The sequence below is a fragment of the Nelumbo lutea genome, chromosome 1, assembly GCF_056320005.1.
Source record: "Nelumbo lutea isolate HS-2025 chromosome 1, American lotus-T2T, whole genome shotgun sequence".
NCBI classification, from domain to species: Eukaryota; Viridiplantae; Streptophyta; class Magnoliopsida; order Proteales; family Nelumbonaceae; genus Nelumbo; species Nelumbo lutea.
In genome coordinates, this window is record NC_142684.1 from 143,001,705 (window position 1) to 143,073,793 (window position 72,089).

The window sequence follows — 72,089 nt, forward strand, 5'->3', positions numbered from 1 at the left end:
CCTGAGCAAATGTCTCGATCTGTCTTCGTAGCTCTGCCACCTCTTCTTGTGTTTTATTGATGAGTTTCTGCTCCATAATGTGAGCCACTTGTTTCTTCTTAAGAGCCACAATCCAAAGAATGATCAAACTTGAGCCCTAATACCAACTTTCTGGCTTAGAAAAATTTCAAAGAAAAAAGCAAAAGTTGAAATAAACAAGAAGAAAAACTCTTCATTAAATACTTAAGAGAAAATCAAAATAAAATTGTCTTAGCCTTCCCCTAGCTACTCTTTATATAGACTTACACCCTTATGACTCCTACAAGAAAATTTCCTAATCTATAAAAACACTCCATTATAGAATCCTACTAAAACTTTTCAAAAAGAAAGTCCTAATTGAACAAAAATTTTGAAATTACGATCTAATACTAACTTGGTAATTTTGAACTAGAATAAAAATCATGCGGTAATACTAGCTTGGTAAATTCGAACTAACATAGAAGTTATGCACTAGTGCTAATTTGGTAATTTCGAACTAAGATACAAGTTCTGTGCTCGCACTAACTTGGTAATTTCGAATTAAAGTTCAAGTTTTGTATTGATACTAACTCGGTAATTGATTAATTGGTTGGATTAATAATGTTATCCAAACTTCTTATGTGTCTTGGAACTTATTAGCCTTCTCCGATACTACATCAGTTTTTTGATAAATTTTGTTTTTCTCTAAAATATTCCTAAATTTATTCCATACTTTTAACCATTTTATTCTTTTTTTTAATAAATTGAAGTCGTCTTAACACGTGGTAAGCTTTTGATAAAAAAATGTATCTAACCACTAAAAAGGAGTTGAGAATGATCTTAACAGAATTGGTAAAAACGTAAGGGACAATTTCGGATAATACTATATAGCCCTCAAACCTGGCCCAGCCCGGCCCATGATCACCCCTTACTCATGTCAATGATAGTTGAGTTGTAAGATTAGGGCTGGGACTTCGATATAAAACGAACTGTTAGTGTTGAAGCTTCTTCATCTTTCCCCGCCGCTGCAAAACCCTAACCCTAGGAGATGGGTCGTGTGATCAGAGCGCAGCGTAAGGGTGCTGGATCAGTATTCAAGTCCCACACCCACCACCGTAAGGGACCGGCCAGATTCAGAAGCCTTGACTTCGGTGAGCGCAATGGATACCTCAAGGGTGTCGTCACCGAGATCGTGCACGACCCAGGTCGTGGTGCACCACTCGCTCGGGTAACCTTCCGCCATCCTTTCCGTTACAAGCATCAGAAGGAGCTTTTCGTCGCTGCGGAGGGCATGTATACCGGTCAGTTCGTCTACTGTGGTAAGAAGGCTAATCTCATGGTGGGTAACGTTCTTCCACTCCGATCAGTCCCTGAGGGAGCTGTTGTTTGCAACGTCGAGCACCACGTCGGTGACCGTGGGGTCTTCGCTAGATCTTCTGGAGATTACGCGATTGTTATCAGCCATAACCCGGATAATGGTACTACCAGGTATGTATATACTTCAACTGACTTTGCGTTGATTTTGATGTTTTTTTCTTAATTTTCTTCTCATTGTTTCTGTACCGTTTCATTTATTCATTTCTTTTAGGAATCGTTCTTTTTGTCATTTATGTAGGATTACTCTTCCTTTTATTGCTTATTGACTTACTTTGTACGCTATAGACTATATAGCTTCGAAATAAATCAGGATTTTTAATTATAAAAAATCTGTTTTTTCTTCTCCTTTTTAGCTCCACGCGTAATGGATCTGTAGTGAATGCAGCTTAACCAACATTTCTTGTAGTTGCATACATTATGTTGGATGTAACAGGAATGCTTTCCATGACAGCTTATTATCTAAGCTGGTATATAACAACTTCTAGTTTCTGAGCAGTCGTTAGATGGTTTGCATGTTTTATGTTCTTATGAGTTTTTGTAGCATATCCTTTGTGGATGGGAGGCAATCTATTAACTTTTTACCTTGTAATTTTATCGCTGTAAGATGCTTATCTGATCTCTGCATGGCCCGTTTGGCACTGACATGTGCTTTGGCATTCGGGATATGAGAAACTAGATGTTATTTGACTGTTGTGCCTAAAGAATGTGTGCTCTAACTTCTATTGGAATTGCTGCGATTCTTGGCCATTAAAAGATGTCTGTCACAATACATTGTTTCATCTGTTCAGTGATGGATCTAGTATGTGTAGCCTGCTGGATTGTTTCTTGGGTCAACCATCTGTAGTTTCATGGTTTAGGAAAAGGAAGGATTTTCTGGGTTTGAGAATGATACGTTTTTCTTCATCTTGACAATCATATCTGCATTAATTAGTTTATTATTTGGAATACAAGAAAACACATCTATGACAAACCAGAAAATCTTGTAGAGATGGTTTAATCTCTGGATAACAATATAGAGAAAATATGATTGGTGGTTGAGAAGAGAAAGCTGCGGGGTATGTTAGGTCTGGCCAGAGGTCCTTTTCTGACGAAGCCTCACTACATGTTTCTTCAAAACCTCCTAGACCTTTGAATACTATGAAGAAGAGATCAAATTGGACTAGGAGTGCTGCCGTTAATAGTTACACTAAGGAATTTACATTTAAGGCATCTCAACTCAACTAGGCCTTGCCCTTCATATCTGGTTGGCAACATGAATCCCGTTCTGCGATTTTATTCTGTTCAATGCCATATCCTCTGTTAAATTATGGATTTCTCTTTGAAATATGTGGTTAAATTTCTGAACTGTGAATGATTAGGTTTAGCAGTGTATTGCTCTGGTGATCATGCAAGGATGCAAGTCAGGTAGCTGGTTTGAAGAAATTACACTGCATCTGGCCTTAACCTTCTCAAATTTTAACAAATGCTCATTCAACGTGAGTCTACTCAAGTTGCACTCTTAATTTCAGTGGTGGGGGAAAGGTTGGTTAGTATTGTAATCCTCATGTTCTGAATTTTGAATGGAAAAAAAAGGATGCAAATTTATGAGGAAGAGATCTGCAGGTATCCCAGGTCTGTCTGGAATCAGGGGTGTTTTTAGAGATGAGGAAGAGTGCTGGCCCATTTTCTTGGGCCCGATTGGGGTAGGAGATTTTCTAAGGGCAGTAATGTTGGCTTTACTCCAAGGCTTCAGATTAGCTAAACAATGAGGATTGAAACAGTTGGAAGTGGAAGGTGATTCCAAGCTGGTAATTGGCTGGCTGCAAAAGAGAAGCTTGGACTCTTAGACTTTCAGGCAGTACTTAAAGGAAATTATGATTTTAACTCGGGGGCTTGGGGTTTAGGTCAGGTGAACTAGAAGATGAGATAATGGTAATGCCGATGCTTTAGCAAAACAGGGAGTAAATAGGGTGGCTTTGTTCTGTGTTGTTTTGTAAGAATCTTTCTTGAGGGTTCTCCACTATTCATTCGGTGGTGACAGTTGTACTTAAGTTAATCAATGGAATTTACTGTTTCTTACAAAAAAAAATTATGAAGAAGAGGGAACCAAAAGCCTGTCTTTAAAACGACCAAGGTTAAAGCTAGGGGTTCCTTAGGCTATGTTTGGTTTGAAGGAAAAGATGGGGAAAGGGAAGAAAAGACAGGGAAACCAATACAAGGTTTGTAATGGTTTCCCTACATTTTCCTTCAAACCAAACATAGCCTAAGGAGAGCTAAACAGAGAACCAGATGTCAATGCGATGTGCATGCTACTGAAGAGATCTAAACAGAGAACCAGATAAAAATACATTTTAGGTGCCTATTTGGCTTTCTTGCAGAAAGTATTCATCCATCTGAAATAATATCCGTGTTCCCTGTTTCTCTATTACAATGACATCTTTTTTGCTTCTAGACGTTGGTAGCTTTTGCCTCATTGTTTGGTAGAGGCAGTTGTTTAACTTTAACCTGATTACCTTGTGCTATTTTCAGGATCAAGCTACCCTCTGGATCCAAGAAGATTGTACCAAGTGGGTGCAGAGCAATGATTGGCCAGGTTGCTGGTGGAGGCAGGACTGAGAAACCACTTCTCAAGGCAGGCAACGCCTATCACAAGTATAGGGTCAAGAGGAACTGCTGGCCTAAGGTTCGTGGTGTTGCTATGAACCCTGTAGAGCATCCCCATGGTGGTGGTAACCACCAACACATTGGTCATGCAAGTACTGTTCGGCGTGATGCCCCTCCTGGACAGAAGGTTGGTCTCATCGCTGCAAGGAGGACTGGTCGTTTGCGAGGACAAGCTGCTGCAACTGCTGCGAAAGCGGAAAAAAGTGCATAAGGGAGTTTTATGTTTGGTTTCCTTTCCACCTTATTATCGTTTGTCTTTCAAATATCCTTGTTTTCTAATTTTCTTGGAACAGTGTAATCAAAGGGGAGACATACTGAAGTTTCGTTTTCAGTTTAGGAGTGAGATAACTCAATCAGCTTTCATTATTTCTGCACTCCGCCAGTGTTGTTTTTTCTTTGATTGTTTTCTACTAGTCCAAGGCAAATTTTATTAATTGTCTGTGTATCACTTTGGCGTTATATCATCAATATGACGAGGCAAACAATAATTACTCGACAAAATCGTTATTGTTAAAAGATATATCCAAGATCCTGGAATATCCGAGGAATGCGAATCATTTTCAAGCTCGCGAATAGAATCATCAAATAATCTTGTAGGTTGCAGCTACTATCTAGTGTGGGCGTAGCTGAAAATATTAATCGGTTCCTTTTTCTGTTTGACTGTTTCGTCTATCATTCTGTCTCTTTCGTCTTGGTAGTGTTTTTCTTTGCGTGATTGCTCTAATTAGTATCTCTCATTGTGCTGTAAGCCTATAATGCAGTTCCTTTGCCTTTTACTGAAATAAATGGTGGCACCCTTGGATGAAAAACTTGATTCTGGGACAAATTTTGTTTCTAACAGAAACAATGTTGTGTGCAACTGTGCACTTATTTGAGTATCGGCTTGCGTTTCAACTTCCAACGAAGATTATGCTCCATCGTTATCATCATCATCATAACATTTTATGGTAGTGCGGACCACATTTTTCTCTTATGGTTAAATACTGCATCCCGAGAAGGCGAGTCGAGTGTTATTTATTGGTTGATCCTTCATTTTCCAGAAGGGTTTTTTTTTTTTTTTTATGGTTTGTTATACTGCCAATTTATAACTGTTTGACGGTAAATAGTGAGAAAACAAGTTGATTAGAATCATTAGATGGAACTTAAGAAGTCGGGTTTGGTTGCAATAATTACCAGGTCGGATGCATATTTGACCCCTTCGATACAATTAATATCTGAGACCAATTAAATTCTCTCTCGGGTAGAAAAATTTTCTTTTATCCTTTATAATTTAACAATTAATATTTATATTTATATAAAGTATAAACCTTTTTTAGGCTGTGTTTGTTTTTGGTGAAGTACAAACCTTTTTTAGGCTGCGTTTGTGGTTGTTGTTAAGCTTTTTTAAATGTGGTAATTGATGTATTAGTTACATTGATTATCGATGAAAAAGTTCAATCGATGGGGAAGTTTACATCGATTTAAACCTTACACTGAAACAAACGTGTGAAAATATAGACCAGGAGTAGAGGTTTACGTCAGTCCGTATTTAGACTGAAAGTAAATGCAAGCAAATGTGAACCGTCAATGGAATTTTACATCCATTCGCATCTACACCCAAAACAAAACAAAAGCAACCTTAAGATAAAGACCTTAGGCTATTGGCACAATTCAACTGTCTGATTCCAAATCATCTCCAATACAATCTGGAATATTCCCCACCCAAACCTAGTTAGATTTGGACACTTGCTAGCCTTGCCAGGTAGTGTGCTACAGCATTGCTGCTTCTCTTGATACAAGGGGAGCTAAATATCCACAGTTTACAGTTAGGGGTGTAAATAGATCGAACTTTGAATCAAATCAAGAAATATTTGAATTCGAATTTGACCAATTAATTGTTTTAAGTAATTAATAAATATATAAAATAAATATTATATTTATATAAAGTTTATAAATATATAAATTATTTATATAATTTAATTATGTATATAAATTATATAAAATATTTAAATATTTTATATATTATGTCTAAGAATTAAATAATCGATCCAACTTGGATATTTATCGAATCGAATAAGGTCATATCTGATTTCGACCAATTAGATATTCAAATCATCCAAATTCAATTCCATTATGTCATATCTCAAATTTGAAATCGGATTTTCGAATACCATTGACACCCCTATTTACAGTTTTCTACTATGCTTTTATTCTCCCAAGTGGACCAGGATTCTCCATTGTTAGGAGAGACATTATCACTAAAGAATCACCTTCAATCAAGATATTTGTTATCCGGGTCCTCTAATCCAACTTTGATACCTTCTTTAAAAGCAAGAGACTCAATAACCTAGCCTGAATGAAGAGAGACTTACTTTGAATATTTATATATATTCCATATGCATAGGAGAAATTTTTAAAACTTTTGCTTTTACAAATTCTAAGGATAATGAAGTGAATGCAGAGCAAAATTCCTATCTGATTCAAAATTTCATAGTATCCAAATATGAATTGAGACCCCGTTTCTTTCAAACCAAACACAGATTTATAGTTCTATCAAATTATTTATTTTTTATAGTAAAAATTATAAAATCTAAAAGTATTGGCCCATTTGGTCACTAATAAATACACAATACTTTCTCTAAAAATTAATTAAGTCCCTTTACAAAAATACCCAAAAATAAATATCGCTACAGAATATGAGGACATTCCTAAAACCGGTCCATGTATTGCACGGGGTCCTTATATAATTAGAGAGAAATAGAGATTTAAAGAATATTTTATATTATATTTATTATCATATAATATTTAAAATTTATTTAAAGATATACAAGTTTTCAAAATCTAAATGTCTTTTCATTTTGTTGGTTCTTCAAATATTTGAATTTTTAAACAATAGGCCAACAACCAGGTCCAAAACCAGCCCAGTGGAGGCCTTGGATTAGATGTCAAGTCACTAGAGCGATGAGCAATGGGTTGGCAATTTTCTTACAGAAAAGGGTAAATTGCATATTAGTATCCTCTACTTTGGGGCTACTTTTACTTTAGTATTCGAACTTTAAAATGTGCCACTATGGTATTTGAATTTTTAAAAACTATTAATTTAGTCCAAAATTATTAATCAATATTAAGTGGCATGTGAAAGGACACAAATGCCCTTTGAGTTTTGAATAGATGAGAGAAGCATAATTTTAAAATGGCCAAAATAACCATGTTTAAATCCCTTTTCACTATGATTGGGCACCATTGTTCACTTTATGCCCTAACTTTTCTACTACAGAATTAGTGCTTTCTGCCAGAAAAGCTACATGGAAACGTGTCCTCAAGGAAGAGGATGTCATTGCCCAAAAAGAAGGATTTAGACTGTTGTCATTATAATCCGTTTTTTTCAGTTATTCAATCCATAACAAAGGGGATTTAGATTGTTGGAGAAGACGAATAATTCTTGCCATCACTAGGGACGACAATCAAGATAAAATTGTCTCAAAATATTAAAAAAATACTTTTTTTTTTGTATTTTTTAAATTAAGTTGCATGCCATCATGTAATATAGATAACTGATGGATTGCTAACTATGGGTACTAAAGTGGCAGTTTTAAAGTAAAACTAACACTATATTTCATTAGTCATATGAATTCTCCTTTCATCTCACACAATATGTTTCTACACTAAAACAAGATTCTGGTACTACTGTGGACATTGGAGGGATTGGTAGATCATGTGTTGCAGCGACAAGTATAGGATAATTATTTTATTGTATTTTTCATCAAGCTAAAATATCAAAATTTCTTATGTTGAACATCTAACAATCTAGATGTCTTCTCAAATGGCTAGTGCCAATGCTTCTATTACTTTAATAGTAAAAACCACGTTTACATTTATTGCAAACTACTCTCATGTCCTTTCTTGATACACTATTCATGGTAAAATAAGTAGAGTTTGAGAGGAATTGATCATTTTAATAAATGTTAAAATCTAAAAATTCACAAAAAATCCAACTACCCCAATAATTGCACTTTGGTCCTTGGAATTTGGTCTACCCATTAGATATTTCAGCTTAAATGCAAAGCTTTTAAATCTCCCAAATTCCCAACTTCAACTTGAAACACTCAATCAAGCCTTCCTTCTTGTTGAAATTAAAAGATATAAAAAATTGAGAGTATATGAAATGAGAATAAACTATAGAATAATGAGAACGGGAAATTGTATTTGATTGAATGAGAATGATTGTGTTGTGATGAAAATGGGTAAGGGTTAACCCATATTTATAGGAGTTAGTAATAATTGAATTGATCATAGTATCCTCATAAACTAGCTATTTATGGTTGTTAAGAGAGGTATTTTGGTCATTTATAAAACTTATGTATTATTTTACTTAAAATGCCCCTTAAACTAATTGTTTATAACTTTTAGGGGTATTTTAATTATTTTACATTCCTTTGATAAAATACACAAATACCCCCAAAATAATTGTTTATAATTGTTAGTGGATATTTTTGCCCTTGTACTCTTTTATAATGGCTATAATTGGTGTGGGTCATGATACGTGTTACACTTGTGCCGGGCCATGGGTCGTGTTCTGCCTGACATACAAGCCCACACATACCACAGGCCAAAACCCCTCATCTCAACTTGGCCTAGGGGTCATGCCATGTCTAATACAGCCGAATTGGGATATACAAAAAATGCAATTTACAAAAAAAAAAAAAATAAAAAACGAAAAAAAACATGTGCTGTGGTGCATTGTGGGGCGCCCCCTTGTGGAGCGCAATGTGAACTCCTCTTCTCTTTCACTCGCGCTCTCCCCTTTTCTCTGACTTCTATAAATATCACGGTTTTATAGACTCTCTGGTCTTAGGAGGAAACAGAGTAAGAGAAAGGCATGGCAATGAGAGCGGTGGCGGCAGCACCTCGTGGATTGAGAAGACTATTTTCGAGCTTCACTTTCACTCCGCCAAGCTCTGCTGCGACTACAGCTCCTCCTCCGGCAGAACCATCGACTAACCTCTTCGTCTCAGGCATGCCCCTTTTTCTCTTAATCTTCTTCTTCTTCTTCTTCTTCTTTTTCTTCTTCTTTTGTTCTTTTCGCTTGATCCATGTGAACCACTATTAGTCTCCTACATCTAGTGGCATAAACTCTGTTTTCAAAATGAGTACTTGTGCCTATTACTTGCTTGGTAGCACTGCTGTTCTTGTTGGTTTCTATCTATGAGAATAACATTTTCTTGTAGGTTTCCACTCGAATAGGTTAATTGATTAGCTTTTGGAGGAATTAATTGATTAGGTTTTAGGTTTGTATGACTGTATCCGGTCCACCCCGGATAATTAGGACTTGGGGCCAACATTAGGTAATGGCATTTTTTCTCTATTTTGGTTGCGTTGACAGTGATAATCATTTAGAGAAATATTCTTGCTTGATGCTGTGTGACTAAACCTAGTTTTTTTTTTCCTGTTCTCCACAAGTGGCTGTGCTTTTGTTCAGTGTTTATAATACAAGAAGTTCCAAAGGGATTACGCGAAACAACTTTACTGAATATACAATATACAGGATACCTTCAAAAGAGCCGTATGGATTTGAAATTCCTCGTAAGTCGAATAAAGGACCACTACAAAGATGGTCTATATAAGAAGCCCCAGATAGACAAGCGGAGAGTGGTGAACCTTATCCTCTGAATCATTTGTGCGATTGAGATCATGGTTTACGTTTTTAACCCATTTAGAATTCTTAATTTGTTAGTCGAAATCTTCCTTTTATACCATTTATCTAGTTTTTGCAGCTAGAAAAAAACTTCACGGGTAATAAATCTGAACAAAGAAGATCGTAGTTTTGTATATACCTTGCACTAGGTAACATTGAGAAAACATTATTTTATTTATTTATTTATTTTTTGATAAATAACTTCAATTTTTATTAAAACATAAGGTAATGGAAACATTACAAGCATCCCTTAGAGAGGCACGAGATGCTACCTCTTTAGTTGTTTCCTTTATTGCACTACTGAAATGCATTGGATGAGTTTTCAGAAACAAGGAACTTAGTGGGCTCTATACTAGCATTATTGCCAGGAAATTGTTGAAGAGATGCCTAAATGATATACCCAAGGTTTATGTGAGGTTTTGGAATTAAAAGTTGTAACAGGGTAGAAGTGCAAATTGCAAAATGATATGACAGGGCGAAGTGTCGCAAAGGACAAGTGGGAACGCAATGTGAATCAAGAATTAGAGTAAACAAGTGAGATGCGAAGCAAGAACATGTGAATTACAAAGAGGTTTACAAGAGTGAATTATGAAATGCTAAGGGAGTAAGGGACACACATTTGGAGTATTGTGAAGCAATGTTTTAAAACATAGAGGCGTGGTGCATAGTTTAGTGTGCAAGAAGCATAAGCCTCTTGAGCACAAGGAGGCATAAATGTTGTGTAGACGTTTTATATGTTTTGTTATGGCCTTATGTGGTTGGGTTCATATGTTGTGCGCTATGATTACTTGTTTTTTTGGGGGGGGCAAAGCCCCCATAAGCCCGTACAATGGCATTCTGATAACACTGTATGTAATAAACAAGTTTGGAGGGTTTTTATTCTCTGGATTATGTTAATATATAATGGGGAACATGATAAAATGGTTGCTCCACTTTTATCTATAGCATTTTATTATAAAAAAGTGACTTAAATACAAAAGCATAAGAGGCATTCACCTCAAGTGTCTATGCTCTTCTAGACTATTGTCGACACAAATTTCATGTATTTAATTAACAAAAAATATGGAGACAAACTACAAAATGAGATTTGTAATAAAGAAAAATACAAGGGATTTGACTCTTTTTGAATCTGTTCAATGACGTGTGCAACCTTTCATTAATAGTAAAAAATGATGAAGATGAGGGTTGTTGGTGTGTTTCTTGTGCTTCTCAAAGTGTCGATGCAGATTTCCTTAATTTTGGTCTTTTGAAGAGTTAATGTAGATTTCTTCATACCAGGCTTCTCAAAGACGAGGGTTGTTGGTGTGTTTTGATGCTTTTGAATCAATTGGTTCTCGGGACAATCGGATCTGACCCAATGGACCTGATTATAATAAACCTACTAAATTTGGTTTGTGATTGGGTAGAACTGGTTCCGAACCAATAATAGTTTGGACAATGGATTAGGAACCGAAACCAACCCCATCAGTACCAGATTCTGTAACTGGCCCAATTAGTTCGGGCCTATCGGGTCGGACCTGATCCATTGCCAACCCTATATGAGTATTGGCCCTTTGAATCATGTGATACGCAATTTTTGAATATCGATACTTTGAACCTTGACTGGGTTTGGATTTGACTTAGGTATTTTGAGCTTGTACTGAGACTTGGGCTACCAGATCCAGCTTGAGTCTTAGTGTCACGCATTATATATCATGTCACATTATTATTCATATATAAACAAGTATGATATTTGGTTTCATTTTGTGGTTTAATGATGACTTGTTGAATTTTGAAGGACCCAAGGGTTAAAGATAAGTAAATTAGGCTGAGGTTAGGCCCAAATATAGAACTTCAGGTCCCGCTGGTTTATGGTGTAATAATTTATATTAAGGCTTCTTGCTGAGTAATATTCATTCTTCTTCCTTTAGTGGGATATCAATATTTAACAAAAAATATTTCTGTTCTCATGTCTGGTATATTTTATTTGCTTTTTCTTTTTTATGACTTTTTTCGGTGGTTTGGGTGTTATTACCTATCCAATTGTTTCCTATCCCATGCTTAATGTATGAGGTGCTTCTGATATAATACATTTCTTTATTAGTTATACATTCCATGGTTACCAGTATTGAGTATGTAGCTTAAAACCTTATCCAGAATCATAATGTCAAAAGACTAATTGGGAAATGTTTTTGTTGGCTTGGCTTCAAATTCTATAGGAGACATCTTGTACTTGATCGATTTTAACTCAGTACCACAGAAAAAGAGGAAAGAGATGTAATTATTGTTATCAAAATTTGTTCTTATGTTGGGAAGTTGTTTCCATTCTTGAAGGGAAAAAGTTGTACTTCTTAAGAGTATGGTTATGGAAAATTAAGAATCATATTATCTTCATGTGGAACTGGCTTTAGATCATTCATGAACATGAAATCAAATTTAAATTGGCTGATGGAAATGTGTCATTCAACTGGAGTAGTTCTGATATTTAAATGTATTATACATATGATAAGATGGTTCATATGTTTGATGTAATTTGATGTTTTAGTGTCAAAAACTAGGCTGAATTACTGTGGTTGGTAAATCAACTTTCTTTCTACAGTGTATAGTGTTACTCCTTGTTCTGAAACTACCCACAATGCTTCTACAGGGCTTAACAAACGTACAACTTCTGAGGGACTCAGAGAATCCTTTTCAAAATTTGGGGAAGTGGTCTATGGTATGTTCTACTCAAATCCAAGGTGTTTTTTCCTTCAGAATTATTCAGGAAATTTAATGGAAGAGTTATTCAACATCAACCCATTTGTGATTTGCAGCTAGAGTTGTGACTGATCGTGTATCAGGGTATTCCAAAGGCTTTGGTTTTGTGCGATATGCCACTTTGGAACAGGCTGCTGAAGGTATAAAGGGCATGGATGGCAAGGTGAGCTAAAAAACCTTTTACATATGATAGTTGTGACCAAATAGATACTAAAATGGCAGTTGGAAGCACTGCAGCAAGGATGATTTTTGCTCTATAATTGGATTGTAATATAGATGATAATTCAGAAAAAAGAAGCACAATATTGTTAACAAACTGCTTAGAGTTGAGGAAAAATTTAGAATGAATAATTTTTATTTTTCAGTGTTTTATTGCATGCCATTTCCATGTTGTGAAGCCTCATAAAGCAAATCAAACATTGATCAAGTTAACTGTGAAATTTGGGATAATTAACTTCAAATTGAGTTTTATCTAGTGGTTTTGAATCTATTTGGGGAGTTCATCATCTTTTACTGTATTATTACAAGTGGGAATCATGTAAAATGTTGGCAAAACTTCTTTCTTTTTCTGAAGTTCACAGGCACGTTAGTTGCTTTTTTTCTTTTTTGAAAACTGTAAAGTATTTTACTAAATTCAAAAAGTCAAAATACAAATGCACAATGAGAAGCTGAACAGAGGATATACAATTCTGCTCAAAACAGCTCAATGCCCAATACAATTTAACCTTTCCTTACAAAAAGGTAGTTGAAATCAAAGAAAGAACTAGAATGTCTACTTCTAAATAAAGGGTGAACTGCCAACCATGAGTGAACCATCCCTAGTATTTTCCTTAAGATTGCTTCCTTCGGAGTCTGAATTCCTTGAAACAATCTCCTGTTTCTTTCACACCGCACAACCCAGAAGACTGCTGAGGGGAGTATGCTCCATGCTATCTTTCTAGCCCTACTTAAACCTTCTAGACATCATGCCCCCTTCACATAAGCTGGGAAGCACAACTTTACATCAAACAAACTCACCAGTCTTAACCAGATCCAATGAGTATATTCACAATGAATTAGCAAATGGCCAGATGACTCCACATTTCCATTCATAAAGGACAAGCCAAATTTACCACCTGTAAACCTATTTTGACTAGATTTTGTTTTGTTAGGATCTTGTTCAGCACTACTGACCACACAAAGAAAGCCAATTTGGAAAGTACAACTTTAATCGAATAATCAAGGATGTTTTTAGTAAAGGATCATAGTGTTTTAAAAGTGCAAGTGCAAGAAAAGTAGCCTCAACCTTAATGGAGAATAGGTTTGTAGACATTACAAGATGGAGGAAAGCAATGAAGATTGAAGCAAAAGACCTCATCCTTGAAGAGTTGAAAATCAGAGGCTTGCAGATCTTGAAGATGAAGGGATAGGAAATCCATCATATGGACGCCCAAAGATTGCGGAATAAGGGGGGCGAGTTTCAAAAATTTTTCTCTCCCTTCAACTGGGAATCAAATTCCCTATTTAGAAAATCATATTTTCAAGGATCATTCTTGAACCATAAACTGAACCAGATCTGAACCAAAAGGAGTAGGGAGAGATAATACCTGATACGGAGAGATAATATCTCTCAATGGAGGTGTTCACGCCCAAGGTAGGATCCAAAATCTGTTCCCACTGAAAATGACAGTGCAAGGTGGAGCAGAATCAACAGTGTTCTTCTAAAAGAACTTGATCATTCTCAAGAATCACTTGGACGACTTGTGAATACAACTCCCATCAATCTTTTCTCCAAAAGATTGGAATCAAGATCCAATCTTGATTTCTCCCAAGGAATGGAGATCGAACTGTTGTAGGCAACGGTTGCAGGAAGGAGGCGGCAAGAGAGTATTTGTAGGGTGCAAAATTCTCTCTTCTGTGATTTCAGCTCTGAAGACAAGATTATTGCTTGTGGTTGTCTGTTGTTTCTAAAGGCTACCGCCCCCTCTTCCTTTTATAGACTTAAAGGGATCAACTCATAATCCCATTAGGAATTGCTAACCCAAATCATATATGGATTAGAAGTTCCTTTAAGATAAGGAATAACCCTTATTTGCAGATTAGATCAGCCATCTCCTAATCTAATTAGGAAGTTTCTAGATATTTAGATCTTGGACTCTCTAAGTGGATAGGGTGTGGGCCCAATCCTATCAGCTGATCCATATCAGAATTCGCCCCTTAAGTGACTAATCAGATTAGCCCAGTTCGAAATGGACTTAAGGCCCATTTAAAGTTATGTATTCATTTAGCCTTCCAAACTGCTGCCCAGTTGGGCTTCCTTGTATGGCGTGAGACCCAAACATTGATCTACACATCAGCCACATAGGTTTAGCCCAGCTTTTGTTATAAGGCCTGGCCAAATACACTGTTATGGATAGTGCACCCCCTGAAACCCATCAGATGGGTTCTATGAGCTCAATACTTACCCTAAGTGGTTCTTGGGCCAAGCCACCTTGTAACACTCAGGGACTGTGGGCATGTGCAAAATTAGCCCATCAAGTATTATCCTCAATGGTCTTATACTTAATCTCTCAGCCCATAATGATCATACACTGCCCGACAAGAGATGACCTCTCCCTTGGCTGCAAGGAACATTGTTGCACTCTTTCTTGTATGGATAATGGGAATTAAAACCTTTTGCAAATCATTTCGAAACCATAACATATATATATACTTTTATATCTTATATAAAATATATTTTGCAAAAAAAATCTCGACGATTGAAATCGGTTGCCGGCAGTCTTGGTTTCCATTAGTGAGAGTGCATCCCCGATCATTACCTTTGTCCGACAAAGGGGCTGATCCTGTCACTATGATCACCCACTCAGATGAATTCTCAGACTGTCCCAACATACCCAGGTTTTGACCCCCGCTAAGGATATCACTGATTGGTACATCAAAGACAATCCAATCCGACACATAGTGCAGTATCATAATCAAGTCTAGGGGTCGGGTGTAACTTTCTAGTTTTGCCCATCAATCTCCAAGGTCCAGGGCAATGTTGGAAATGTGGTCCAGTTCAAAGATTCAATTAATCCCACACTGTAAGTGCCTAGGGTCTCACCCCGGTAGCTGAGACAAGCCACCCCAACCGACTTGGTGGCACCACAGTGTCAGCCTTGTTAGGAAAGGTCTCCCCAAATCGACCCACTGGCTGTGAACATTCTAAACTAACACGAGTCTCATTAAGTGTCCAGTTTAAGGGTAATACACAGAAACATACCAAGGGAACATGAATCAAATATGCACTTTTATTCATTTACAATAAACTCAAAAAGTACATCATTTTGATTGAAGCTAAGGGCATACAAAACTGTCTAATGGCTCCCACTTGCACTTAGGTCCAATCATGTATTAGTCGGAGTCCCATGCTTTTCACGTGTTTCTCAAACACTTTCTGTAAAAGCGGCTTAGTCAATGGGTCTATCACAATCTTCGCTGATGTTACCTCTTATTATCATCCTCCCGTAGGTCCAGTATTGTCATACAACAGTGGAATGGGTGATGTGTTGAATTCCAAATTCAGGAATGAAGACCTTCATTCAAAAGGTAGCTTCACTTACAGAAATGTGCTCGGCTTGGGTTGTGGACTATTAATTTGCTACTCAGGACCCCTATTTGCTGACATTCAGGAAACAACACACGATCCTATCATGAAAATATATCCAGATGTAGATCTTCTATCATTTGGATCCGACTAGAAATCGGCATCAGTATACCCTTGGATCTGTAGTGAATTACCATCGAATACTAGACAAAACTCTTTTGTCATTCGAAGGTACTTTAGTATGTTTTTCACGGCAGTCCAGTGCTCTTGTCCTGGGTTGGGCTGAAATTTGCTTACTATACTCACTGCCTGAGTAATGTCAGGACGAATGCACAGCATGACATACATGATGCTCCCTACGGCAGAGGCATAGGAAACGTTTTTCATGCCATCAATCTTCTTAGAAGTCTTGGGAGACATTTTCTTGGAGAGAGTGACTCCGTGCCTGAAAGGAACATTTCCTTTCTTGGAGTTTTCTATGCTGTATCTTTTGACTATTTTGTCAATGGAGGCAGATTGAGATAATCCTATTATCCGTTTCGATCTATTTCTATAGAGTCGAAGACCCAGTATATAGGAGACTTCTCCAAGATCTTTCATGGAGAATTGCTGCGAAAGCCATACTTCCACCGTAGTCAACATTCCTACATCATTCCCAATGAGTAGAATGTCATCTACATACAGAACCAAGAAGATAACCTTATCTCCACTGTACTTTCTATAAACATAGGGTTCATCCGGATTCTGCTCGAAGTTAAACGATTTGACAGCATAGTCAAAACGGATGTTCCAACTTCTAGAAGTTTGCTTAAGTCCATAAATGGATCTATTGAGTTTACATACCATGTTTTCCTGACCCGCAGCTATGAAGCCTTGCGGCTGTTGCATATAGATATCTTCAGTAAGATCTCCATTCAGGAATGCATTTTTGACATCCATCTGCCAAATCTCATAATCATGCTATGCTGCTACAGCTAGTAGGATCCTAATGGATTTAAGCATGGCCACAGGCGAAAAGGTTTCCTCATAATTGATGCCCTCTTTCTGAGTGTACCCTTTCGCCACCAGACGAGCTTTGAATGTCTCAACCCTACCATCGGGGCCCTTCTTCCTCTTGTAAATCCATTTGCAATCAATTGCTTTTACCCCAGAGGGCGGATCTACTAGAGTGCAGACTCCATTGGTCTCCATTGAGTCCATCTATGCTCATGGCCTCCACCCACTTATGGGAATCTATGTCCAACATAGCTTCCGCGTAAGTCACGGGATCCTCCTCACTAGTCAAGGTTTTCACCAGGTAACTATCCTGGTCATAACCATAACAGACTAGTGGCCTGGATACCCGAGTGGATCTTCTAGGTTGGTCACTACTTGGAACTTGTGGGACATCCCACTGCTCCTGAGCTCTCATCATCAAGAACAATTTCCTGATGATGGGTGTCCAGGATGTAATCGGTCTTCAAGAATTGGGCATTTCGACTACAAATAGGCAACGACTGGTCTTGGATTCCAACTTGTCTGCACTCGTTCTTTTAACGTGCGTTGGACAACCCCAAATCTTCAAGTGTCTGACACTTGGTTTCTTTTCGGTCCAAAGTTCATATGGAGTGTTCGGAACCGATTTGGTTGGAACCCGATTCAGCACGTAAATCACAATCTCTAATGCGTAACCCCAAAAGGATGTGGGTAACTCCGAGTGTATGAGAAGTGATCGGACCATATCCAATAAGATCCTATTCCTCCTCTTTGAAACATCATTAAGTTGTGGTATAGCTGGAGGAGCTAATTGTGATACTATCCCATTGTCCTTTAAGTAATCACTGAATTCATCAGAGAGATATTTGCCACTTCGATCAGATCGAAGGACTTTAATTTCTCTCCTCAACTGTTTTTCGACCTCTTGTCTAAACTTCTTTGAACTTTTCAAAGGGTTCAGACTTGTGTCTCATTAGGTACACACAACTATATCGTGAGAAATCATCTGTGAATGTGATGAAATACACGTGTTGATTTCGTGTCCTAACACTCAGGGGACCACATACATCAGTATGTATTAGGTTAAGTGTGCCTGTACATCTTTCAAGTTTATCGTTAAATGGTCGTTTCGTCATCTTGCCTTGTAGGCAAGGCTCACAGGTGGGAAGATCTTCTACAGTTAGAAAATCCAAAGGACCATCCTTTACCAACCTTGTGATTCGGTCAACACCGATGTGGTCAAGTTGGTAATGCCACAGACACGTGGGGTTAACTGTATCACGGGCTCTCTTTTTGGGGATTTTAGCTGACGTAGTTTCGGTTATGTTAGTTTCTAGAGAAGGATGTAGAACATAGAGACCGTTCTCCAGTTCCCCGTATGCGATGAATCTGTTAGGGTTCCGCACGTAACCTCTTGATGAGGTGTGGGGCCCACCACCGAGGGAGGTCATCTAATGATCAGAAGGGACATCATGGCAATGATGTGCATTCAGCCATGGTGTGCGCAAGAGACACTATCGAATGAGCATGGGCCAAGCACTTATGGCCCATGTACGGAGCACATCACACATCCAAACGTCTCATGCAGAGATAAATTGATCAAATCAATTAATTATCTATAAGGCCCAATGGAAGCCCGTTAAAAATCCATAATATTAACTATTAATATTATCTAGGTATATGGGCTGAATTAGGGTTACCCAGTTCGGCTCATATAGCTTTATCATTTGAAGTAGGCTTTTAGTAGTTTTAACTATTTAAAACTGGGCCTTTACAGGTTAGGCCGAATTAACCATTTAATTAAATATCAATCCTCAGGCCCATTAGTGGGAAAATTAGGGTTGACTTTCAGTATTGATTAAACCCTAGATTTGGTCCAAACAGTTTGAACCAATCTTGGTTCGAATGGGTCTAGGGTTTGGTCTTTAATTAAATTCTTAATTCAAGAAAATAATCTGAAATTAAATAACTGATAAAAGAAAAACAAGAATCAGTTAATCAGGGATGTTCGCACACTCCATCATGCAAAACAGAAGTTAGATCACAGATAACGAATGTCCCATCTGCGAAATCTCCTTCTCTGCGTCGCCATCTTCGATCCAAAATTAAAAAATAAATAGAAATCCTATTTCTATTAATAATTACATCGGATCGAATGCCTATACATTGAGTCTAAAAATAAAAAAAAATTATTTACAGAACAAATGTAATAAATAAATTCAAGAAATTGCAAATCTTGTAGTTCTCCCAGCGCAAACCAAGAATTCGATCTCCTCTTGTACGAACAACCCATAAATCAAGAAAATTATAAAGAACTATTCTAAATAATAATCAGATTTATATAAAATTGATTTCAGATTATTTGTCCATCAGTTTTGGGAACAAATTTCCCAAAACCCATATCTGCGCAAATTGGGTAGAACGCCTTCTCCCTATTTGCGTAGGTTCAGATCTGAAACAGAATGGCTCAAGATTTGAACTATGGCTCTGATACTACTGAAGGGATAGGAAATCCATCATATGGACGCTCAAATATTGCGGAATAAGGGGGGTGAATTTCAATTTTTTTTTCTCTCCCTTCAACTGGGAATCGAATTTCCTATTTAGAAAATCATATTTTCAAGGATCATTCTTGAACCATAAACTGAACCAAATCTGAACCAAAAGGAGTAGGGAGAGATAATACTTGATACAGAGAAATAATATCTCTCAATGGAGGTGTTCACGCCCAAGGTAGAATCCAAAATCTGCACCCACTGAAAATGGCATAGTGCAGGGTGGAGCAAAATCAGTAGTGTTCTTCCAAAAGAACTTGATCATTCTCAAGAATCACCTGGACGGTTTGTGAATACAACTCCCACCAATATTTTCTCCAAAAGATTGGAATCAATACTATTGCAGGGTGCATAATTCTTTCTTCTGTGATTTCAGCTCTGAAGACAAGACTATTGCTTGTGGTTGTCTGTTGTTTCTAAAGGCTGCCGCCCTCTTCCTTTTATAGATTTAAAGGGATCAGCTCCTAATCCCATTAGGAGTTGCTAACCCAAATCATATTTGAATTAGAAGTCCCTTTAAGATAAGGGATATGCAGATTATATCAGTCATCTCCTAATATAATTAGGAAGTTTCTAGATCTAAATCTTGGACTCTCTAAGTGGATAGGGTGTGGGTCCAATCCTATCAGCTCATCTCAGAATTCGCCCCTTAAGTGACTAATCAGATTAACTCAGTTCGAAATGGGCTTAAGGCCCATTTAAGATTATGTATTCATTTAGCCTTCCAAACTACTGTCCAATTGGGTTTCCTTGTATGGCGTGGGACCCAAACATTGATCTACACATCAACCACATGGGTTCAGCCCAACTTTTGTTACAAGGCCTGGCCGAATACACTGTTATGGATAGTGCACCCCCTGAAACCCATCAGATGGGTTCTATGGGCCCAACACTTACCTTAAGTGGTCCCTGGCCAAGCCACTTTGTAACACTCAGGGACTGTGGGCAGATGCAAGATTAGCCTATCAGGTATTATCTTCAATGGTCTTACACTTAACCTCTCAGCTCATAATGATCATACATTGCCCGACAAGAGATGACCTCTCCCTTGGCTGCAAGGAACAGTGTTGCACTCTTTCTTGTATGGATAATGGGAATTAAAACCTTTTGCAAATCATTTCGAAACCATAACATATATATATATATATTTTTATATCTTATATAAAATATATTTTGCAAAAAAAATCTCGACGATTGAAATCGGTTGCCGGTAGTCTTGGTTTCCATTAGTGAGAGTGCATCCCCAATCATTACCTTTGTCCGACAAAGGAGCTGATCCTGTCACTATGATCACCCACTCAGATGAATTCTCAGATTGTCCCAACATACCCAGGTTTTGACCCCCGCTAAGGATCTCACTGATTGGTACATCAAAGACAGCCCAATCCGACACATAGTGCAGTATTATAATCAAGTCTAGGGGTCGGGTGTAACTTTCTAGTTTTGCCCATCAATCTCTAAGGTCCAGGGCAATGCTGGAAATGTGGTCCAGTTCAAAGATTCAATTAATCCCACACTGTAAGTGCCTAGGGTCTCATCTTGGTAGCTGAGACAAGCCACCCCAACCGACTTGGTGGCGCCACAGTGTCAGTTTTATCAGGATAGGTCTCCCCAGAATGACCACTAGTTGTGAACATTATAAACTAACACGAGTCTCATTAAGTGTCTAGTTTAAGGGTAATACACAGAAACATACCAAGGGAACATGAATCAAATATGCACTTTTATTCATTTACAATAAACTCAAAAAGTACATCATTTTGATTGAAGTTAAGGGCATGCAAAATTGTCTGACAGAAGATTAGGGAGGCAAAGAAAGATACAATACTATTCGTAGGTTTGGAAGTGATCGAATGGATGAAGTTTTTTTTAGAAACAAGTTCTAGAGGTTAACAAGTGAGATTTATGGAGTTCAACTTAGATGGAAGAAAAAGATATGAGTTGGAATGTAAAAAGAATGCAAAAGGACACTATATAGCTCTGCAAGAATTCTTTGAAGGAAGAAAGATGCAGTTAGTTTGCTTCACAGAAGGTAGAATGGGAATTGGATGGATGGAAGGCAGTGGCAGAGGTACTGAGTGATTTTACTCAACAGCTAAAATGAGAACAAATAGAGGTGGTGGCAAATGAAGAGAAAGTGGGTAAACAAAAGAGAAGAAGAATCTATTGAGAGGAAATGGATGATTGTAGAAAAAGGAAAAGGAAACTGTAAACTGGTAGCAACAGCAAGAAAGGAGGACTGGGAGAAGAAATCTGTGGTGGAAAGTTCAAGGCCACCAAAGGATTGGAGGGGTATTGCGTAGTCGATACTCAGAGAATTAAACCTGCCAAAACCGATGGTGATTACACGTAAAGCTCTGCTAGATTTGGGTGAAGTTGAAGTAGAGATTTCAGCTTTAAATATTCAATCAGAAGTTGGTGCTGTCAGTCTCGAAATGGTGTCCTCAAAATATTATAAGTTTTGAGATTGAGGACAATGCATTAGTCAGACTGCTTGGGTTACCTTTTAATCTCTGGAAGAAGGAGGTATTACGGTCCATTGCTATAATCTGTGATGCTAGAGTAGATGGTGTCTTTGATCTGGATCTTCATTTAGTCGCATTGAAGCTTGGCGGAGTTAAACCCAGTGATATCCCAAGGAAGTTAGAGGTGGTTTTAGATGGTGTAGTATACCCTGTCTGGCTTGCTACCTCCATTGAAGCCCAACTATGGAGGGAAGGACGAAGGGACTGAGCAGGCCTGGTTACGTGGGTTGCAAGGCAGTAAAGTAACTACAAAAGGGGCTAAGTCATTTGAGGAAATCAAGAAGAATAAGGAAAAAGAGGAAAACATAAAGACTTGGGGAAAGTCAGCATGGCAGGGTGGGCAGAGGGATGGCAGATCCTATGTTCAGACTGTGACAGGAGGATTAAATGGAATCAGATATGAGACAAGCTCAAATTTCAAAAGAAACTGAGCATAGGTCGGCAAGGGCTCAGGTTTCAAACCGGTCTCGTGAACCGGTTTATTCTGGTCCAGTGAACCAAGACCAGCCACATGAAATTTTAAGTAGACACGTGACTGGTAAAGAGATTGGGGGTTTGGGCCCTGGCTCATCTGAAAATAGAGGGCCTCTTCTGACTGGGCCGGTTGTTTTAAAACAGGTGGACCCAAGTTTTAAGAAGTCATGTGCCTCTTTAAGTGGGCACGTGATTGGTATAGAGGTTGGGGGTTTGGGCTCTGGCCCATCTGAAATTAAAGGGCCTCTTACTTTGACTGGGCCGGTTGTTTTAAAACAGGTGGACCCAAGCTTTAAGAAGTCGTGCCCAAAGGAAAAGGGTTGATAATAGACAAAAAAGTTGGTCTATTATCGTCCCCATTGAGCAAGAAGCAGCCACCACTCGCAGGAAAGAAACCCAGCCGCAGTGGAGCGGCAAATTAGAACTGGGCATGGGCCCCAAGCTCTAAGAAAACAGTCAGCTCCCTAGAACGGCGCATCCTGAGGTTCAAGAAGCACCCGACGACAGTTGAGTCAGGGTGTTCTAGTCAGGGTGTTCTTTCATTCCAGAGACGGTAAATCAGGAGGTTACAAACCCTTTTGAAGATTGTGCGACAGAGGAAGAAAGCAGTTCAGGATCAGATTTGGAAGGTTCCTCAAGTATCGGAAGTGTGGAACTTAAAAAAACCAAATCACTCAGTGCTGATGAGAGCTTACACACGGAGCTGTTATTTTTGGAAAATGATGGCTTTGAAATTACAGACTCGGCCCAGAATAAGCACTCTCAACTACCCAAGGAAATGGAGTTTACCACAACTATTATAGAGGAGAGGCAGGGGATACCGGTTCCTAAATATGCTCCCAGTTCACTAGAGCAGTACGGCATCGATAGAGGACTAGGGGAACAGAACACATCTCGGTCACCGATCACAGAGTCAACAATCAGGGGACAACACCTAAAGACAGGTTCTGATGCAAGGGCTAAAACAACATTGATTGAACACAACGGGAACCTACGATCACCTATTTTGGAATGATTAACCGTGACCTTACCCCCATGTGTCGTCTCTCCAGAGTCATTGCCCCCTTCCCACAACCTTTCAGGTAATCTTGTCAGTTCGTTTTTTGATACTGATGTGGGTTTTGTGCCTGGAATGGGTACCTATGCAGCTCAACTTGAAGCAGCAGCCATGGATGGGAAGTTTTTAAGTGGGGACAAGGGGGGCAAAGAACAAACGGAAGAGGTGAGGAAGTGGAAATCCCAGGAAGAGGAAATAGAGAAGATCTGGGATCAGATCTGTATGTATTTGGAGGAGTTCAAACGGAAGAGGTGAGGAAGAGGAAATCCCAGGAAGAGGAATTAGAGAAGATCTGGGATCAGATCTGTATGTATTTGGAGGAGTACAAGGAAAAAGAGGAAGTGGTTCCCCACCTTCTATCTAACAACTAACATAAAACATCTACTAAAAGAAACATCATAAAACTAATTAATCTTCAACACTCCCCCTCAAGTAGGGAGTAAATGTCACACATTCCCAACTTGCGTAGATCATGTTCAAGCTTGTTCCTTGCCACCCCTTTAGTGAGAACATCAGCTAGTTGCAATTCTTTAGAGACATAAGGCAAACAAACTTCTCCGGTTGTTACCCTTTCTCTTATAAAGTGTCTATCAATTTCAATGTGTTTTGTTCTATCATGCTGAATTGGATTGTGGGCAATATTGATTGCAGCCTGATTGTCACAGTATAACATCATAGGTTCCTCTGCTTTCACCCCAATCTCACTCAAAAGAGATCTAACCCTAAGTTCAGAGACACCATGAGCCATGGATCTATACTCAGCCTCTGCACTTGACCTTGCCATAACCGCTTGCTTCTTACTCTTCCAGGAGATCAAGTTTCCACCTACAAAGGTACAAACTCCTGATGTAGACCTCCTGTCATCTAAGCATCCTACCCAGTCTGCATTTGTATAGGATTCTAGTTTCAGATTCTCATGATTTGAGAAAAGAATGCCTTTGCCAGGGTCTTTTTTTAGATATGCAAGTACTCTCTCAATAGCTTCCCAGTGCTGAACCCGAGGTGCATGCATGTACTGACTCACAACACTGACAGCATAAGTAATATCTGGTCGTGTCATACACAGATACATCAGTTGACCCACCATTCTTTGATATATCCCCACATCCTTTACCAATTCACCATTCACACCATTAATTATGTGATTTGGATCAATAAGAGTGTCTGCTGGTTTGGTCCCCAGCTTCCCAGTCTCTCGTAGTAGGTCAAGTACATACTTTCTCTGTGAAATGAAGATCCCATGCTTGGATTGTGCAACTTCAATCCCTAAGAAGTATTTGAACTCACCAAGATCTTTGATCTCAAACTCTTGCTGCAATGATTTTTTGAGATCATCAATCTCCAGATCATTTCTTGTCACCACTATATCATCCACATACACAATCAGAATTGACACCAAAGCATCTCTCCTCTTCACAAAGCGGGTGTGATCAGACTGTGTCTGTGTGTATCCAAAACGGATGAGTGCCCCTCTGAACCTGTCAAACCAAGCCCTAGGTGACTGTTTCAGTCCATATAGAGATTTTCTGAGTCTGCACACCTTTCCTTTACCAACATTTTCATAAAAGCCTGTTGGAATGTCCATATATACCTCCTCCTGTAAGTCACTATTGAGGAAAGCATTTTTGACATCAAGCTGGAACAAGGGCCATGAATAGGTGGCTGTTAGAGATAAAAGAATACGAACTGAACTCATCTTAGCTACTGGTGCAAAGGTTTCCAAATAATCAACACCATAGGTCTGAGTATACCCTTTTGCTACCAACCTTGCCTTGTACCTCTCTATCTTGCCATCGGCCTTATACTTCACTGTGAATACCCATCGACATCCGACTGTCTCCTTGTCTGGGGGGAAATCAACTATTTCCCAAGTTTGGTTTTTGACCAAAGCATCCATCTCATCTTGCATGCCACTTAGGTTTGGAGAGAGCCTCAGTAACATTCCTAGGTATAGACACAAAATCTAGGGAAGAAAGAAAAGCACGGTAGGAGGGTGATAAGGCACTCAGGTTTTGCGTCTACATCAAGTAATGCTGCCACTGCTTTCCATGTGTCATCTCATACCACTGATTTTCCTTGGGTTATTGGCTTCGGAGCCTCAAACCACTTGATCGGTAAGTCAAATTTATTTCAGACATGTAACCTTCTCTCTGGAGAGATAAGGTCAGACTAGCTGATGGTTCTTTCTCTACCGTAGCTGGCCAAGGTACCATTACCTCTCCCACCTGTCCTTACCCTTTCTAATGTATTGCATGTTCCGAAATTATCTATTTATTTGTTGTCCATTAGTAGTATAACTCACTCCTTGAACTGTTCAGTCACTTTTTTTCCGTCTTCATGTGTGTTTCAGGATTTGGCCTCGGGGAAGACGATTGGTAAAGGAAGTATGGTGGATGGTCTCTACGTGTTGGAGAATAAAGCTGGTCTTGTGGCTACAGAGTCCATGAGTTTGTCAAGTGAGAGTCAAGCCTATTTATGGCATAGTCGTCTAGGTCATCTTTCTTTTGAGTAATTAAAAGTTATGTTCCCAAAGTTGTTTGAGTCCTTGTCAGTGATTCAGTTACAGTGTCAGACATGCCAATTGAGTAAATATTGTAGAAGTTCTTTACCTTTGAGAAATAAAAGATCTAAATTTCCATTTCATATTTGTTTATTCTGATGTTTGGGGCCCTGTTACTCTACCCACTGAGACTGGATATAAGTACTTCATTACCTTGATTGATGATTACTCTAAATACACTTGGGTTTACCCTATGCGATCTCGAGATGAAGTGCCAAAAATTGTGAAAGACTTTCAACGCATGGTGTTCACTCAGTTCCAAATTGAAATCCATATCTTCTAGTAGGACAATGCAAAGGAATACTTCCATAGTGATCTCACGGAGTTTTTTGCTTTGAGTGGGTCACTTCAGCGAAGCTCTTGTGCCAGGACACCCCAACAAAATGGTATTGCTGAACAAAAGAATCGTCACCTTCTCGAAGTAGCTCGTGGCTTATTAATTCCTATGAATGTGCCAAAACGTTTTTGGATGGATGCTGTTTTGTGTGCTACATACATCATCAACCATATGCCATCTCGGTTACTAGAGTATAAGGCCCCACATCAGCTTTTGTTTCCTACAACTCCATTGTCCACCATTCCGATGCATGTTTTTGGTTATCGTTTCTTTGTCCATAACCTGCCCCCTACTCGAGGTAAGCTTGATCCTTGGGCTATTCCTTGTGTTTTCCTTGGTTACCCTTTATCTCAAAAGGGGTATCGCTACTATGATCCTACTTCTCACAAGTACTATGTCTCCATTGATGCATCATTCTTTGAGAATCAACCTTTCTTCTCGGTTTCTCCTTAGGGGGAGAGTAGGGTTGAGGAGAAACAGGCGACTCAAACTCAACTACCTCCTTTACTTGATCCTCCTCCATTCCGGGTTTTTCATCGTCGCCATAAAATCCAACAGAGTTCAAGAGCTGTGAAACCTGACACTATGCAATCAACATCATCGGATTCACCAGAGGCAGATCTGTCTCATTAGCCAGGTACACTTGCTCCTATTGATATGCCTGTTCCTCTAAATGTTGATTCACCTGTCATCAATGATCTTGATGTTCCTATTGCTAAGAGAAAGGGTGTTAGATCTTGTACCATTAATCATCCTATCTCTAATTTTGTGTCTTATGATCACGTTTCACCTTCATTCCGTGCATTCCTCTCCTCTGTGGACAGTGTCCCCGTTCCTAAGAATGTGGTAGGAGCTTTATCTAAACCTGAATGGACAGATGCAATGCAGGAGGAAATTGATGCATTACACAAAAATGGCACTTGGGAGTTGGTGGACCTTCCTGAAGGGAAGGAACCAGTGGGTTGCAATTGGGTGTTCATAGTGAAACACAAGGCTGATGGAACTATTGAAAGGTACAAGGCTAAACTGGTAGCAAGAGGTTTTACACAAGTATATGGAGTGGACTATGTAGAGACTTTTGCTCTAGTAGTCAAGATGAACTCTATCAGGATCCTTCTTTCTTTGGCAACAAATCTTGATTGGGAACTTTACCAATTGGACATAAAAAATGCTTTCTTGAATGGTGACTTGGAAGAGGAAGTGTACATGACCCAACATCCAGGTTTCTGTGCCAAAGGCGGGGAACAAAAGGTGTGCAGGTTAAAAAAATCTTTATATGGGTTGAAACAATCACCTTGGGCTTGGTTTAATAAGTTCCATTTAGCAATCCAACAGACGGGGTTCAAACAATGCCAGTCAGATCACACTCTATTTGTGAAAAGAGTTGAAGGAAAAATTGCAGCTCTTATTGTGTATGTGGATGACATAGTGATCACAGGAGATTGGGAGGTTGAAATACGAAGACTAAAAAAATTCTTAGCCACTCAGTTTGAGGTGAAAGATCTAGGCCCCTTACGTTATTTCCTTGGAATTGAAGTTGCCCGCTCTCACAAGGGCATCTTTATTTCCTAAAGGAAATATGTACTAGATCTACTATAAGATACAGGCAAGTTGGGGGTAAAACCAATTGACTCACCAATTGAATCTAATCATCATCTGCGAGACAGTCAGGAGGAGTTTTTTGAAAGATGTGAAGAAATTCCAAACTCATAGGGAGACTCTTGTATTTGTCTATGACCAGGCTTGATATTGCTTATGCAGTGGGTGTCCTTAGACAGTTCATGCACAACCCTAGGACAACTCACTTTGAAGCTGTAGAGAGGATCCTTAGATACCTCAAGAAGTTTACCGGAGCTGGTTTGTTGTTCTAGAAACATGGTCACTTAAAGGTTGAAGTATATACTGATGCTGATTGGGCAGGAGCAGTCGATGACCGAAAGTCTACCAGTGGGTATTGTGCCTTTGTAGGAGGAAACCTGGTCACACGGAGAAGTAAAAAACAAAGTGTGGTGGAAAGATCTAGTGCTGAGGCAGAATATAGAGCGATGTCTCATGGGGTTGCTAAAATCATGTGGATAAGAAATCTGTTAGGTGAACTGGGTTTTGTAGTGAGCAATCCTATGTCACTCTATTGTGACAATAAAGCTGCCATCAATATTGCTGCTAATCCAATCCTGCATGATAGGACGAAACACATTGAAGTGAACAAGCATTTTATTAGAGAGAAACTTGTAAACGGAGAAGTGTGCACTCCATATGTCAGTTCAGAAGAACAACTTGCAGATATCTTCACCAAAGGTCTTCATCATGTGCGGCACAATGATTTGTGTGACAAGTTGGGTATGATTAACATCTACACTCCAACTTGAGGGGGAGTGTTGAAATATTTAGTTATTTGTGTTAGGGTCTGTTTGGCTAGTTAAAGCATTTTTTATTTCAACTTTTTTATTTCTGTTATGTCTGTTATTGTACTCACTTACAACAGGGGCACAAGGGTCTTTTCCCTTCTTATTTCTGCCACCCTATATAATATAATAAAAGTTGGCACTGCCAATACTATTCTATTGCCAATATCTTCTCATCTCTTTTCTCTTCTCTCTTCTTCTCTTCTCTTCTCTTCATTTTATTTCTGGCCGGCCACACTGTCAAGAGGTCATAACAGCAATACCCCTTTTGGTTCTGAGCATACCCAAGAAAAACACATTTCTTGGCCTTATGATCCAATTTTTTGCGATGAGGGCCAAGAATGTGAGCAACAGAAACACAGCCAAAAACCCTCAGAGGTATATGAAATATCTCTCCATCTGGAAAAATGAGGCTAAATGGCACCTTAAACCCCAAAATGCGTGAAGGAACACGGTTAATCACATGTACGGCTGTTAGAACTGCATCTCCCTAGAACTGCACAGGAACTGAAGCACACACCATAAGACTCCTTGCCACCTCCACAATGTGTCTGTTTTTCCTCTCAGCAATTCCATTCTGTTGCGGTGTATATGCACAACTGCTCTAATGAACTACACCATGTTCTAAGAGATACATGGTTAGGTCTTTCTCAAAGTATTCTATGGCATTATCTGATCTAAAAACCTTAGTTCTAACTCCAAATTGTGTGAGAACCATCTGGTGGAATTGTCGTACTAAGTTAGGAACCTCATCATGTGATCTCATCGAATATATCCAAGAATATCGTGTATAATCATCCACAAACAAGAGAAAGTAACGGAATCCTCCCATGGAAGGGATTTGATATGGCCCCATACATCAGTGTGAACAATATTAAAAGCAGAAGTACTTCTTTTATTACTTGGTTTAAAAGACTGTCTACAATGCTTTCCTAACTGACAACTCTCACACTCCAAAGTAGATAATTGAACAGACTCAAACAACTTTGGGAAAAGACATTTCAAAGAATTAAAAGAAAGATGTCCCAAGCGATTGTGCCAAAGCTTATTTGGTTTACTGACTCTGACCCACTACTACTGCTGCTACTAACATGATGGCCCTGATGTCTCGGAATCTCATCCAGAAGATAGAGTCCATTCACCTCAAGACCACTCCCAATCATTTTCTTTGACTCCAGATCTTGCAAAACACAATTACCAGGAAGAAAGGTCATAGAACAATTCAAATTTTTGTCAAAGAACTAACAGACAGTAGGTTGGTATGAAGTCTAGGGACATGTAAAACAGAGGACAGAGTTATAGCATTGGTCATTCTAACTGTCCCCTTCTCAGCAATGGGCATATGTGAACCATCTGCTGTAGAGAGACTGTCTCTACCAGAGCACAACTGATAGGAACTAAAAATGGTAGGGGCATTAGCCATATGCTCAGATGCTCCTTAGTCTATAATCCAGGGAGGTCCCTCCTTACCTGAAGTGGATGCAAGATTCGCAGTTGCATATGAACTACCTGTATGTGCAAAGGAAGTGGTGTAGTTGGCTCCTGCATTCTGCTGTCCATCTGGAAGGCTAGAGCTGGGTGAATCTTTCTTATTCATAAGCTGTCCAAACCTCTCCAATTCTGTTCTCACTGTTGCTATTTCAATGGATTCCCAATCAGTTTGGGAGAGGGGCTGACGAGTCTCCTGTAGTGGCTACATTTGCATTTCCCTTCTTGTTTCTTATCTGAGCAGGCATAAGATTTGGATGAAGCTTTCAACAAGTGTCCCTAGTATGCTTAGGCTTCTTGCAATAATCACACACCAAGTCCTTATCTTCCCTTCTAGGCTCACTACTCCCCCTGTCTCCATTCGACTTAGGTTTTGTTGTACCAACCATAGCCGACTGGTGAATCCCAAGCTGTCTCACCATTACATTCCTCCTACTCTCCTCTCTAGAGACAAAAGCATAGGCTTGAGAGAGTGTCACACCCTCCCTAGAAAGAATATGCTACCTAGCAATGTCAAATTTAGGGTTCAGCCCTGCCAAGAACTCAAAAACCCTATTCCTCTCTACGAGTTTGTGATAAGTTGCTGCATCATTTACACTTTCCCATACCACAGTTTCTAAGTGATTTATTTCCTATCATAGGGTTTTCAGCATGGAGAAATACACAGCAAGGGGTTTTTCTCCCTGTTTCATACTTTTCACCTGATTTCTTAACTGATAGGCTCTGGCTTCATTTTGCTTATGAGAGTAGGTTTTAGTCACTCCATCCCAAATCTCATTAGCAGTATTAGCCCATAGGAATTTTTTGCAATATGAGGAAACATAGAATTACACAACCAAGACATTACCATGTAATTCTCTTGCACCCATCGAGAAGAGTTTGTATTGGGTTTCTTCTCCTCCCCAGTGAGATACCCTAATTTTCCACGGGCTCCAATAGCCATTTTATCTGATTTTGCCCATTCCATACAATTTGTACCATCAAGTTTTACTGTAGTAATGATCTCAGACCAAAAAATATCACTACTACCTCCAACACCCAGTCCCACAGTACCTAGATTTCATCTCGGTATTCCAACTCTCCATTTTACTTCAAACAATTCAACAGTAAGAAAAAAATAGATTGGAGACCTTCAAAAAATAATTTAATACCACACACACAGAAACCAATCCTTCTGGAAGAAGAAAACCCTAGCTGGAGGGAAATCTCTCTCCTCCCCACGCCTCCCAACAAAGAGAAAAGTGAATCAATCACTCCGGGAGGCCTAGAAAATTTCAGAAACCAAACCACCCTCTTCAAAAAATCAAAAGAAAACTAACAATACCTGGGCGCCCAAGATCAGATAAAAAACAAAGAGTCCAACTTTTCTGGGACTCTTCCCTGTACTCCAGTTCTTCCTGATTTTGATGCTGAACAGTAGATCACCTTCCTGATGTCTAGATCCCACCAAAAACTTCAAGAACTGGGCAATCTATAGAAGATCGATCAGCCCTTTACTACTTCATGCAATAGGCTGATCTAGGGCTGCATGAGAATGCTTCAAGAAACCCTAGCCGATGCTCTGATACCAAGTAGAAATCTATTGAATTAAGAAATATGAAAGAAAGTAGTTTCTTGAAGAGAGAAGGAGAAGAAGAGAAATTGAAAGAAAAGAGAGCAATCATCTGGCCGCCCCCTTCACTTATTATTTATACTAAAATAATAGAACAGTACAAAGACAACTATGCCCTTATAGGGTGGCAAAACATAAAACAGCATATATAACACTCAAAAAACATAATAAAATTTGGACTCACATAACTACTGTGGTCCCCACCTCCTATCTAACACCTAACATAAAACATCTACTCAGAAAAACATCATAAAACTAATTAATCTTCAACAACTTCCATATGATTCCTTCCCCTTTTTTCAGCCAGCCCACAACTACTTTTGAATCACCTTCAATAATCAGCTTAGTAATCCCCGTTTCTTTAGCTTTCTCTACTCCATAGACTGCTGCCAATAATTCTGATATCACCACATCTCCATGCTGAATAGGACCTGAGTACAAAGCTAGAATGTTTCCATTTTCTTCCTTAATTACCCCACCAATACCCGATGGCCCAGGATTGCCCTTACAACTACCATCAAATTTTAGTTTCTTCCACCCAACACATGGAGACCAGGCCTCATGAACAATCTGTCTTCTAGACGAAGAACATGCAATTATTTAGCTTTCTCTACTCCATAGACTGCTGCCAATAATTCTGATATCACCACATCTCCATGCTGAATAGGACCTGAGTACAAAGCTAGAATGTTTCCATTTTCTTCCTTAATTACCCCACCAATACCTGATGGCCCAGGATTGCCCTTACAACTACCATCAAATTTTAGTTTCTTCCACCCAACACATGGAGGAGACCAGGCCTCATGAACAATCTGTCTTCTAGACGAAGAACATGCAATTATTCCCCACGATCTGCAGAAATCTTCAACCTTAAAGTTAGCAAAGAGCTTTAAAGTGCTCACCCAATGCGCTACTTTGAGAGTAATCACCTTAATGACAACTTCTTTTCTTCTTTTCTTGTCTTCAAAGATTCTTAGATTCCTTTCCTCCCAAATTGTCCAGATCACTGCTGCTCTAGTGCATCTCCACATAATTCTATCTCTTCTTTTAGGGCAGCAGAAAAGGTGAGAGCTAAAAACAAACACCTTTCAGACAATCAGGGGGAAGCCAACTGCATCCAAAAAGAGATGAAAACCACTCCCAGATAGAAGTAGCAAAAGGACAGGAGATCGAAAGATGAAAGGCAGTCTCACCATACAACTTACATAAAGAGCACCAACTTGGAGACAGACACCAATTTGGTTTTTTCCTCTGAAGCAAATCACAGGTGTTAATGGAGCCATGAAACACTTCCCAACAAAAGGCACTGACTTTTGGAGGGATGGGCTGAGACCATATCTCCTTAACAGGGAAATGAGGAGAGGGGGTGGAGACAAGAGAATTCAAAAAGGACTTATAGGAAAAAGAGCCCGACTGACTAAGGGTCCACACTCTAGAATCTGAACCACCCTCCCCAACGTACTGAACTCAACGAAAGAAGCAAAGTTGAGATATTGGAAATTTCAGATTCTCTCAGATTTCTAGTGAAGCCAAGATTCCAACTCAGGTTTAAAAGGGATGAGTAAGAGCTGATAAAATTACAAATAGGTTTACCTTTGAAACTAAAAAGCTCAAAAGAGAGAAGGAAAAACTTCTGAAAGGGGGGATTCCTCTACCCACATATCCTCCCAAAATCTAATTTCTCAACCCAAAGCTAAATCATACCTTATGTGATTGAGGAACACAGGAAGATTGTCATGGATAGCCTTCCAAGAAGCAGCCAGAGTAGCTCTATGTAAGCAGCCTGCATCCCAACCGTTGTTTGATAGTCCATAGATATTTGAAATAACTCTAGTCCACAACCTCTCATTTTCTTTAGGAAATCTGCGGAGCCATTTACTCAATAAGGCCGAGTTCTTCAACTCAACATTTCTAATGCCCATACCCCCCAATCTTCAATTGCATCACTTATCCCATCTAACCAAATGTGTTTCTTCCCTTCACCAGGCTCCCAAAGGAAATCTCTCATTATCTTTTCAACTCTTATTACCATAGCTTGAGGCATCCTAAAAACCGACATATAGTATATTGGGAGGTTTGCCAGAGTGGATTTGATCAATGTATTCTCCCACCCAAAGAAATATAATTCCTTTTCCAACTTGCTAGTCTTTTCTCAAACCTTTCCACTATTGGGTTCCAAAAACTAGCCGACCTAGGGTTGCCACCAAGGGTAAACCTAAATATCACAAAGGCCAATTTCCTTTCTCACACCCCAATAAATCTGCCATTGACTTCAGCTCATCACCTTCTACATTAATACTAGCTACTAAACTTCTCTACCAATTGATTCTCAAATTTGAGATCCTTTCGAAGAGCTTCACTACCAACTTCAGATTTTCTACCACCTCTCTTCCTTCTCCATCACAAAAAATGAGGATATCATCTGCAAACTGCAAGTGAGAGACCAAAACTCTATCTGCAAATTGCAAGGAATTAGCCTTTAAAATCAACTTACTTAATACCTCGGCCACCAAAGTAAATAGTAAGGGAGAGAGTGGATCACTTTGTCTAAGACATTGTAAGCCTTCAATGAAATCAACTGCCGATCCATTTACTAAAATAGAAAAGTGACTTGTTTGCAAACAACCTCTAATCCATTTACACCATACATTCCCAAAACTACACCTCTTCATGATATTAATCAAGAATTCCCAATCCACTAGATCATAGGCTTTCTCCAAGTCCAATTTAATTGCCACTCCCTTTCTCTTTAACCTTTTTTGACCCTCCACACATTCATTTAAAATTAAGATTTGATCAACTATGTGTTTGTCTTGAGTAAAGGCCCCTTGGAACTGAGAAATGATTGAGGGGTGGACCTTTTTAAGTCTCAGAGAAAGTACCTTGGCAAATATAGATACTAGTCACTAAGCTTATAGGCCTGAAATCACCTAGCTGGGTGTCACCTTTCTTCTTTGGGATCAAGGCTAAAAAGGTTGAATTCATCATTGGACTAATTCTCCCCTTTCTGTTGTTCCCTAAGCACTATGATCAAATCATCTTTGATTGTCTCCCAACAGTCTTGATAAAATGCCATAGTGAACCCATCTGGTCCCGGAACCTTAGATCTATCCATGGAGAAAATTGCTTCCTTAATTTTACTTTCCTCAAAACTTTCTCCAACAATTCCACTTGATTTTCTTCCAAAAACTCTCAATCAAGTCCATCAAGTGACCACCTCTCATTAATTGGCCTACGATAAATTAATCTGAAATGGTCAGCAAAGGCCTTAGCAATGCCACCTTGATCTGTGATCTCGGTACCTTCCACCAATAAAGAAGAGATTGAGCGCTTTCTTTTCCTGCCATTTTCTAACGCATGGAAGAATGTTGTATTTCCATCACCTTCTTTAATTCACTTCTCCCTAGACTTCTGCTTCCAACTTATCTCCTCTCTCAAGAGAGTAAGCTTTGGTTTTCCAAGACACCTTGCACTTCCTTCCTATCTATCTCCTCAATTTGTGAGATTAAACTAACTTTTTTCTCTTCCACTCTCTCAAACTTCACTTTGTTCCATTCTTTAATTTCCCCTTTTAACCTCTGTAGCTTTTTCAAAAATTTTTGACCTTCCCACATAGGTTGTAAGCCTTGGGACTCCCACCACTCTTTTACCTTAGCTTTGAATTCTGGATAGGTAAGCCACATGTCCGCAAACCTGAAAGGAGCGGGACCTCCATCCAAAGACCTCTGAAATAAACAAATCGGCCAATGATCTGATGTAATCCTGGGTAATGTTCTTCCCCTCAAGCCCATCCAATGTTCTTCCCAATCAAGAGACATTAAAAACCTGTCCAGCCTAGAACAAATAGAATTAGCCTTAAGGCTGGACCATGTAAAACAGGATTGACCAAGAGGGAAGTCTCTTAGTTCAAAAGCCTCAATAAAACTGTTAAAATGCCTCATACGTGAAGTGACCCTCTGCCTTCCTCCAACCGATTCATCCACAAAACTAGTCACATTAAAATCTCTTCCTAAACACCAAGGTCCTTCCCACAATCTTCGAATATCTGCTAATTCTTCCCACATTCTATCCCTTTCTCTGAAGAGTTTGGACCATAAACATTAGTGAGAACCCATTCAAACCCATCCTGAATAATTGAATATTCTTCAACTTTGAGACCGAAAATCTACCCACTAGCTCATCACTACATTGAAATAAATCCTCCTTCCAGGCTGTAATTATTCCCCTTGAAGCACCCCACCCCATGCTGCTGCAATGCTCTGCTGAATATTTCTCTCTCCCCAAAAGCTCTTGATCAACTTCTTATCTACCTCCTGAACTTTGGATTCCTGAGCCATCACAATATCTGGTTTTTCCTTCCTCAACAACTCCTTAACTGACCTCCTCTTTGTGGCACTTCCTAGTCCCCTGACATTCCAACTGATGATCTTCATTAAGCTGTCTAAAATTCCCTTGTGACTCCTCTTCCTATAAACCTCCTTTTCTTCTTCCTTCCCTAGCACTAAATTCTTTGTCCCCCTCTACATCATTAATGAGCTTCTCCACTTCATTCAATTTTTTCTTTCTTTTTCCTCCCCCTCTTCCTTTCTTCATTTGGGAGCTCACAACTTTAGCCTTCTCTATATTAAGCCCCATCCTTTGCTAAGTTCACCACTTGGTCCTCTTTCCCTTGTCTCCTTTCTACCGAGACCCCTTCTTTAGGTCTACATTCCTTTCCCTTTTCATTCACTACAACTTTATCATCCTTCTCCTGTTCTATTTTTTCTTTACCCTTTTCTCCCCCCATGCTACAACCTCCATCTCTCATGTTTTCCCCTGTTACACCACCAGGCAAGTCCATGGGCTTTATCACAGCAAGAATTGGAGTTGGGCTATCTGCATGAGAGCTAGAAGAGGAGTCAGTAGCAAAACCAAAAACACAAGAATTGTAGGGATTGCCAGGATACAAAGTACAGAAGGGGGATTTTCAGGTTCCTTATCTCCCTATTTCAGATCATGGTTGCCCATCAAGACATCAGGTTTTTCTGGTTGAATGTGATCCATGGCTACCATAAACTTTTAGCTCTTGGTTCTGTGCCCCTTGGAGGAAACTCCTTCATAGTCCTACAATCCCCTGTACAATCATCCTCTGCTCGTCTGACTTTTGTTGCTCGACAGAGAGAAGTCTACACTCTTTCTGTAAACAGGATGGCCCTTGCTGATCCTGAGCATGATTTATTAAGCTAAGACCATTTTACACTTGCCCTTCCAACATTATTTCCATCTGAGCACCAAGGTTTTCACAGAATTCTTTCTCCCCCTGCGTAACCTGCTCAACAGCTTTAACAACAAAACTCTCTTGAAACTGAGTCTTGCTGACCCTCTCTGCCGCGAACAGATCACTGATGCACAAATTCTCTTCACCCTCCAAGCAAACTTGGATAGTCTGGTCAACAGTTCCTATACTGGATCCTTCATCAGAAAGGCTATCCTCATCAGAAACTTCACAGTTTATCCACCGACCACCATCTTCTTCATCCCCCTACATTTCCTTTAATGTTGTGCACCTAGGATTGGGTTTTTCTTGCATTGAAGGAGGTCAACTGGCCCACTGTAAATGTGGCTATTTCCTAGAGGATTTGCTGTTAGGGAAACATCATACCCCATCAATTCCCCCACAACTCCGCACATGATATTTAAGTTATCACATGAGGGCGAAAAACAAACTGGCCCAACTGTTTGGTTCACCCCCGGTTTAGAAGCCTTACTTCCTTCTCCTTTTAAAGCTTTCCACGTAAGACACAGGTTTGTTCCTTCAAAATTCAAAACAGTTTGAAAAACCAGCTAAAATTGGGAAAATGGAGCCTGAATTAATTTCGCCCAACTTTTTATTTTCTTTTGGGGGAAAACCAAGATTGGCATTCGTGTCTCTCTTTCTCCTCGCCACGTGGCCTTCTATCTGCCACGTAATCATCTTCAACCTTTCGCCCTTTCTCCCAAAGGAGCGATTCAACTTCCGACGCTACCCACACTTGCCTCCACCTGTCGTCTGAGAAAACTTGGATCAACCTTGGAATTTTTTCCGGCTTGGATCCCCCTAACCGCAAGCTGGCCACTCGAAGATCATACATCCACATCCAGAATGAATCCTCCACATATTGCTGCAATCTGAAGGGATGTTTCCTCTGTCCAAAGATTAAAGGGCAGTCCCACAATGTTCAGACGAAAGGACTCATAATCTACCTCCATCCTGTTGCAAGAGGGATTCCAGTTTTCCACTGACGCTACTCCCTCTCTTGTGGATACTTTGATTAGATTCTTAGCTTTACTATCCATATCTAAAGTTGCTGCTGTTTCCCCAAATGGACGAAGTAATGCCTTTTCTGTCGTCGGCACAGAGGCCACTACATCCTGTAGCACTCTTTCTCAGTTATCCCACCTTCTTACCCATTCTAATCACCTTTCTTCTTCGCCACTCCTCCAAACCACCGTCAGCCATCAGTTTTGAGCAGAGGGAGTTACCACAGATACCTTTAACTCCTGTCATCTTTTCCTCGTTACAAGGAGATTCAGAAGAAGTCTTCGAATCAGGTGGACGATGCTCATTCCTACCTTCTGACTGTCTTTCCAGCAACCACAGTCTCTGCTTGTACTCATTCAGGGCCTTCGCGAACTGCAGCCACCCCTGTTTCTCCTTTCCAGCAGGGATACGAATAATCTGCCCTTTTCCCCTTCCAAACATTTCAGTCAGTTGAATGAATTCTCCCATCATTCTTCTTCTCCACTATGGATTTTTTCTTCAGCACACAAAGATCCCCTTTCTAACCTGTCTCTGTAATGGCAAATAATGTGCTATTGAAGAATCATTTTAGCCAGCTTGAAGCCTCCCTACATAAGATAACCATGGATCGTTTTTCTTCTCTGATTTTTACCGCTGAAGCTCCACCTAGTTCTTCCAACAGAAAAGTCTTCTTTTCCACAGCTAGGACTTTCTTCCACCTGGTTGCTGGAACAAACTTCTCCTCCATAATTTCTAAATGCAAAATTAAGTTTTCCAGAAGCTAGCAAAATATGACCACACCATAGTCGACTTCCTACCTTCCTGGCAACCAGAAGGTCAAGACTCCAATCCTGGTAACAGCCATCTTCAACACCTAAAGATCCTCAAAAAGAACAAGTGAAATTATATGCAAACACAGTAAAGTGACATATATGTAAACTTGTTACCACCTCAAACAATCTCAAGATTGCCTTCACATTCCAGATTTGCTCCCAAACTGCATCACAGAAGAAAAGGGTGTCATCTGCAAATTGGAGTAGTGTTACCTCCTCTTCTCCACTGCCTACTTTAAAACCTTCTAACAGTCCTCCCATCCGTTCTCCCTCTACCATCCTGTAGGGTGCTTCAGCCACACAAATGAACAAGAGGGGAGATAGAGGGTCCCCTGTCTTAATCCCCTAGAACTTCTAAACCTCCCACAAGAGCTCCCATTCACAAGAACTGAGAAAGAGGAAGAAGAAAGACACTTTTATCTAATTCCTCCATTTCTCCCTGAAATTCATTCTCTTCAACATGTAGTCCAAGAAATTCCAGTTTACATGATCATAAGCCTTCTACATATCCACCTTACACAGAAAACGCGCGAACCCACTTCTTCTTGAGTCTATTACTTCGTTAGCTATGAGGACCCCATCTACTAACAGCCTCACCCCTATGAAAGAACCTTGAGCTTCAGCAATCAGTTTTGACATCACTTTTTCCATTCTGTTAGCCAAGAGTTTAGCTAGGATCTTATATAAACTACTGACAAGGCTGATTGGTCTGGAATCATACTGCCTTACTATCCCTTTCTTCTTTGGGATTAGAGTGATAAACATGTGGTTTAGGCTTCTTTCGAGAGCTCCCCTGTCATGAAACTCTCTTAATACATTTAGGACATCAAGCTTCACGATTTCCCAACATTTCTTATAAAAAAGCATTGTAAAACCATCAGGTCCTGGTGCCTTGTCTCCCTCACAGCCCTTCATCACTTCCCACACCTTCTGTGAATGGCTTCTCCAACTCTTTGGCTTGCTCTGCTGAGAGGATTTCAAAATGCAATCCTGCTAATGTAGGTCTGCATATCCAATCTTCCTTGTACAAGTTTTCATAGAAATTCACTCTGTTTTTATCTGTCTTTCCTCCTCTATTTCCATCCCCTGAATTTCCAATTTTTTTATTGTATTTTCTCTCCTTGCACTAACCATTTTGTGAAAGAATTTCGCGTTATATCCATCTCACAGCTACAAACACCTTGACCTTTGGCTCCACTTAATTTCCTCTTTATAAGCTAATTTGTCAAACTCCCTTTTAGCCATATTCCTCCCACTCTGTAGACACCACAAATCTGTCTAGTTTAACCAATGTTGCTTCTTCCTGCTTGTTTGTTCAAGTATATCCCCCCCCCCCCCAGCAACGGTAAATCTACCATCTCCCACCTCCTCATAAACTCCACAAAACCACTCATTCCCCTCCTATTTTCTCTCTGACCCTTCTTCTCATAGGAGAATCTGATCGCATTAAAATCCCCACCTATACCCCAAGGATACCTCCATTTCCTTCTTGTATCATCTAATTCCTCCCAAAAAGAGTTTCTCAACCTCTCTTTGTTAGGCCCATATGTCACTGTCAAGACCCACTCCCAGTCCCTGTCCTATGAATGCAGTAACAGTAAAACTGGAAACTGCCCTATAATTTTGTCTTTGACTGATATTACCTCCGAATCCCATACCACCAGGATCCCCGCAACAATTCCTTCTGTAGGTAAAGCTGCCCAATCACAGCTGCACCCCTATATACTTCTCACTACTGTCTGATTTATCTTCTCCATCTTTGTTTCCTGAAGACACAGAATACCCGGATTCCATTTTTTCAAAAACGCATTGGTAACCACCCTCCTACAACCTGAATTTAGGCCCCTTATATTCCAAGACGCTAATTTAAACGACTCCATATATACACCACTAATGAAACTAAGCTTGATATATAAAGCTTCACATCCATGGCCCTTTTACCATTTCACCACTCCTTACCCGTCTTCTTACCCCGACTCACACTACCGGCCTTCTCATTCAAGCCCCAAGCCAGCCTAAACAGTTAATTGTCTGTTTTGTGCCCTCTTCTCCCTTTTTCCTCCAAAACTTTTCTCTCAATTGCCACTGGATATTCCCTTGTCACTCGTTCTAGACCCTTCATTGACACCCCCAGGAAATCGACTCCGGATCTCCTGCCCACGAGAACTCTGCCCACGCCTACCCACAATACACTATCCTCCATGAATTGGGAACATCTCCCCCTGCATAATACTATGCAGAGGATGAGATGTTCTCCATGTGTGGCCACGACAAACGTGGGTAGGAGATCCAGACTTAAGGAAATCACCTATATTCAGAAGCTTCGATAAAACGTAGCTTGAAACTTTGACAAAACTTACCGCTCGTCCTTCTGTGTCTGAAGTAGAGGTGGCAATTTCTCACCAAACCTGTTGAACCCATCCAACCCACCCAACCTGCCCATTTACTTAGCGGGTTGGAAATGGGTTATGACCCATTGGGTCAATTTAAATGGGTTGTGGATATCCATTGGGTTGACCGTTAATGATACAAGTGTGAATTCCTTAGCCATTTCCTTTAATTTTCTTCATGTGTGAAATAATTTAAAATTAGTACGTTAATTTTCTATTAATTATCGACTAAAATTAGTTTTGGCTTGAGCCAACATAGTTCACCCAAATCGACATAAATCCAAATTCAGTCAAATGGCCCAATTTGGTCCGATTTGATTCTAGTGCAAATGTCCCAACTATACCCAACCTGAATCAACCCAAACAACCTAGTAATCTAGACTAACCAGATCCGTACCAACTTGGATCCAAACAATTCGGACCGACCCGGGTCAGTTCAACCTGGTCCTGTCTGGACCTAACACAATTTGGGCAAGTCTGTACCAAACCAACACAACCTGGATCCGGATGGTTCAAGTTGGTTTGACCGATTTGAACCTAAGTGGTTTGGCCAAACCCGAAACCTGGACATAGTCAAATGGGTCCATGTGCTTAATTGCTTTTTATTCTCGTAAAAATAATATGCATGTAATGTGATTTGGATCTTCACTTGTGTAGAGAATAATCACACTATTACCATCAAGCCATGACCAACTTATTTGTTATAAGATTAAGGGAGAATGGCAGTTCAGCCCAGGGTCAGAATTTTTAGGCCCAAAGTACAGTTGGGGTGGGTGCCAGCTCGGAATTGATGCCAATTCACGGGCGGGCATTGGTGTGTAGAGTGGGGGGTTTTGACATTTTGAATGTTTATAATTCTGCATTGGACCTGTCCGTACTTCTCCATAAGATTAATGGGTTGGGTGAGTTGGATTGGATCAAGGCGGGTTTGGGTTGAACCTAACACATTTAACTTTATCAAACTGGGTTATTAATGGGTTGGTGGGTTAGATGAATTGGGTTGAAGCTCAACCCAAACCAAACCAAACCCAACCTGCCCAGTTGCCACCACTATCCTGAAGGATGCTGCTGCTGCAAGAAGTTTTCAGACATCTCTGTGTTAATGCAAAATCAACATCTAGAGTTATTTGGGCTTTCTTTATCCTCCCGCTGATTCTTCCTGTTCTTCAATATAAATTATTCTTTCCTTTTACTAGTATTTATCTGGTTACTTATAAAAAGGTTTGACCACCTGGTCCTGAAACCCTAATTTTTTTTAATTATTTTACTAATACGTATCCTCTTTTGTAATTGATTTTATATTTATTGATGGTCCTCTAATTTTTGTCTTGGTTGTAGTTTCTCGATGGGTGGGTTATCTTTGCTGAGTATGCAAGACCAAGAACACCACCGGCATGATCTGAGGATAATGGAGCCCCATCTGAGCGACCGATGTATTGAAAGTTTGAAACGATTCAGTTTGGCAGTACTGTTTATAAATCCTATCTCTCTCTCTCTCTCGCTCTCGTGGGTTTTTTGTTCTTTTGGATCGGCAATCCTAGTTCTCTATTTTGCCTCAAGAGAGCTTTGATGATCCACAGTACTTGGCAAAAGATTAGGTCACATTGAGTACTGAGCTGATTGATTATTGAACTATGAAACACGGGAACATCAAAATGGGTGGATAATGAGACAATGGCTAAAATCTATTGTTGCTAGAGAGTGCAGAATAATGTTGCTTGTTACTTGTTAACGTCCTTGGGAATTCTGGGTTTACAACTTAATAACGTTGCACGCCATGTGCGAAACCGGAATCATAATAAATTCCAATATTATTTCTTTGTTAGTCTCTTTCTATATGGATTATAATTCCTGAAGCGTTGGCCATTTTCCTTCCTATGCCTGCCGATTTCCGTTTTATCTTAAAGTGAATCCCCACTTCCAAGGGCTCGAAAGTTTCGTAATGATAAATTAAGGACAATGGATAGTTAATAAGGTCGCTAGGTACCTGGGTTCAATACTTGAAGTTTCTTGAATTTCCTTTTCTTCTCTTTGTTCCTGTTCTTTTTCGATTGCATTTGTTTGGGCTTTTAGCCCTCTTCTATCTTTTGTGGACCAGGGACTTACGTGACTGATGACTCCGGTAAGCAATCAACTATCTTTTGTGGACCAGGGACTTACGTGACTGATGACTCCGGTAAGCAATCAACTATCTTTTGTGGGCCAACAGATCAGTTGCTAGGCATCATTTGCTTTGGCCTTTATCAGGCCTCCCTAGTAACTGAAATGCTTCATGCAGAGTGATTCTTTTTGTCCATTGTTTTGATTTTTGAAAGCCCTTGGGGCGAATTCATTCATCAATCGAAATTATGGTGGAGTCGTGTAGAATCTGTTGCAAGAGATTCTTCAATAAAATTTGGGAGGAAGGCGCCTTGAGCTAAAGAGTTCAACAGAATTACAATTTTGTCTTGTTTGAGCCACCGAAACTCATGGTAACAGCCTAAGAGGCACCGTAATAAAATAATTGAAAAATATGAAGCAAATGAAACAAGAAGCTTTGATGTGGAAATTGAAACTTACAAGCAAGGTAGCGTTATTGGTATGTGTCGGTGTTTTTTATGTTTTAGTTATTTTTTTCAAAAGGGTTGGTTTAAGCCCTAACTACCCTCTGAACCATGGTCTGACCCGATACAATCCCTGTAGGGACGTATTGGGAATCTCCTGGAACAATGTGTATCGGTCAATACATATTGATATTTTGAAGTTTGAACCTTGCTTACAAGAGAAACATTTACTGATCAATATTTCTTTTACAATTTGGGAAAAGCCTTAAAAGCATGGTTTTCAAACCGCCGTTGACAGACGGTGGGACTGTTTGGCCTTGGAACCATCCAGGCAACCAGTTCCATTTTACCCCAAACCGGGTTCCTGGCCAAAAATTGTTGAATCTGTCAATGACCCATCGGCGCAGGTGATCAAACCATGACCCGTTCAACAGTTTTGGCCATTTTTAAATTTTAATTATTTTTAAAATTTTAATTTATTGTCAGAATGGGCTGTCTATTTGAACCAGACGGTTGAACCATCAACCCAGAAACCAACGGCCAAAACGGTTTCAGTTCCAGGTCGTTTTTTAAAACATTGCTTAAAAGGCATGAATGTCATAATATATGACATACATGTCCACTTCCAATATTGGTTTGAAATTATACGAACTTATGATAGTTGTGGCTCAGAATATGGTATTCTAAGGTCTGCTTCACTACGAAGGCAATGAATTGAGTTTCTTCTCAAGTTGTTTGGCCGTCCTAAGTGCCTCCAAGGCCTCCGCTTGCTTCCCTGCCCTTTTTAGTCCGAGCGCCTTCACCTTCTCCTCCTTGATGCGCTCTTCTAGTTGACTTCTCTCTTGACTGGAGTTTTCTCTCTTAGCAGTAGTTGGTTTAGCAACTTCTGATTTTACTGAGTCTCGAGAGACAATGTCAGCATCCTGCAACCCAATTGCTTTCAAGGCAGACAGAAGTTGTGGATCAAGAAAATCCTCAACACTCAAATCTTCCATTTTTTCTTCATTGACAGATTTGCCAGTATTTCCGGTGTCATTCCCTGACATCTCTCCAAGCTGCATCTCAAGTGCCTTAGCCAACTCAAATTCAGCTTCTGCTTCTTCTGTACGACCCTCCCTCCGCAGCTTCAGAGCCTGTCGTTTGTGCGCAAGGGACTCCTGTTGCAACTTGAAACGATCTCGACCTGACATTGGTTTTGGAGCCTGACTTTCTGTTCTACGAACTTCTTGCCCAACAGAAGTATGATCTGAAGTAGAGATGGATGCATCGGATTGAGAGATTTCATTTAGACCCTTCTCCAAGAGCTTTGCCTGCCGCAATTCCTCTCTAGCTTCTGCCAATTTTCCCTCTCTCTTCAAAGCAACAGCCTTTCTTTTATGAGCCAATATGTCTTGCTGCAAAGAGTTTTTATTGTCATGAGAAACAGATTGTGGTGCAGAATTGACTTCATTCTTAAGTCCATTATTGATTATAAGAACTGTTTTTCCACTATTCTCAGAAATAATTGCCTCTTTACTGCCCATTTCCATTTTTGTGCTCCTAAAGGTTCCTGGCGGTGTGGGTACACTAGACATATCAGAAGTGATGTTTCCTTTATTTTGTGATTCTTCAATAGATAATTGGGAACGTCTCCAGTCATCTCCAGTCAACAAATCAATCAGGTTCGCAGACTGACTTGACTGGGGAAAGGACACGTTTTCCACTTTTCTCTTGTCATCAGAGTAGCCAACTTCTATTAATGGAGTCTGATCCCTGATGGACCATGAAGTTTCAGAGACATGTCTGGCAGAACTACCTGGAGGAGGTTTTTCTGTGTTACTGTCCTTCCAACCCAAGTTAATTTGCAATTTAGCTACTTTATCCTTTGAACCCTCCGTTGACTCAGCTGCTACTTTACTTACTTCTCCCACAGCTGTTATATTTCCATTTTCCTCTTGGGCAATCAAAACCACAGGGTAATTCAGTCCCTTGGTAGAATCTGGCAGAAGATCTTGCTTTGGGACTTCCAACTCTTTCATTTGGTCTTCTAATGCCTTTGCTGTCCTCAGGATTTCCTCAGCCTCTTCATTCTCTCCTTGTCGTCTAAGGGCAAGGGCCTTCCTTTTCAAACCTAGGAGTTCCCTTTGGATTTCAGCTTTGCTTCTTCTTGATGACACAACTGGGACTTCAGAAGAGAGTTTGATCACAGATGAATCAGTATCTTGTTCATTGAGATGTTTAGAAGGTCTTGTTGGCTTGTTAAGAAGTTCAACATCTTCATCCCTCCAGCCCAAACTCTTTAGAACAGAGAGAAGTGTTGGATCATTCATATCTTCTTCTGTTACAACCTCTTCATCTTCTTGCCCAGCAGAACTTGTTGAAGGAGGATTAGTGGTTTCATTTTTCTGGACAAGGTATGTATTTGCTTGCTTCAATTGTGGATTAAGAGTATTAAGTGGAACTTCCATATCTGCAAGTTGTGCTTCTAATACCTTCGCCATTCTCAACACTTCCTCAGCCTCCTCAGCCTCTCCTTGGCGTCTCAAAGCAAGGGCCCTCCTTTTCAAGCCTAGGAGTTCCCTTTGAATTTCAGCTTTAGTTTTTCTTGATGCCACGACTTTAGGAGGGGTTTGGGTTGCAGCAGTTTCAGTGGCATGTTCAGACAATGTAACACCATGACAAGGACCTGATTGCAAACTTACAGCATCAACATCTTCATTGTTCCAACCCAAATTCTGAAGCATAGAGAGCAATGCAGGATCGTGCATGTCCTGGTCTGTCACATCCACTTCATCTCCTTCAACTCCCAATGCAGGAGCTGTAAACACGTCTGGATGTTTGTATGTTGATTCTGATTCCCTCCTACCAATGTTCGCTCTTGTGGCCTTCAGTTTAGAAGCACTCTCCATCTCTTCCAATTGATGCTCAAGGACCTTTCCTTTCTTCAATTCTTCTTCTGCCTCATCCAATCTCCCTTCCCTCCTCAAAGCAAGAGCCTTCTTTTTCAGACCCAAAAGCTCTTTCTGAATCATTAGCTTACTTTTCTTGGGGAATTCAGAATCCATAATTTTCGATAACCCAACAGTTCCATTATCCACTTTAATCGAGATAGATGAATTTTCAATAGTCTGTGAGGCTTGAACCTTTTGCTTCAAAGAAAGAGATGCAGAGATGTCTGCCTGAGACTGCAACATCTCAAAATCTCTTTCAAGTAACTTAGCTTTCTTTAGTTGTTCCATTGCTTCCACAGTATTACCTGCTCGTTTTTGGTTTAGAGCCTCTCTTTTCAGAGAAAGGATTTCATTTAATAATGCTTCCCTGTCCATTGAAACAGATTGGGACATAATGTTCTCTGGGTGAGAAGATTCTTCAGTCCAACCCAATGATTTTAGGGCCCCAGTTATCTCTGGGTCATCCATATCCTCATCTGTAACTTCAAAATTACCATCAAGACCAAGATCATCAGCAACATCAATGAAGTTCTCAAAGTTAAAACCTGGGTCCTGCTCATATCCAATTGAAAATCCATCTTGTTTATCGTCATCCATACTATGGATCAGAGAAGCTAGCTCATCATCTGAGTCTTCGGCCTCAGCCAAGAAATCCTGTTCCTCAAGTTGCTGTTCTAGAACCTTGGCTTTCTTTAGCTCTTCCTTGGCCTCTGCAAGATTCCCTTCCCGCTTAAAAATGAGAGCCTTTTTCTTATGAGCAAGAACCTGGCTCCTATCAATGTTCCCATTTCCCTTGCCTTTAGAATTTTGAGGGATTTCTCCAAGAAGGCTAGACAGTTCACTCTCCAAACTGATTTTTTCTTTCTTTTTACCAGCTTCATGAAGATCCATGTCAGACCATCCCAATTCCTTCAATTCAGCAACAAGGTCACCTTTTTCTTCTTTAAGCATTGTATGAGATCGTTTACTCTTTTGACCTGATTCTTTTAGGCCATCTTTTACATTCTGGATGTCAGCCAGACTAATAGAAGAAGCCTTTTTGCGGGTCTTTCTTAATGCAGCTTCTAAAGCTAAAGCCTGCCTCTCAAGATCCTTTCCTCTCTTAAAGGCCCTTAAGGCTTCATCAGGTTTTCCTTCTCCCTTGAGAATTCTGTACTTCTTTTTCTCTTCCAGTGCTTGCTGACGCAACTCTTCTGGACTTGTGCTTCCCATCTCACTTGGAGCAGGATTTTGCATGTCCACAGTGACACACCTATGCATGTCTTGTTCTCCATCTTGGGCAATAGATTCTTCATTTATATTTGAACAAGATGCACTGCTTGTAGCCCTTTGAAGATTGGAGACCATGTCAAAGGTGGAAATATGTCCTAAAGAGGTCTCCTTCCTGTCACTCCCAAGAATTTGATTTAGAACTTCCTCCTCGTGCTTTGATGTCAGTTTTGATCTACCTAAATCAAGGATGCAGAAGAGAACAATTAGATGTTGATCCATTTCCATTTGAAAACCCGAGTTTATCCCGCTTGATGCATGACTGTGTGCAAGGATGCATAAGTAACACTTTACGATTTATAATGAAATTACTATTTAAAATAAAGGGGACAGAAGGGAAACAAAAAAGTTTAAGGTCATTACTGTACAGATGCGCATAAAGAACTAATACATTCCAACATTACACACAAAGAACATAAAGACATACTTAGAAAATACTAGGTTCTTTATCTTTTTTATGTTGAACTTTTAAGGTTTTCTAAGCCCTAAAGGCAACAAAGAAACCTATGAGAAAAAACTCCATGAGGCTTAATTACAGAGTAGGTTTTATGTAGGAATTCTCAATTAGGAATCACAGGGGAAAATCAAAGAAACCTATTTGTGATATGTTGGTAGAAGATTATTTCACTTAAAGTAGAATCACAGAGTAGGTTTTATGTAGGAATCCTCAATTAGGAATGAGGCTTAATTGAATTCAGTAGGACATAAAAATTTTAAGGTTTCTAAAACCAGGTCAAGTATTATTTTAACAGAAAGTGATGGTTTTTGAACTAATGACTTGCAACCTAATTTCTGCAAATTCCTTATCATTGCTATCATATTTGTATACATTACCAAAACCATTTCTATTCAATTGATGTACTTTTATCCTTTCATTTCTTTTTCTATGTGATGGATCAATCACATTTTTTTAATCTTTTTGCTCAGGACAATTTAATGAAAAATTTGTATCCCGCCTTGGTATTTGATCCTTATACAGACATACATGTATACAAGCATAAAGAGCCAAAAGATATACACCAACCTAGAAACATAACAAGGTGCATGTCAAGTAACATAAAACAGAATAGCAAATCAAGGAGAAAATAAGAAGAAATGGAGAGAATGCTAAGATTTAACGTGGTTCGACTTGGTAGCCTACATCCATGGGAGGAGAGGAAAAATATCCACAATGAAAACAAGATACAGCTCTCTCTCTCTCTCTCTCTCTCTCTCTCTCTCTCACTCACTCAACCCTAATCCCACACAACCACTCGCTTAAATAAGCAAAAGACCAAATTATATCAGAACTACACATAAGCCCCTTTTCTCCCATAAACACATACAGGTCCTCATAATTTAACAATATTACAAATATACCCTGTAACCTCCAACAACCCAAATACAATATATCTCTCAACGGTGATCATTGCACAAACCACATAACAAAGCAAGATATAGAACAAGATTTCTTGATGCACCATCCACAATATCAGCAAATCAAGAAACCCAGATGAATAGGGTGTTCAATCCGGAAGCCAAGAATTTAGCATTCCAATGAAGTATTGTTATCCTCTAAGACCCACTAGAGGAACCACTGAAAATAGTGGGGGACATTTCCTCAATTTCAATTAGGAAGGTGAGATACCTGAATCAAAACCAATTTGTACTAAGTGAATCAACTAAGATTTCCCTAAATACCTCAACAGCCAATATCTAAGTAGTAACTCTTATGGTAATCAAATCCTTTTTTATTTGGGGGGAGGGGTGGCAGGGGGGAAGGCATTTTCTTAATTTCAATTAAGAAGGTGAGCTTCCTTAATCAAATATCAATTTGTAATAACTGAATCAACTGAGATTCCTGTAACTCCTAAACTGTAAATCAGTCTTATCGAAGTGTCAACTAGTCAGCTGAGGGCCAGATCACTGTATCACTAATTAGTTGGTCAATGCAAATGATGTTGTTGCCTAGTATGATTAAGCATCAATAAGATCAACTAGATGATTAATGAATAGACAACCACAAAGTCATTTTAAAGATTTATTTATTTGTTTTCATCTCTAATTATTTAGAATAATATGGAACATGTTTGTATCTATATGGACTTATTTCTGAGATTGCAACAATATCTTAAATTTCAAACCTATTTTTTTCATTGACTAGCCATCATCTAGGCAGTAGGCACCAACTAGTTATTGCACTGACTAAAGAGGACAAATCACAAACTGATGGTGGCTCAGTTGGTAAATTCTCCTGGCTAGTTGTAGCAGAGACTTGGGATTAAATCCCACTGCCACCAGGGTTGGGGGGTTGGGGGTTGGGGGTATGGGGGATGGGATACCCCCCATCATGTAGCCTTACGAAGCCACAAAAAAAAAAAAACCTAGAGAGGCTAAAACAACTAGCGATTGCCTTACCATAACACTGCTCTAAATATCCTACTAGAAACTCTTAAAGTAATTAAATCTATTACAGCCTGAGGATCACATAAATATATAAAACATCCTGGAACTACTCTCCTCTCAAATTAATCTCAAAAGACCACAGTCAACAAACATTTGGGAAGGCCCAGCTCAACTAAAGACTACTAAGAAAATGAGCCGAAACTTTACTGCTTATAGGACATTGCAGAGAGACATGGTCAGCAGTCTCCAGGTCAAATATTGCATAAGGAACAGCTTCTGGATGGAAGGTTTATACCCCTTCGGATGAGCTTGTCTTTGGTTAGACATTTGCCAAGAGCAGCTATCCAAACTAGAAAAGCCACTTTAAATGGAACTTTACAAGCTCAAACAGATCTATAGGAGAAGCTAGAAGCATGTGTGTGATGACTGGTCATAGATTTAACTGAGAAGCATCCAGATTTATCCTACCTCTGACTCTGTTGTCCTCAACATTGGTGTTCAGCTGGTGATTTTGGATCTGACAGAGCAACTCCTCTAATTGCCCGATCTCCCAATGGTAAAGACTCCTTCTAAACTTGGGGGACCATACAATAATTGGTATACAAAGAACAATCAGGCACAGTGGGGCCTCCTTGTTTTCTGCAATATTAAAAAGGCTTAGATAAGAGTTTTCCAGGGGCCTGTCTCCGCACTAACAGTCAATTAAAAGCCTTTATTTTGTGCCGTTACCCAGTTTTAGGGTGATTCCTTAACCTGTTTTACCAAACTTTGAAGAATCTTACCTAATACCTACATCTCAACCTCAACTATTCATGTTTTTGATAGAAAGCCTTAACAGTTGATCCCTCACCTTTTTCCCCTTTTTAATATTTAAAACACATATACTTTTTGTATAGCCATCTATTAGTTGCAAACCAAATTAGTTGACACCTAGCCAGGAATATATGCTGCTGACAATAGCACTGTGCATACAATTTTAATTAAAGCTAATAGTAAGATTAGTTCAGTAATTATATACTTAACCCAACAGTACTTTACTTGATACAATTCTTCACCTTTATCAAAAGAAGAAAAAAACAGTAGTAGTTCAAGTTCATCAAAGTCAGTTTTAGTTTGAACTGAAGATACTTTAAGTTGATTTTATTTATCATGTAAAAATGCATTTCTACAAGGCATGGCTAGAAAATGCCTATAAGGAAAGGGTACAGTATAGGAAAAATGTTCCTGTACAATTTGGCTTCAAGAATAGAAAAAAAAAGATGTCATTAAAAATTTGGGAAAAACATGTGGTAGGGTAAAATGATCAGTTAAAAGAAAAGAGTGAAGAAGTAGAAATTTTGTAGCACCAGCAGGTCCAATAGTTCAATCACTTTCCCTCATGAAAAGATGGAAACAAAATCTAAAAGATGAAAAAGAACACAACAATAAGCAACAAACATTCATTCCACTTAACAAGCTAAAAAATCAAAGACATGAAAAAATAAATAAATAATAAAAGGACATGGATTGTAACATAGTGATGGGAACTTCAAACTGAAACCAAGAAGTGCCCAAATAATTGGAATAGAGGTAATAATCTTCTACATGTCTAACTTAACTATACTAAATACTAGAATTACTGAAATAGACCTTTTGCAGTTCTGCTCCTCTGCCCATGCCGCATCTCAAATCGTGCGGCCTCCTCAAGTTTTTTACAAGGATCACATATCCGAACTGGTGAATCACCTTGACCACGTAGGACCATTCTCTGTTGCGTACAACTGTTGCAGAACAAGCCCCCACATCTCCGGCAATGATGCTGAAACTCCAAAGCAAGGAATATCTATAAGAAAGAAAGAGGAAGAATACTGGAAAAGAACCTTAAAATAAATTAGCAATCCCTCTACTACCATGTTGATAGAACTATTCATTTCAAAGGTTGAGGAATGACTTGAAGCCTTGAAGGTTAAGGAATATCATGTAGTTTCTAGATCAACCCCAAACCCAATAGTAAATGTTGCAGTGAATCATGTCATATAGTGTCATCTTTCTATCTGCCGCTAGCCACTTTTTGAGTAGAATTTAGTAGTCCCCATAGCATCTATGCACTAATAGATCCAATTGGGCTCCCAGAAGAATAAATTAAACTTTGTTTTGTTTCTTAATAACTCCACATGATATAGTGTATAAACAATTCTAGTTTCTCTCAGTAAACATTAAAAAGTAAAAGCACTCCTAATTCACACTAATTGATACCAATGCTACCTTTAAAAGTCAAACGTAAAACGAGTTTGTCGAAGATTGACAGTAAGAAACTTAAAATGTCTGTACAATCAATATGAATGAACAATTTACAAAAGAAAACGAAAATAGGATACAATACGTAAAAGCAAAATCATAATCCATCTTATCAATGGGGGAAGAAAATTTTTGCAACACCGATTTCGAAGAAAAATATGAGAAATTACAGAAAATTCAAACAGGGTCATCAAATTAAAGAAGAGAGAAGTCAAACCTTTCGATTAATGAATGTAAACTGAGAAGAACATCCCTGACAGTGAGATGCGTCGACCACCCAATTATTTCCTCGAAGCGATGGCTTCGCCGGCAATCCGATCTTCTCCAACATCTTCTTTTACGGAGAGAAAAATCCGGGAAGAAAATATAGAAATTGAAAGAAACGATCAAAGAGAAATTGAAAAGCGAAGATACAGAAACCTAAGATCCTTTTGTGAGGTTCGTCGGTTTCGTCTTCCTTTCCTTTCTCTTTTTGGGTGAATGCTATCATCACGGGCTTTGCCGTCACGGGCCTCTTAAATGACTCGATCATTTGGCTTGGCATTCAGTAGGGCTGTTCATAACCAAACCGACCAAACCGGACCGACCCAATCCGAGTCGACCGGGTTGTCATCAGCACGGATCGGTTTCAGGTTGTGCAAATTCTTAAACCGATGATTCGGGTTGGTTTCGGTTTTCACACAAGAAAACCAGAATTGACCCGAATCAAACCAACTTAGTTCCTAGTTCAAACATGAAATTTCAAAGCCCATTAGGCCACCTAGTTTTTGAATGGTTGCAAGAAACTTTGGATTAGTGAATAGTGATTAATGAACAACTTTGTGATTAACTTTTCATTTAAATTTTATCATATGAGATGGCTGAAATGATGTTCAATTTATGATTGTTTTTAAGATAAACAAGATTTTATCACAGGAATGAACTTAGAACCAAAACTGACCCAAACCAACCCAACCCGACTCAAACCGACCAGGTCAGTTTTGCTTAACATTGGGTCGGTTTCGGTTTCTATGTCAGGTAACCCGACCAGGTTGGGTCGGTTGGAAAAACTGCAGTAAACCGACCCAACCCAACCCGTGAACAGCCCTAGCATTCAGTTCACGTTTGCACATTGACCGTGACGACAACATTGATTTTTGTTAGGTATGATGAGTCCAGATTGGATCGGATCCGGCATACCAAAATCAAACATGCCTTTTCATGGCCGAGTAGCCCGACGGGCTGACCTGCCCCCGGTTCGGCAGGGAGCTTCTTCGTTGCTCCGAGAGCCAACCCAATGCCTATTACTTCATGGCAAGAAATTAGGAGAAGAAATGATATATATATATATATATATATATATAAGGATTATAACAAGGGCAACTCTAGGGCCCTAAATTCAATAAAAGTAATATTTAAAAAAAATTTAAAAAATAGGTTAACTTTTTAAAAATAATATAAATTAAGGGCAAAAATATTGTTCATCTTTTTCCTCTTGCAATCCATTCATCAGCACTGTCGTTCATCGCCGCCTCCGACAACGCTTTCGCCTCTCTCCACCCACCTCCACCTCCACCTCCAACAACATTGTCGGAGGTGGGCGGAGGCAGAGACGGCGGTGGCGGTAGCGGCGTTGGTGGTCATTCCTCTACCCAATGCCGCCACCTCCTCCCACCAGTGTCGTTGTCACCTTTGCCTCCGCCCACCTCCGACAACGTTGTTGGAGGCGGAGGTGGGTGGAGATAGGCGGAGGCGTTGCTGAAGGCGGCAGACGGTGGCACTGATGAATGGATTGCAAGAGGAAGATGATGAATAGTGTTTTTGCCCTTAATTCGTATTATTTTTTAAAAGTTAACCTATTTTTGAAAATTTTTTGAAAGTATTACTTTTATTGATATTAGGGCCCAAAAGTTGCCCTTATCTGCTATAAATGACGCAAGCAGGACTTACCTGGGCTGATTTTGGCCAGATGGAGGACAATGTAAACGGGTGATTTTAGTTAGCGCAGCTTCAAACTGTTTTCTCGATCAATGGTGGTGAAACGGTTTGCGACCGAAAGTTTTTTGGGAGAGGACGATCCCCTTAGTTATAAATCTCCTTCGAAACGGAAAGGAAGGATGGAACGGTTGGATTTCCACCGTTGCTAATGTTTCGGGTTAATCGGTGATGAGGACCGAGAACATAGCTTTCGTGTATTGTTTACAGAAAGCCTTGAATGATGGGGTGAAGAGGAAAGATGGTACAAGAAGAAAATGAAATCGAATGATGGTTGAGATATCAGATATACGTTGGAGTTGTGTAAGAATGTTGGGGTAGTACCATTGTTAGGAGTTCAATGTTCTTGGAAAAGATGATGAACAGGGCTGGTCGAAGGTAGGAGAGGAAGGAAAAAATGGGAAGAAAAAGAGAGAGAGATAGATGGAGAGAGAGAGAGAGAGAGAGAGAGAGAGAGAGAGAGAGATGAAGAATGAATGGCCGGGAGGGGGAGAAATTGTCGTCGCTAGTTTCTTCGTTCGAAGGGAGAAGACAGTGAAAATCACCTTCGAGAAATCCCTTAAGAGTGGTCTCTCCCAATGCATGGTAAGATGTACGTGTGAGGCTGGTGTGAGGCATCTTGTGTAGTTTGGGGGTAATTTTATAATTTTGGAGAACATTGGGGTATTTTGGTAATTTTAAACAACTGGGTCAAACCGGATCTAATGGGTTGAATTGGGGTTCTGATCCAATGGTGAGTGGTTTCAGGTTAAAAAAAAAAATGAAGGTTGAGATGGGTTTGAATGCTAGAAGGGTTTTGCATGAGTAAGCTAGCGAGATTGACCGAAATAGAATCTTTTAGATGAAAGGGTAAATAAGAGTATTTTTGGATGAAATTTTTACAGAGTGGGGTTTTAGGACATTCTGAGTTGATTATTGGGGTTAGATTGGGCCAAATGGTCTTAGATCGAAAAGATTTGGAAAGGGCTTGATTTAGTTAATCTAGGGGCTTAAAACATAATGTTTGTGTGATCGAGGGATAAACAATGTTTGTTTTGGGTGAAACTTTACAAAGTAGGGTTTTTAGGTAGTCTGATGTGATTGGTAAGGTTGGATTGGACCAACTAGGCTCGGATCAGGCGGACTTGGAATCTGGTCAATTTGGAGCCTTGAAATGGAATTTAGGTATGATTGATGGTAAATGGAGGTGTTTTGGGCTAAAATTTCACAGGTGGGTATTTGGGGGTGTTTGGAATCTGATGGTGAGGTTTGATCAGTCTTAGAGGGTCAAGATCATAGGAATTTGGGTCAATGGGATGTTTTAGGACGGAATCTTGGTTTGATAAAAGGGAAAATGGAGGAATATGGGGTTGAAACTTTATGGAAAGGTGTTTAGATATATCCGGAATTTAATGGTGTGATTTGATCATTGGTTCAGATGTGTCAAGGTCAAGGGAATTTGGGTTTTGAGTGTTTAGACTAACGATAAAGGTTGAAATGGAATCTTTGTTTGATGAAAGGGTAAATGGAGGAATTTCAAGCTAAAATTTCATGGGTATGTATTTTGGGAGGTTCTGAGTCTGGTGGTTGTGTCTGATCTAATGGTTGAGATGTAAGTGGGAGTCAATCAAGGGCATCAGATAGGTATCAGGTAGGTTTAACAACGAATCTAAGGGCTTTCAGGGTGAAATTCAGGTTTTTGGATGTTTCGCAAAGGTTGAATGGGTCTGATTGAGAATTTGGGATGAATTAGAGGTTCAAGCGACGGACCAAACAAAAATCAGGTATTGACAAAGGGCTATAAAAAGAGAAAACCACAAGAAGGCCATTAAATAGAAAATGTGAAAGCAGAGGACTTGATAAAAGAAAAGAGAAAATCCATAAAAATGTGAATGAAAAGCTAATTAAATAGAAAAATATAAGATGATAGCCAACTACTTCTGATCGGTGTTGCATTAATCATTGAGAAGGCTTAAAAAGATATTTTTAGATATAAAGAATAATTACCAAAGAAGTCAACCACAATTGGATTTTCATGAATCAGGTTACCAGCATCTCATATAGAGTCTCCCGGTTGATATATGGCATAAAAGGAGCAAACCTTAGGGTGAGCAGAAACAAGTGGAAGAAAGAAACAAACCTTGTTGTGGTCTAATCAAGTTTGCAACGAAAAAACTGGGGAGAAATGAAAAAGAAAAGTGTGTTAGAGAGAGAAAGAGAGGAAGAAGAAGAATAGGAAATAGGAGAGAAAAAAATAAATGGTGATTTACCTTGTTCTCACCGTCGCCGGAGTTTTGGTTCTGAAATTCAGATCACTACTTCGAACTCCAGCTGCTAAATGAGGAAGTAATGAGAGACGAAGAGAGAGAGGAGTGAGGGTTAGATAGTTGAAATCGGGTTGGGAGAGGTTTGAGGGGTTTTTTTTGTCGTTTTGGTTTTTCTATGTGAAAGAGCGGGAATGAGATTCCAATTCTCGGGGGGTGGGGTGGGGTGGGCCAAGAATTGCCATTCCCGAAAATGGGGGATTGCCATTCCACTTGAAATGGGAATCGGATTCCGATTCCGCCCAACCAAACGCCAGAATCATTCTGATTCCAATTCTGGACCCCTATTCTTACAAAACAAACGGACCCTAAGTTAGTGTTTGGAACTGATGTTGTTTTCTTGGAAAAATAGTGCCATATATGAAATCCATTTTTTCAGACCATACAAGATGTTTAGGTACACATTTTTTTCCAGAAAAATATTTTCTCAGACCATGTCTTGAAATTCGAGAAATGTGTGATTTGAGAAAATATCCTTTTTGGTATTTTCTCATTTTTGTACTATTGCTAGTAATAATTTGCTAATGTGGCATTGGGAAATCCCTGGTGGCAATAGCAATGATCCCAAAAAAAATGATTTTAGAGAAAATAGCATACCAATGTAGTACCGTTTTCTCAATAAACACCTCTAAAAAAATAGCACACCAATGCGATAACAACGATGGTTCCAAGAAATGGCGTTGGTTCCAATGCAATCCGGTTTAAGGTATGGTCAAATAAAATGTTTTTTCAAGAAAATGTCCAACCGAATAGTGAGCATTTATTAAAAAAAAAAGATTTCAAATGTGGTGCTGATGTGGCATAGTTTTTAAAGAAAACAACATCAATTTCAAATACGTACTGAGTAGTGTCTTTCTTGGGTTCTTTTCTCTTCTCACTAAGGCGGATTTTCAACAAAATTCATGCGGCTTTTGACTGATCAAAGTCTTTCATGTATCATGTCTTTTTAATAGGGGTGGCCAAGAGTCGAGCTTTTCACAAGCTATTCGAGCTTGGCTCGGCTTAGTTTGAACCGAGCTTCGAGCTGAGCTCAAGCCTAATACATAGGCTCATTTACTAATCGAGCCGAGCTCAAGACCAGTGAAGCTCAGCTCATGAGGCTCATGAGCCTAGTATAATAAATAAATAATTTTTATTACATACATACATACATACATACATACATGCATACATACATGCATACATATACATATAAATATAAATATATAAAATAAATAATCTTTATTATATATAATAATATTTTTATTTTTTATGTATAATAGTAAATAATTTTTATAATTCTTATTTGTTGTATGTCAAATAAAAACTATTTTTATATGTATATTTTTATTATATATATAATAAATAATTTTTATAATTCTTATTTTGTTGTATGTAAAATAAAAAATATTTTTATATGTATAATTTTTATTTTTTAGAAAAAACTTGGCTTCTAGTCAAGCTTGAGTCGAGTTGAGCCGAGCACGAGCTCAGGTCTCTAGCTCAAATCAAGCTCGAACCTAAGAGGCTAAGACTATTTTAGCGAGTCGACCTTGAATAGCTAAGTATTCGGCTTGAATCCACCCTTACTTTTTGGCATCATAGATTTTTCTTAGTTATTTATTTATTTTTTCAAAACAATAGAAAAATAGAAAATATACTAGGGCACAAAATTGAATCAGGTTGGTCTGAGAGCCAAACCTGATATTGATAAGAGTGTAGTCCAAATTGAAGAATTTCAATTGGTTGGGCTTAGATTGAGGTTTTGGCCCATTCAAAATTTAACAAATGCCCAAGCCAACCCAAGTTGCACCCCTAAAACTTGCGGACTAGGCCCAAAATATGACAAGTGCATCATTATAATTTTTTTTTGCCTTAGTTGAATTGTGGTTGTGTGAGAAAATTTTGTATTCTATCTGGACTGATATTTGTATCTATTATACATAGACTTCTAGATATTGTCTTTTCAAAAATGCTCCAAAATGTGCTTTTGTTCCCATTGCTTAATGCTTCGTATTCAAGAGTGCAAATACAAATATGTTTAGTAGTGCAAAACCTTGTATATTGTCCATATTTGTATTTTCAAACCTTATATTTACATTGAAAATATTTGTATTTGCATTTTTCCCAAGTTGGAGCTTAAAGCATTCAAACATTTAGGTCATGTTTGAGAGTGCTTATGTTAAAAATAAGTGTTTAAAAACAAGTACTTATTCTAATAAGCATTTATTAGCATTTTATAGTCTTTTTCTTCCATAAACACTTAAATAAGCACTTCTAACTATTTTGTCTTTCATTTTCTTTCAAATTTTCAAAATATACCTTGTGAGTGATGGGCTCTCCCTCTCCTTGAAGACACCAAAAACAACAATCCATACTACGACAACAATGCTCTTCAATACCATTCTCACCCTAAGTTATCATGTTTCCTTTATGACCAAACTGTACCAAGTCCCAACATCAAGCACTGACCGGAAGAAACAAAGACATCCCCATGTAATGAATACAATGAGCAGCCGAACCTGAACATCATGACTCTCCATTAGTGTCCACGCATAGCGATGGCAATTTCTCACCCAACCAATTGAACCCACCCAACCCACCTAGTATCTAACCCACCCAACCTGCCCATTTACTTGGCGGGTTGGAAATGGGTTGATCACCCATTAGGTCAATTTAAATGGGCTGGGCCAGGTTTGGTTGTAGATAACCATTGGGTTAACCACTAAAGATACAAGTATTAATTCCTTAGCCTTTTTTTTTAATTTTCTTCAATTAAGTGAAATAATTTATAATTAACGTATTAATTTTCTATTAATTATTGACTAAAATTAATTTTGCCTTGAATCAACACACTTCACCCAAATTGACATAAATCCAAATCAACCTGACTCGAGTCCAGACCAGTTCAACTCAGTCTAAATATGAACATACATGATCACCTTGGTCCACTTCGTTTGGGTTGATCAGCCCAATTCAATCTGGGCCGACCCGAATCCAAAAATTGAAGCAAATGGGTTGTTTTGGTCTAGGTCTAACCCGCTTACTTTGACACGATCCAGGTCGCCAACCCGACTCGTATTTACACAACCCAACCTGAATTTTGGATAGACCCGATTTACTTCCCTTAACCCACTTTGGACCATTCGGTGTGGTCCCAAACCCATGCACAACCTGATATGGGCTAGTCCAAGACAATCCACCATTGATTGAATTGGTCTAGTCTGGACCGACCGGACTAATCTGGATCCAAATGGTTCAACCACTCTTGATGTGATTAGCTCAAAGACAATTTAATTAGATAGTTCAAGTTGGTCGAACCGGTTTGAACTTAAGTGATTCGATCAAACCCGAAACCCGAACATAGTTAAATGGCTTCGCCACTTGTGTAACAATAACATGCATGTAATGTGATTTGAACCTTCACCACTTGTATAAATAACAACTACTATTACCACAAAGCTATGGCCAACTTATTTGTTAAATGAGATTTTTTTTTTTGTTTTAAGTACATAAATATAAGATTAATGGGTTTGAACGGGTTGGATTGGGTCAAGATCGGTTTGGGCTTAACCCAACCCATTTAATTTTATATAACTCGGTCATTAATGGATTGACATGTTAGGTGGGTTGGGTTGAACGTCCAATTGCCACCGCTCTCCATGGATATTCTGTGCCCTCCCAAGCAACAACAATGGCGGCCTGGATAAATAATATATGCATAACAAAAATTCCATTAAACCTAAAAAAGAAACAAGAATCTTACCCTATACTCGTCCCTAAATTCCAACTGAAAGGCATCCCGGATGGCCTTAGCTGAAGCTCGATGTCCTCCACCAATATCGCTCATCAATATCAAGACATTTTTGTTCCTCTCAGCTCCAGTCTGTACGAGCTCCATTGGCTCATCATCATCACAATGATACACTTAAGACATTCTTCTGATTATTATAATCACCCCCAACGTTCTTAGACCGTGTATCTCTAATTGATCTTCTTGATGACACCACTAACATAACCATGTGCGTTATGTTTCCCTCCTAAATTTCTAAAGAAGCATATACCAATAGTCAAGTTTCCTCCAGTGTTGGGGGAAGAGCAAGCATGGGAGCATGAAAGTCAAGTTTTGTCGAGAGGTTGACACTTGATAAAGAAGAAAAGAGTGGCCGGGGGAAGAGCGAGCGTGGGAGCATGAAAGGTTGAAAGCTGATATGGTGAAACGTTTCGTTATTGTTTGTAACATTTAGATTCCCCAATTGATGCCATACTTTGGTTTTCTTGATGATTTGAGAAGAAGAATAAGAAGTGCAAAGGAAGGCGGAATCTCGAAATGGGGACAATTTTGATAGAAAAAAGTCAAATAAGTGTTTATTGCTTAAGTACTTAAAAAAAATAGATATTTTGACTTAAAAAATAAGCCTTTTAAAATAAGCACTTATTTCGGGTTTATTTTCCAAATACCAATAAGTTCTTAATGGTGTGGTTCTGTGCCAAATAAGCACTTATTTTTAAACACTCCCAAACATGGCCTTAAAAAGTATAGAATTGTAATATTGCACTAAAGGTTCTACTTAACTATCATTTTACACTGTTGAAATATAATTAAAAACTACAAATTTAATTGCTCTCACATTTAAATGTTCTACAAAAAAAAAAAAAAAGAAAACAATGATGAATAATGGAATGGATGTTTCCTCAAGGCACATTCATTTTTCAGGAAGCTACTTATCCAAATAATCAATTGGGCTCTCTGAATTTTTCAACAGACATGGTTTTGTTCCTCAAGAAGTCAAAAGCAATAACACAAAAATGCTCCCAAAGAGATCACGTAGTTCTCCTAAGCAAAAGCAAATCCTTGATGCTCCAAATCAATTGTCCTATAGTCATCGTTAATTGGAGTTATGATTGTCTCCTCCATAGAGCACACCCAATGCATAGGTGGGATGTGCTGTAAGGCATGTGTGGGGTGCACTCTATATGGGGATAGACTTGTTCATGATCCGGGCTTCAGGCCGGGCTCATTAGAATTTTGACAAAAATCAAGCCCGAGCCCAACCCATGAAGAGGTCTATATGGGAAGCCAATGCAAATTCTATTAATTGTATTCTTTTAAATTTATAATCCCACCATTTGAGCCTATTAATTAGGGTTAAAGAAAAATTCAGAAAACAACCTTTTATTAGTAAGCTTTGAACTTAAGTCTTATCTTATGTATTAAAAGGTTTGAGTATTCACCATTAAGCCATCCTACAATAACATGCTAATTGATGGTGTGTGATTTGACTACTCCTAGCTGGAGGATGATCCAGACTCCAGGTGGATGGCGAGCTGGATCGGTCTGCAAAACAATCTATCAGAGAACCCGGGGCAGTTAACCCGGTGAGGTCGCTCTAATGCTTAAGTCAATATGCTGTAAATGCAAGCTGAATGCTTGAGAGCTTGAGTGCTAAAGAGTAGAGTAATCACGCGTACCTCTCTTTTTTTTTCTCCTCCCCCCTAGGTCTTTGGGGTTGGTGCCTTTATATAGGCATTGATTAGTGTGGGCCTCATGCACCGCATTCGAGATTTCAGGGAGATCATGCCTAACTGGTATGAAATCCTATCATGCACGTTGACCACCCTCCAGAATGTTCAGTACATGGGCCAACTTCCAAGAATTGTGGGAGTGTCGGGATACGCATGCCAAATTTGTCGGAGAGCACATCTCGCAAGTCGTCACCTAGACCTTAGTCAGGCCGGCACGCCCTTGAGGGAGGTCACTCCTTGCGTCAAGGTCACTTCGGCCAGTGACGAGGTGCGGCAAGTCGGCCCTGGATAAGGTGCTTCTAGCTGACCTGAGTTATGGTCAAAGTTGCCAAGTTGGCGGTGATGGCAGGTCGCTAGGTCTGGGTGAAGAGAAACCACGATCTGGGATTCCAAGTCATTGCTTAGGTGGTGTCTATGTGTCAACTAGCTGTTCCAAGATGCCATGTGTCATGATGTCATTGGAGGGCCAAATCCGCCCTTATCACTAATAGTTAAAATAATATAGGATTTGTTTAACTCAAAGGCCAACTTAATTCAAATAAAATGTGTTATAGATGAATCCTCAACCAAATAATCTTTGGGCGCAAGATGTAAGGCACTAGAGCTTTTGAGATGCTATTGCAAAGAATAACATCTCATGGGCTTGGAGAGAAATTTTAGAACAAAGGGACTTGCTAAAAAATGATATTGGACAAAAGGTTGGCAATGAAAATTCAATCAAATTTTAGAGTGATATTTGGATGGGGATAAACCTCTTAAGGATGTAGGGTACATTTGGTTTGTAGTCGGAATTAGAACCAGAATTGGAATGGCCTATTTCCATAGTCAGTTTGGTTCAGACAAGAATGAGAATAGGAATTGGAATTAGCAAGGAGATTTCATTCCCAAGGGAGGGGCAGGGAATAGTCATTCCCTCGAATGGGGGAATGCCTTTTTAACAGGAATGGGAATGAGATTCCTATTCTACCCAACCAAATAGTTGGAATCAAATAGCCCATTCCAATTCTGACTCCACACCCCTATTTCTGCAAACCAAATAGGGCCTTAGTTAATCCACTTATAAACCAAGAAAATATTAGATTGAATGAGTTCATCAATCCAACCAAACATACTTGAAAATCAAACATGATTCTTGATTGTGTTATTGGGGATATGTTTGGAATAACATTCCAAATATCCTTATCCCATCAGGAAATAAGGATGATGAGATGGTTTGGAGCCCTGGTACAAAAAGGGCCTTCACCATCAAATTGGCATACAATCTCCTTATGGAGGAATTGTGAGATTTGTAAATGTTTTCATATCTATATTTCTTTCCATTGTATTCATGCATATTTAAAGTACATGGTGATATTTATCACATATGTAAAATGATGTGATATTGACATTTTGAATTTTGAACACAAGGCAGGATTAAATAAACCAATGTGTACAACCATGCATTCATGCTCCTATAATTGTAGTGTATTGCGGTTCTTACTGGAATCTAGCTCTCCATGCACAAAGGGACTTTTCTACGTTTCTTTCTCCTCGTGACCATTCTTTCCACCCCATCATCTCTCAATGCTGCCCCACAAGACACCCTGATTTGGAAATTCATGCAGGATGGTGTCAGGGTATAACCTAACATGGTAAGAGGAATTTAAGCCCTGTTCACTTTTCGGAAAAGTTGCTCATACGGGTAAATGCATTTACCCATATTTTTTTATTTCCAGATATATAAGACAATAACCATTTTAGTCATAAAAAGCCATTATTAAAAGGGGTAATTTTACCCCATCCAAGTGTTGGCAACTTTCCCCCATGTTAGAAAGTTAATTATCCACTTGGGAGGTAAGTGATACCTAAGGAAAATAGATTTTCCATAGACCCCACACAAATATGAAAAAAGAACATGGGTATTTTGGTCAATAGGAACCAAAATCCCATTGACCAACTTTCCCCCTCTTAAATAAAAAAAAAAGGCCCTTAGTCACATCCAAATCTACTCCCTACTCCTTAGCATTAAGAAGACTCCAACAAGCCTCTGATCTGTTGTCTTTGGCAGAGGATCTAGTTCATGCATGTACTTCCAAAGGCCCATCACTTGCTTTATCCATGTAACCAGGCCATTGTAGTGAAGCAACTACTTCAAGCTCGTCACATTGCTAGCTAGCTCCCCATCCTTACCCTAGGTGTGATCTCTCTACTAAGTCCATTAAACATGTACTCAGGGGTGGAGCCAAGTATATACATTGGTGGGGGGTCTTTGGTCCCCCTAGGCCTTTTGTTAAAACCATGGTTACTTAATGGAGTTTGGGTTAAAACATAATAAAGTGTGTTCTTGCCCCCCCTCCCCCCAAATTTGAACCAAAATTTTAAGGATCACTCTCTAAGGCTCCTCCAACTCCCAAAATAAAAAAGAAAAGCACATTTATTTTTTCTTTAAAAAATTTGTAATAAATCCAAACCTTCTCAGGCCATTTTTCCCCAAACCCTACTTCTTCTCCTCCCTATATCATTTTCTTGTTTAACTCCCCCCCCCCCCCCAAAAAAAAATAAAATAAATAAAAGAAAATTCCTACTTCCTCCACTACTCCTTGATTGGGTTTAGGGATGACAATGGGTTATTTTAAACCATATACTTGGTTTGGGTTTGGGTCATGTTTATTTGGGTGTAGGGCTGAGTTAGGGTTTTGTCTCTTTGACTTGAGTGGGTTTGGGTTGGTATCAGGTTTGGCTGATCCACCCTCTTGGGTCATCATACCCGTACATATGCATTAAGTATTCTTGTAACTCACTATGAATTCTATTCTTGTAATATATGGCTTAATGAGAGGGATTTGAATGAGGTGAAAAATAATAGTTCGAAATACATTTTTTGCCCTCACAATTAAAAAGGAACTAAATTCAAATTACATTTTTTATATGTTATATTTCCATGTGCATAAAAATAATTCTTATTTATGGCACTTGTTTTTGTTTAATATGATGAATGCACAATATCAAAGATGCACCAAAATATTTTTTTTTTGCAAAATTTATGTATTTTTTCAGTTTTATTATTATTTTTTTAATTTTTATTATTTAATTATGACATCAAATATTGGCACATTTGAATTAAAAGTTGAATTGTTGATCTGGACCAAATAGGAAATCAATTTCATTTTTTGGTTGTTTTAAAATTTGTGTTTCATTACCATTATCAATACAAACAATTCTTGTTTATAACACTTATTTTTGTTTATTATGATTAATATAAAATATCAGATAAATGACCCACATGGATTCACCCAATTGAGCCCAGATGGTCGAGTTGGCTTAGTCACCATTTGGATGGAAGAATTGTTTTATTTTCTTTTTTTGGTTAATTTTAAAAAATGATAAATTGCTGAAACCTATCTTGAAGTTTTTGACCGTTGCTAAAATCTCCCCCAAAGTTTGGTAATTGCAATTGCTTCCCTTGAACTTTCTAATGCAATTGCAAGTAGGCCCTCTTTCTTAGAATTTTCTAACAAGAGGCACATAAATGTGCAAAATGCCCATGCAGTTACCATTAAGGCTAGTTTTTGCATAGCATAATGCAAACTTTATGAACAACAAAAAAAGAAAGTTTAAAATTGCAACTTTTTGAGGGATTTATATGAAGGGAAAATTTATAAAATAAAACAATTTCAGAAAAGATGTTGGAAGGGTTTGGGTAGTGACTGATATGGAGGGAAATTTGGAAAATAAATATTTTAGTCAAAGTAACAATATGGTTATTTTGGACCTTTTCATGCTTCTTGTTAAAGGATTATAAGAGAAGGGGTCTACTTGTAACTGTGTTAAAAAGTTCAAGGGAGGTGATTGCAATTACTAAATTTCAGGGGAAGTTTCAACAATGGTTAGAAACTTCAAGGGAGGTTTTAGCATTTTATCCTTTAAAAAACATGAGTTTCATATTGTTAAAAAGTATTTGATAAAGATCTAATGATTAGAATTTATTAAATAAAAAATACCTTAAATTCAAAATTTAATGTGAGAGAATGTGAATTAGTTCCTTAAATATAAGGCTTAATGAGAAGGGAATTAAATAAGGTGAAAGTTTGTAAGGGATATTACATTATTAGCCCTTGAAATTAAAGAACTACATTAAAAAATAGGGGTAGTTTAGGAAAAAAAGAAAGTTACACACTTTCATTGATATATTTAAGTATAAACAAATATACTACACACAAGTGTGTGTATGTAATATAAAATAGGGTCATTTACTAAAATACCCCTATAGTTTGCAATCAATTTACTTAATTGACCTTCCATTAGATGAAAGTGGAATTTTAACCCTAACATCCATTCAAATGAATTTAATGAAAAGAAACTAAAAACAAAATTGCCATTTTTGCCCCTAGTAAACATGGATAACCATTCTATTATTCTCTATTTGATCAATTTTGTTTTCTATGCAAAAGTGTTAGGGGTACTTTTGGAATAAAAAACCATGGACCCATATCCTTGAACATTTTCCACTCAGTTTAGGGGTATTTTTGGAATAAACAACCATGGGTGAATATTTTCTACTTAGTGTAGGTGATCAAATAGTAAAACAAATATTTATTAATGAAAGGTCAATTAAATAAATAGGTTGCAAACTATAGGGTAGGTTTAAGTAAATTTGTAAAACTATAGGGGTGTTATAGTAAATGACCCTATAAAATAAAAAGTAAATATACACAAAAAATTCCAACTTCATGTGGATTGCACATGGAAATTTTAAATTACAATAACAATTATTATTATTATTATTATTAAAATTTAACTATGAATTTATTTGAAAAGTTAGACCATTGACCCATCATCTAGATAGGAAAATAGCTTCGCTTTTAAAACAGTTTTATATTATATATTTCATATACATTATATAAATATTTTTTACTTATTACACTAAATTTTTGTTTGATATAATTAATATACAACATTAGAGACTTATACATTTTTTATAATTTTTGTATTCTTTTGATTATTTGTACTTTTTAATTTTGAAAGATTTATTATTTAACTATAACATCATCAGTTAATTTATTTGACCCAAACCAATAACCCACCACCGAAAAAGGAAAATAGTTTTTTTTTTCAAAAAAGGAAAATAGTTTTCTTTTTAGGTTGACTTTAAATTTTCTACTACATGTATATCATTGATAAAATTAATTTCTATGAATAAGATTTATTTTTGTTCAATATAATGAATGTATAATATTATAGATGTACCCGATATTTTATTTATTTTTATAAATATATAACATTAGATATGTGCCCAAAATTTTAGCTAGTTTTTTTAATTTTTTGTGATTATTTTTATTTTCTATTTTTAAAAACTTTATTATTTGACTATGACATCATTTCATTTATAGGTTGATTTTAGATTTGACATTCCATTTTCATCATTAATAAGCATACTTCTTATACTTCGTATTTATTTTTGTTTAGTATAATGAATGTACAATATTAGAGATATGCTTAATTCCTTTTGTTTTTCTATATTTTCTATATTTTAATTTTTTATTATTAAATTATGACAATTTTGATTAACCCATTTAGGCCTAGATGGTTGAATTGCTTACCCACCACTGGGAGGGAAAGAAAATGGTTTTGTTTTCAAATATTTTTTCAAAATATTTATTTTTATAGTAATAAAGTTGATGTGAATTTAATTAGTGAAATTTAATGTTGAGAAAAATATATGCTCAATATAGGATTTTATGAGAGAATATAACTTAGATATGAGATTTAATGAGAGAGAATAGGAAAATAGTTTTATTTCAAATTGGTTTTAAATTTTATATTCCATTTTCCTCATTAATAAAAACAATTCTTATTTGTCATACTTATTATTGTTTAATATGTCAAATATATGATGTTAAAAGCATTCCAAAATTTTCTTTAATTTCTACATATATATTTTTTTGCATTTTATCTATTTTTGAATTTTATATTATTTAATTGTGGCAACATTTTTTTGGTATTTAACACAACAAACTAACTTTTCAACAAGTGGATAATTGTGGCAACGTTAGTTGGCCCATTTGACCAAAATGGTTTAATTTCTTACCACCACCTAGATGAAAACACTATTTTTTTCATGTAGATTTTAAAAGTATAAGTTTTTCTGTTATTGGAATTAATAATTTATTATGTATGGATTTAATTAGTAGAATTTAGTTATGAGAATAAATAAAGATGCTTTAATAATGAGGGTGAATGGAAGTTAATACCTTAAATAAGTGATTTATGAGAGGGAATTGAATGCATTGAATAATAGCATTTAAATTACATTTTCTACCCTCACAATAGAAGGATCATATTTTAGAAAAAGGACACTAGATCTCCTGCCCACAAGAACTCTGTCCATGTCTACTCACAATACACTACCCCTGTGCATTGAGAACATCTCCCCGTATATAATTCTATGTAGGAGGATGAGATGCTTTCCATGTGTGGCTGCAATGTTATGTGGGTAGACGTGGGCAGAATTCTTGTTGGTGGGAGATCCAGACTCCAAAAATGGGTATTTTAGTCAAGAAAAATTCTAGAAATTTAGAGGTTATTCATACTTTTTATAATAGTATAGATATAGATTAATGTATGGATTTAATTAGTAGAATTTAATAATTAAAAGAAAACAAAAATGCCATAAATGTATGGTTAAATGAAGGTGAACGAGAGTTAATACCTTAAATGGAATTTAATGAGAGAGAATTGAATGCAATGAATAATAGTATTCAAATAGATAGGGACCCTATTTTAAAAAGGGGTATTTTAGTCCAAAAAATTCAAGAAATCTTAGACCCTATTCATACTTTTTATAGTAGTATAGATATAGATAGATAAATGCATCCTTACCAAATACAAGCAAAAGTGAACCAGAGTGTATATATGCACTAAACCTGCATTTGCACTCTTCCTAAATGGACTCTTAAAACTTGGGATTTCTTTTCATAGTTATTTTGGATTTTTCTTCTTTCACTATAAAAGAAATGACACGCTAGAACTAATAAACCAAATTCTAACTTAAATTAATGGCTTTTAGATTTCCAAAATGTGTTTTATAATATAACTAGCGGGGACCCATGCGATGCATGGGATTTATTACGCGAAAGCCAAATAATAGAAAGGGTCATTTACTAAAATACCCTTAAAGTTTCATGGATACTAAAATCTACCCTATAGTTAGCATTTTACTAAAACACCACTTATAATTTGTAAGGGATTTAATCAATCTTCCATTAGATGATAGTGGAAAATGACGGTGTTGACCCTAATGTTCATTTAAATAAATTTAATCAAAAGAAAATACCTGAGTTGGTCGGTTTTCTAGTATTTTAGGTCGGCTTTGGTTGAAAAATTTTCCAATTCGACCAAGTTAGATCAGTTTCACTTTGGCCATTTGCAAACCGACCAAAATAGAACGACTTATCCATGGATATATATTGATATTTTATATTTTAAATATAATTTTTAATATGGAAAAGTGAGAAATTTCCCATATTTCTTAGTCTAAAATGTTTTATATCATAAATCTAATTTTTAAATATATTTTTTTAATAATTGCACTATAATTTTTAAAATTAAATTAAAATTTTTTAAGTTTAAATCTTTTGAACAGACTAACTAAACAAAAAAATCAACCCAAACCAGTACAACTTCAATGGGTTAGTTTTCACAAAAGGTTAGTCAGTTCAGCTAACCAACTCCCCAACTTGACTAGGTTAATTTGGTTGACCAAATAGCCTATGACCGAACCGAACCAACTCATGAACACTTGTAATTTCAACTAAATTAATAGTCTCATCTCTGATAAATAACAATAGTTTAATCTCCAATAATTATTGAAAATTTATAGCGAAAATACACAATTATTAAAACTATATTGACAATGAAAAAATACAATAAGTACTAAAAATATATTAACTTAGTCAATAAATAGTATCATCTCAAATAATAGTTTAATCTCTAATAAATATTAATCAATAAGTTATAACAATAAATACAATAAATTAAATTTAAAAATTTAAATAATACTAGTTTAACCTCCAATAATTATTGAAAGTTTTTTGTTACATAACAAAACAAAATAAATTTATACATAATCATTGAAAATACATTTATAACAAAAAATAAATAATTACGAAAATACAATAAATATTAAATTTAGTATATATAATTATATAAAAATACAGATTAAGAGTTTGAAATCATTATTAATAAATATTAATTTTTTAGAAAGTTTTCTTTCTTGAATTATTTCTTGATATAAGTGAAATTAATTTTTGAAAATATTATGTAAAAATATTAAATTATTGTTAATTTCAATATTATGTTATAATTATTTTTATTGAATTTAATTATCCATAAAATCATAATTTATATGATTATTATATAATTTCATTATTAATTTTTGTAATATAGTACATTATTCTTAATGTCAATAGTATGTTATAATTATTTTTCTACTTTGAAGATTTGTATTTAATTTATTACATAATTCCGTTATTTTAACTATTTAAAATCTAGTTATGATAAATATTTAATTATTTAAATATTTAAATAATCTATAAAATATTTAATTTTTTTTGTTGTTTGAGTTTTATTAATTTAAAGATATTACATATTATTAAATATTTAATAAGCATTTAAATTTGTAATCCGGAAAAACATAATTTAAATTGGTAGTACATAATTTTGTAATATATTTTGTAAAAATATAAAATTATTTTTGTATATTTAATAGATATTTTAAAGTTATTATATAATTTTGTTTGAATATTTTAATAATTCTTAAATGTTTTAATCCAAATTTTTTAGATAGATATAGATAAAAAATAGGGGGGATGATAAATAGGAATTAGAGATAATTTAGAAGATAAATAGGAATTAGAGATAAATTTGGAGAAAGTGGGGGATAGTGTGCTGGGTAGTTTAGGAGAAATTTTATGAGAAGAGATCATTTAGATTATCAGGAACTGCATCTCATTGGTTATTTCAAAAATTAAATGAATAAAAATTTTAAAAAAGGAAAAATTTTCTAAACTTCCTTGTTTTAATATCTACAAGTAGGGACCCGTGCGATGTACGGGAAAATCTGAAAGATTTAATAATTTTATTTTTCATTTAATGTTGATTTATAAAAAATAATTATAGCTAATTGAATATGAACAAATATTTTTTAATAAATTTAGTTTTATTAATAATTTGTAGTAATTTTAATAATTTTTACTTTTTATTATTTTTAAAAAAATTTTGATTAATTTTAAATAAATAAAAATAATTATAAAAGCTAACATTTTTATTAATTCTACTAATAATTAACAATTATATAGGAATGTCAATGGGGTGGGTTTAGGGTAGGGCACCCCATCCCTTTCCCTGTCCCATAGTCAAGACACTTTACCCCATCACCGCCCTATCCCCAGTGTCACGTGGGTT

The 72,089-nt window shown here is 37.9% G+C and overlaps 3 protein-coding genes and 1 long non-coding RNA gene across 5 annotated transcripts; 3 read left to right on the top strand and 1 right to left on the bottom strand.

Moving 5' to 3' along the window:
* The first annotated feature begins 904 nt into the window (after positions 1-904).
* LOC148878049 (large ribosomal subunit protein uL2-like) lies at positions 905-4,451 on the top strand. Its single transcript, XM_088948279.1, has 2 exons — positions 905-1,485; positions 3,883-4,451. The coding sequence occupies exons 1-2, from the start codon at positions 1,046-1,048 to the stop codon at positions 4,226-4,228; spliced, it is 786 nt and encodes a 261-aa protein (XP_088804405.1). The 5' UTR covers positions 905-1,045; the 3' UTR covers positions 4,229-4,451.
* Positions 4,452-8,728: 4,277 nt separating this feature from the next.
* LOC148878050 (organelle RRM domain-containing protein 2, mitochondrial-like) lies at positions 8,729-43,287 on the top strand. 2 transcript variants are annotated; one of them, XM_088948236.1, is made up of 4 exons: positions 8,729-9,011; positions 12,318-12,386; positions 12,484-12,590; positions 25,929-26,221. In XM_088948236.1, exons 1-4 carry the CDS (start codon positions 8,876-8,878, stop codon positions 26,088-26,090), a joined length of 474 nt encoding a protein of 157 aa, XP_088804362.1. In that variant the 5' UTR covers positions 8,729-8,875; the 3' UTR covers positions 26,091-26,221. The 2 variants fall into 2 exon arrangements, with proteins under 2 accessions (XP_088804362.1, XP_088804373.1); XM_088948247.1 differs by lacking the exon at positions 25,929-26,221 and adding an exon at positions 42,801-43,287 and having other exon boundaries at positions 8,730-9,011.
* A 296-nt stretch (positions 43,288-43,583) lies between these two features.
* LOC148878051 (uncharacterized) lies at positions 43,584-43,883 on the top strand. Its single transcript, XR_016100282.1, has 2 exons — positions 43,584-43,638; positions 43,741-43,883. It is a non-coding gene; the product is annotated as an uncharacterized LOC148878051 (long non-coding RNA).
* Positions 43,884-44,480: 597 nt separating this feature from the next.
* LOC148878052 (phosphoinositide binding protein) lies at positions 44,481-53,357 on the bottom strand. The gene is made up of 3 exons (XM_088948227.1): positions 53,084-53,357; positions 52,219-52,387; positions 44,481-48,383 (listed from the first exon to the last, which is right to left on the bottom strand). The coding sequence occupies exons 1-3, from the start codon at positions 53,195-53,197 to the stop codon at positions 44,704-44,706; spliced, it is 3,963 nt and encodes a 1,320-aa protein (XP_088804353.1). The 5' UTR covers positions 53,198-53,357; the 3' UTR covers positions 44,481-44,703.
* Between the last annotated feature and the right edge of the window lie 18,732 nt (positions 53,358-72,089).

Coding starts and splice junctions, on each gene's coding strand:
- LOC148878049 (XM_088948279.1), top strand. CDS start 1,046: ATGGGTCGTGTGATCAGAGCGCAGCGTAAGGGTGCTGGATCAGTATTC. Junction 1,486..3,882: donor CCGGATAATGGTACTACCAG/GTATGTATATAC, acceptor TGCTATTTTCAG/GATCAAGCTACCCTCTGGAT.
- LOC148878050 (XM_088948236.1), top strand. CDS start 8,876: ATGGCAATGAGAGCGGTGGCGGCAGCACCTCGTGGATTGAGAAGACTA. Junction 9,012..12,317: donor GACTAACCTCTTCGTCTCAG/GCATGCCCCTTT, acceptor ATGCTTCTACAG/GGCTTAACAAACGTACAACT. Junction 12,387..12,483: donor ATTTGGGGAAGTGGTCTATG/GTATGTTCTACT, acceptor TGTGATTTGCAG/CTAGAGTTGTGACTGATCGT.
- LOC148878052 (XM_088948227.1), bottom strand. CDS start 53,197: ATGTTGGAGAAGATCGGATTGCCGGCGAAGCCATCGCTTCGAGGAAAT. Junction 52,388..53,083: donor TTACATTCATTAATCGAAAG/GTTTGACTTCTC, acceptor TTGGAGTTTCAG/CATCATTGCCGGAGATGTGG. Junction 48,384..52,218: donor GAGGAGCAGAACTGCAAAAG/GTCTATTTCAGT, acceptor TCCTTGATTTAG/GTAGATCAAAACTGACATCA.